The 72,089-nt window shown below is 41.7% G+C and overlaps 2 protein-coding genes and 1 pseudogene across 4 annotated transcripts; all 3 read left to right on the forward strand.

The window, feature by feature from the left end:
* The first annotated feature begins 700 nt into the window (after window positions 1–700).
* LOC148164934 (uncharacterized) lies at window positions 701–29,938 on the forward strand. The gene is made up of 4 exons (XM_088021353.1): window positions 701–2,253; window positions 28,460–28,605; window positions 29,153–29,223; window positions 29,783–29,938. The coding sequence occupies exons 1-4, from the start codon at window positions 701–703 to the stop codon at window positions 29,936–29,938; spliced, it is 1,926 nt and encodes a 641-aa protein (XP_087877479.1).
* A 15,667-nt stretch (window positions 29,939–45,605) lies between these two features.
* Window positions 45,606–45,992, forward strand: LOC114198544 (ribosomal biogenesis factor pseudogene; annotated as a pseudogene).
* A 9,634-nt stretch (window positions 45,993–55,626) lies between these two features.
* LOC114226329 (fibroblast growth factor-binding protein 1) lies at window positions 55,627–56,394 on the forward strand. 3 transcript variants are annotated; one of them, XM_088020879.1, is made up of 2 exons: window positions 55,627–56,181; window positions 56,248–56,394. In XM_088020879.1, the coding sequence occupies exons 1-2, from the start codon at window positions 55,627–55,629 to the stop codon at window positions 56,392–56,394; spliced, it is 702 nt and encodes a 233-aa protein (XP_087877005.1). The 3 variants fall into 3 exon arrangements, with proteins under 3 accessions (XP_087877005.1, XP_087877004.1, XP_027982194.2); XM_088020878.1 differs by having other exon boundaries at window positions 55,627–56,148; window positions 56,215–56,394; XM_028126393.2 differs by having other exon boundaries at window positions 55,627–56,394.
* Window positions 56,395–72,089: the final 15,695 nt, after the last annotated feature.

Consider the following 72,089-nt stretch of genomic DNA (forward strand, 5'->3'; position numbering starts at 1 on the left):
CCCAACCTTACAAACCCACCCATCTCAGAGCACCCAAACTCCACCCACTTTGAACCCTGGGTCAGTGTCACCTTTAATGTCACTTGCCATGTCCACTATCATGACATGGTCTAGTGACACCATGTAAGCCTATATTAAGCTATAAGGGAGTTTCAGTCATTGCAACCAACACTTCAATATCCAGTTGATATAACTGAGACCCAGAGAGGGAGAGTGACTTGCCCAATATCATGTCACAGACAGAACTGGGACAGACTTCCAGTTAATGTTGTTCAAATTTCCCAAAGAGTTATCTCTAAGAGTTTAAGATACAAAATTTCCTATTCAACTTGGTTAATTCAATATCTGACTTAGTGCATGGCATACAGTAGATGCTTCTTAAATGAATGAGTAAATGAAGAAGTGAGTGAGCAAATGCAGGAGTAAAGGAGTAGTGAATGAGGGATGAGAGTTTATTTGGCTCGGAGAGTGGTGAAGGAATGAAGGAAGGGTAGGAGGTTTTTGACATTCAGGACCCAAGTAAAGCAGAAATGTGAATAGATGGGCTGCTGGTCTAGTAATTCCAGGAGCCAGGATTCTTGATCTCACTCCTAATCAGGCAGGGTTGAGGGAGGGCCATCCTGCAGCCCTGCATTACTGAACTACAGCCAGGCACTGACTTAACTGCTTTTGTCAAACAGGTCCCCACCAAGCTGAAGCCATGAGGATCCATAGCCTCACCCTGCTTTCCTTCCTCTTCCTGGCTGCTCAGGTGCTCTTGGGGGAGGGCCAAAAGGAATTTGGGAAATGGCAAAGCAGCACTGCAACCAAGGATCAGTGGATCCCTCTGGGCAAGCCCCAAACTGTGCAGAGAAGGCAGCAAGAAAAGCATGTGGTCAGTGGCGTAATTGTTACCCGAGACCGGGCCACATGTTATTTGACTGTGACTGATCATAAGGAGGGCACCACCCTGATGGTGGAGTGCACCCGATTTGACCACAAGTTTTCCTGTATCTTTGCTGGCAATCCAAAGTCCTGTATATCATGTTTTCGAAGTGATATAATCTACTGGAGACAAATTGCCCAGAACTTGCACTGGCAAAACAACATCTGTGAGGACACCAAGATGGTCCTGAGGACCAGGGTGTGCGGTTGGAGGTTTCCAGAATCCAATTTGAAGCTGGTGTACTCCTCTCTGATCCACGATCCCAGCTATGCTAATATTGAATTCAACCCCTGGTGTCGTATCTTTGTCAGAGGGGCCTCGGATAAAAGTTCCAAGGATGTCAAACACTACTATCCCACGCAACAGAGCCAAACCATACCTCCTCTCCCTACCAAGGAGATCCAACTCCCAGAGACCACTCCCACAGTGCCCATTTTGAATGAAGAGACCACCACTGAGCATTTGGTTGTGGAAAAGAGCACCACTACACAGCAGGCCACGATTAGAGAGACCACCCTAGAACAGACCACCCCCACACAGCAGTTGGTTATGAAAGGGGCCATCACTACACAGCCAACCACAACCACAGAGACCACCCTGGAACAAACCACCCCCACACAGAGGTTGGTTGTGAAAGAGACCACCACGACAGAGAGGACCACGACCACAGAGACCACCCCGGAACAGACCACCCCCACAGAACGTTTGATTGTGGAAGAGACCACCACAACAGAGCAGACCACAACCACGGAGACCACCCCAGAACAGACCACCCCCACAGAGCGGTTGGTTGTGGAAGAGACCACCACTACACAGCAGACAACAACCACAGAGACCACCCCAGAACAGACGACCCCCACAGAATCCTTCTACACCAAAGAGGTTACCACCACCATTCCAGTAAAGATAGAAACCACGACCACCACCACAACTAATCATAAGGATGACTCTAGCATCAAAATTAAGCAGAAGACAATTCAGGATACCTACAAGAATATAGACCAGAAGACAGTCTTGCAGATGGACCTGGATACATTTGAGCAGCCAGACCTGGATACATTCCAGCAGGCGGGCCTGGATACATTCCCGCAGATGGACCTGGATACATTTGAGATGCCTGCCCTGGGTACATTCCAGCAGCCAGACCTGGATACATTTGAGCAGCCAGACCTGGGTGCATTCCAGCCGCCAGACCTGGATACATTTGAGCAGCCAGACCTGGGTGCATTCCAGCAGCCAGACCTGGATACATTCCAGCAGACAGACCTGGATACATTCCAGCAGACGGACCTGGATACATTCCAGCAGATGGACCCGGATACATTCCAGCAGACATACTAGGGTACAATTAGAAGACAGCACAGCAGGATAGCCCAGCAGATGTATCTGGTCACTGTCCAGCATACGGCCCCGAATTACTGTGAGGAGTAAGAGCACCTTTGGCAAAATCTTAGTCATTGCATTACAAATAATTGTCATGAGTCAAAAGCAGATGGAGTCAGTTAAGAAATGTCATGTCACTAGTCCCTCTGTATGTTGCAAAGCTCTCCAAGTTCTCCATAAAATAATGAAGTTTTGTGCTATGAGAGTACAGTGGAATATTTAGATTTTTGTGTGTATGTGTGTTTTAAAATTTCCTTTATATTCACTTGTGATGTGAGTTTCAGAGGCTGTTTACCACAGGGTATATATAATTCCATGGCCTACAAAGCTATGTGTATATGCCCAGTGAGGACCTGTCTTTGAAGTGAATGAGCCAAATGATGATTTCAGGGTGATGTTATTTCTGTCAAAGTAGCAAAGATAATAAAGTTTTGGGCATTTTTCAGAAACGTGTTCAATTGTTTGGTTTCTCTGTGTCTGGTTCCAAATGGATTCATAAATAGTCCTCAATATAGCAATGAAAAAATATCTAAGAAACTATATTCTGTTGCCTGTCCAACCTAAGTTATCCCCAAAGGTGTCCCATTTCAGAATTCCTATTGGTATACTTTCATCCATTGGTCTGAGATATTTGAGTATTTGTAAACTATAGTAATTGGCATCCCTGATTTCAGGCGGACACATGGGGCATGGGGTGATTAAGACAATTGTCAGGGTCTCACAAATGGTAGGAGAGGCAGGATCAGAACCCAGGGGGTCTGTAAGCCAAGTCCACAGGCTGGAGGAATGCCCTCCACTGACTCAAGTCAGAATCCATTATCCCCACCATATGTGGGGCTCCTGACCTTGAGGAGCTTATCTGGCCTGGGGGAGAGGAGCCTGGGGAAATACAGTGACCTGTACGAAAATTCCAACAGAAGGTGGGAAAGTGGCATTGAAAACAGAGAGAGGAGGTGGAAACAGCAGAAAAATGTCAGTTGAGCTTTCATAGAAGTGGTATGGAAGCTGGAATTTGGAAACAGTATCCATAGGTAGGAAATGCAGCAGCGTAGAGACACTTTAGGCAGATGACAGCATGTGGGAAAGCAAAGAGAAGAGAAAATCCTAGAAGATGGGAGGGGCCATGGCTAGAATATGGTGGGATGCAGGGATGACACTGCTTTTGGTCATTTACATGTTGGTGAGAAAGATCTGAAAGTGTTCTGATTCAAGAGTTGGAGAGAAAAGGCAATGTGACACCAAATGCCTTGTCACAGTTCTACAAGGAACAAAAAGTCAGGGGCAGACTCTATTTTTTAGAGTCTCTCCCAGCATCAAGGAAGAATGTGGGGTGGAAGAGTGGTCCAATATCCACTACCTACACTGAGGATTGTCAGGGGCCTATCCAAAGTGTGACAGCCTCAGGGTGATATCTGATGTCATCATCAACATCAACACTGACATTTATCTCTCTCTTGCCATGTGCCAGGCACTGTGCTAACCTATTCCATGGAGTTGGCATTCATTCATTCATTCACTCATTCATTCAACATATAATTTATTGAGCCCTGACTCTGCCAGACCATGCTCCAGGTCGTGGAGATAGAGTAGCTCAAAGGAGATGGATGCTTTGCCCATGGAACTACCTACCAGTGGGTAAAGTGATAATAAACTCACAAATATACAAGTAATAGGAAGAGTAAAGGAGAAGACCAGGGTAAAAGTGATGGACTGTAACTAGTCTTAAATGAGACAGCAGAAGAGGCCTCTCTGTGGAGGTGACTTTTGAACCTACCATAATTGAAATGAAAAATCAAGCCCGGTGACTCAGATCACTCTCTTTATAGCGCTTTTATTCCAATGACTGGTTCGTATTTGGCATGTTCAGAAACATTGAGGGTTGCAGTGTCATTGTCAGACAAGGCCTAGGACCTGACCTTTGAACCTCACTCCCATTCCCAAAAGAGCTGAACCAACATCCTCTGCTTCTCCTAGCCACAACACCGGAAGGACATATTCCTTAAAGTCCACACAGATTGTGGTCCATCCCTGTGGTCCCGCATTTGCATTCATGCATCTCAGTTCCATGTAGTACCGAGACAGAAAAACACTGTTGAACACTTCCAGGGGTCATTAAATAATAACCCTGGTCTAGCTGGGGTGACATAAACATTGAAGAACTGACCAAACTAGATTTGAAGACTTTTTAAGGTCCTTTCCAGCCCATGAGGTGGAGGTCTTTCTAGTTCACTCATGGTGTTTGGCCACTGGCAGAACTGGGAGGAGGTTTGTTTCCAACATGGCGGAGTTTCCTAGACTTGGGCTAGAGGTTTGCCTCTGCTGCTTCTCACACAACATCTCTGTGCCAATTATTTAACTCTTCTGAACTCCCGTGAGCTCATCTCAACAATGGGGACAGTGACACCGACCTTGAAGGGCTGCTGTAAGATTCACATTGGTCAATAAATCTAGAGCACCTAGTGCCTCACTGCTTGCACAGAAGGTGTTCAACACAAGTGACAAAAGTCCACAGCACATGACCATTGTGGAGGGAGTTGAAAATTTCCCTATGTAAACTTTAAAAGTGTGAGGGTTTTTTCCCCTAACACAATAAGCAAAGAAGAACAATAATTATTGATAACCTAGTACATGCCAGTGGCTTTGCCCCCTTCTCTTATCTAATCCCCTCAACAACCCTGTCTGGTAGGTGTTATCATCCTTGTGTTCTAGATGAGGAAACTGAGGCCCAGGGAAGCTGAGCAACTTTCCAGGGTCACCAAGCATGAAGTGGCAGAGCCTGTAAGTGAGAAACCCAGGGTCTGGAGGTCCCCCAGCCCTTTCTGTGTCTGAAGCTCATGATTTTTTTCACTTGATGAGAGAAGAGTAAAATTTGTGATTTCAAATGTGGTCCAAGCCATTAAGTGAACAGGGTGCCTCTGTCCTTTCCATGTGTACATCCCTTCTATGTTCTTAACAAAAAGAAAATTCCAGAAGCTAACACCTCCATTCCCGGTCAGCCATCTGTCATAGTCACATCCTGCACAGGCAACTGAACATAAAAAAATCTAAAAGATATTCATGTGGCCATTATGGCAGCATGGAAAGATGTAGGAAAATAAATAAATAATAAAAAGAAAAAGAAAAACACAGTATAAAATAAAATAAATTTAAAAAGACAATACAGGGTGCCTGAGTGGCTCAGTTGGTTAAGCGACTGCCTTCGGCTCAGGCCATGATCCTGGAGTCCCGGGATCGTGTCCCGGGATCGGGCTCCCTGCTTGGCGGGGAGTCTGCTTCTCCCTCTGACCCTCCCCCCTCTCATACTCTCTCTCTCTCAAATAAATAAATAAAATCTTAAAAAAAAAAGACAATACAGGTTTTATATTAGCTTGTATCCAACTTAGTACTCCATATTTTCTCTCTGAGAATTTTCTGAATATGAAGTGGATGAGCCAGTGTGTGTGTGTGTGTGTGTGTGTGTGTGTGTGTGTGTGTGTGTGTGTTTCCCTTAAGGAATGATTTCCCCTTGATAACAAGAGATGGGAGGCTTTCAGGTAGGTAAGATGTACTGAAGGATGGCATATCTGCATCTCCTAAAACTGCTCAGTGTTGGAAGTCTCTCTCCTACCTTAGAAAACCACATTTCAGCACTGGCTCTATACAGGAACCCATAACCACAGCAATGCCAACATATCTCACTGGCCATCATCTATCCACCTTCTTCCCCAACCTCCCTGTTAAATTGGTTTTGGCCAAACAACCAATGGAGGCTTGTCATCTAGCTCTTGGTGGCTGCAGTCAACCTTCGTACACCTTGGCTTATAGAGTGTCTCTCCAATCCTGGCCTCTGTCATCACACGGAGTCATCCCCTGCATGTTTATGTCCAAATTTCCCTCTTCTAAGGGGGGACACCAATCATTGGACTGGAATCCTCCTCATCTAATATGACCTCATCTTAACTTTATTACAGCTGCAAGTTTCTGTTTCCAATTAAGGTCACATTCCCAGGTTCCAGGTATACATGTAGTCTTGGGAGACACTATCCAAACCAGCACAGTCACCCAATAGCAATCACAAATAGCCAAAAAGAGAGAGAAGTGAATCTGAAGGAGAGCAACTTTAAACACTCAGAAAGTAAATTAAATGAACAAAGTTGGAAAGGGCAGACAATAAGATTTTATTAGGCACATGAAAAATAGTGACTCGCTCCCCTCTTAATTTTTCATTTGTCTCTATCTAAGAATAGGTTAGGAATCCACTCCCTTGGGTACATAAATTGTCTCTCCATCTGGCCAAGCAATGCCCAGACCCTACTACACAATAGTTTCATCTGAAGGTTCTTTTTAAAGATACTGATACTTCGGCCCCATGCCCAGAGATTTTGATATAGTTGGTAGAGGTGTGGCCTGAGTATTGGATTTTTTAATTTCCTGGGGGTAATTCTAATTTGCAACCAAGGTAGGGAGACACTGCCCTAGCTTAATTACATTAGAATTTCTGGAGGGTACCCCAGGCAGTGGTATTTTTATTTAATTCCCACGTAGTTCTCATGTGATACCCTGGTTGAGAACTACTAATACAGCTTCTCTAAGTATTTTATCCAGTTAATATATATTTATTTATCATCTGCTATGTCCCAAGCACTATACAAGACCCTGGATGGAGGAGAAGTAAGCTAACAAACTAAGCCCGACCTTCTAGAAGTTAGTGTCAGTATTGGAACCAAGACAACACATTCGATGAGTGCAAAAGACACAGAAGGCTGGGTGGTGGGGGGATCAGGGAAGGTTTGCTGCCATTGAGTTTCTAACATTATATAAATCAAGCGTCTATGACACAGTTATCAAATCTGTTTCTTTATAAGAGCCTTCACTTGTCCCCTCATATAACCCTCATCACATCCCTATTAAATCAGCAGTTTTATTCCCAATTATAAATGCAGTGACCTGAAGCTTAGAGAGGTGAGTTGTCCAACATCACACAGATTGTGTGTTTGGGGCAGAAGAGGAGCCAGGTCCCCTGGATTCCAAGCTCCTGGGTCTCAGTCCATGCATATCACAGACTAGGGTGGGTTTGGGCACAAACCATTACCCAAGCTTTCCTAATATTTCGAGCTAGAACCACATTGTAGGTGGTTGGTATTTTCTAATGATGAAATGTGATGTAAATTAATGGTACTTAAAGTGTGGCCTGAGGACCAGAAGCACCTGGGTAGCTCTAGAAATACTAATTCTCAGATACCACAAGACATCTGATTCTGAATCAGAATTTCTGAGGCTGAGGCTGAGGCTGAGGCTCAGGAAATGTCTTCTTTTATTGTGGATAAAAGCACATAACATAAAATCTACCACCCTAACCATTTTTAAGTGTGTAATTCAGTAATGTTAAGTATAATCACATTGTTGTGAAATAGATGCCCAGAATTTTTCATCTTGCATAAACTCTAGACCCACTAAACAACTCCCCTCTCCCTCTTTCCCCCAGTAAGTGGTAAGTGTCATTCCTCTTTTTGTGTCTATGAATACGACTACTCTAGATCCCTCATATATGTGGAACCCTACCCTATTTGTCATTTTGTGACTGGCTGGTTTCACCTAGCATAATGTCCTCCAAAGTTTATCCATGTGGTAGCATGTGATAAAATTTTCTTTCTTTTTCAGGCTGAGTAGTATTCCATTGTATGTATATACCACAATTTGTTTATTCATCCTCATTTGGGCTTTTGTGTCACTTTCACCTCTTGACTATTGTGAATAGTGCTGCTATGAGCAACGGTATGGATATTATGTTTGAGACCCTTCTTTCAACACATTTGTAAATATACCCAGAAGCAGGAATGTTGGATCATAGAATTATCCTATTTTTAATTTTTTGAGGAACAGCCATAGTTTTTTTCAAAAGAGATCATACCATTTTATAGTCCTATTGATAGTGCAAAAGGCTTCCAATTGCTCCCCATCCTTACTAACACTAGTTATATTCTGGTTTTTGATAGTAGGCATCCTAATGAGTGTGAGTTGATATCGCATTGTGGTTTTCATGTTCATTTCTCTAGTGTTTAGTGTTGAGCAAGTAATACCCATTGCCCTACTATCAGGAGTAGAAGTTCAAGCACCTCTGCCCATTGCATCTTGGTATTGGAGTCGCCAAGGAAAACAATGTAGTTACACACTGGTTGGAAGGATGTCTTACTCACGTAGGAAAGAGAAAGAGCAAGATCAGTTTCAGTAGTAGGCATCAATCCCCTATGGCTAACAGGTCCCTCCTAGGAGCTGATGCAGAGCCATTAGCATGCCCACACCCCTCTTATGCTACCGAAAAAGGACTCCATCCCCTCTCCACAGAGAACAGATATAGTAGTGGAATTGGCCAGTTGCCATATGATGTACACATTTAAGCAAAACGAAGGAGTATACATTGAAACAAAGAAAGATATTTCCACAGAAGGTGCTAAGTCCAGCCCAAGCTGGGTGCATTCTTTATCTCTTGGTAAAAAAGTGTTCCAGGTCCAAGGCTCATTCTTATAAGGACTAGTGGGGCTCAAAACTGTATGAGCAGACTGTCTTTTCAAAAAATAGTGGTGTTAAAGCAGCTTTTTATGTTTGTAGACCAATCATATATCCTCTTTGGAAAATTGTTTATTCAAGTCCTTCACCCAGTTTTTAATTGAGTTATTTGATTTTTTGTTGTTATTGAGAGGCAGGTGTTCTGGATATTAACACCTTGTCAGATACGTGATTTGCAAGCATTTTTTCCCATTCCACAGGTTGCCTTTCACTCTGTTGATTTTGTCCTTTGATGTCCAAAAGATTTTATGGTGTCTGTTTTTGCTTTTGTTGCTCATGCTTTTGCTTTTCTATCCAAGAACTCATTGCTGAATCCAATGTCATGAAGCTTTTCTCCTGTTTTATTTTTCTAGGAGCTTTTTAGTTTGGTGCCTTCTGTTAAGTATTTAATTTATTTTGAGTTAATATTTGTATATTATGTAAGATCAAGGTCCAACCTCATTCTTTTGCATGTAGCTTTTCAGTTTTCCCACATTTGTTGAAGAGATTGTCCTTTTCTCATTGAGTGGTCTTGGCACCCTTGTTGAAGATAATTGGACAATATATGTGAAGGTTTTTTTGTGTTTTTTGGGTTTTTTTTTTACTGAGTTCTCTATTCTATGTCATTGGTCTATAAGTCTGTCTTTATGCTGGTATCACTGTATTACTATAAACTTGTAATATGTTTTGAAGTCAAGAAGTGTGAATCCTCCAACTTTGTTATTCTTTTTCAAAATTGTTTTGGCTATTCTGGGTCCCTTGAGATTCCATATGAATTTTAGGATTTTTTTTTTCTCTTTCTACAAATATGCCACTGAGATTTTGATAGAGATTGTGTTGAATCTGTAGATTTTGGGGGTAGTTTGACATCATAATAATATCTCATCGCCCAACCAATAAATATGGTATGTCTTTCTGACTGTTTATGATTTTTAAATTTTTTTTTCAGCAATGTTTTGTAGTTTTCTGTGCCCAGCTCTTTTATGTCCTTGGTTATGTTTATTCCTAAGTATTTTATTCTTTTTGATGTTATTGTACATGAAATGGTGTTCTTAGTTTACTTTCTGGGTTGTTCATTGTTAGTGTAACAAAGATGATTTTTGCATATTAATTTTGTATCTTACAACTTTGCTAAATCCATTTGTTAGTTTTAACTGTGTGTGTGTGTAATCTTTAGGATTTTTTACATATATGATTATGTCATCTGTGAACAGAGATAATTTTACTTTTTTCTTTCCAATTTGGATGACTTTTTCTTTTTTTCTATTTCTTGTGTAATTGCTTTGGCTAGGATTTCCAGTACTATTGAAAAATGGTGAGAGTGGACATCTTTATCTTGTTCTTGACCATAGAAGAAAAGCTTTCAGCCCTTCCGTATTGAGTATGATGTACACTGTGGGCTTCTCATATATGGCCTTTATTATGCTGAGGTAGTTTCCTTCTATTCTGAGTTTGCTGAGTATTTTTAAGTTTGCTGGGTATTATGCTGAGATAGTTTCCTTCTATTCCAAGTTTGCTGGGTATTTTGAATTTTGTCAAATGTTTTTTTCTGCATCAGTCAAAATGATCATGTAGTTTTTGTCCTTCATTCTGTTAAGGTGGTGTATTACCTTGATTGATTACCTTATTTTGAATCATCCTTGCATCCCAGGAATAAACCTCACTTGGCCATGCTGTATAATCCTTTTAATGTGCTGTTGAATTCTATTTGCTTGTATTTTGTTGAGGAATTTTGTATTAATATTTATTGGGAATATTGGTCTGTAGTTTTCGTTTCTTGGAGTGTCTTTGTCTGGCTTTTGTGTCAGGGGAATGCTGGCTTCCTAGAGTGAATTTGGAAGTTTTCCTCCTCTTCAACTTTTTAGAAGAGTTTAAGGAGGGTTGATGTTAATTCTTTAAATGTTTACGGAATTCTGCAGTGAAACCATCTGGTCCTGAGCTCTTCTTCATTGGGAGGTTTTTGATGACTGCTTTAATCTCCTCACTAGTTATGGGTCTGTTCAGATTTTAAATTTCTTCATAATTCAGTCTTCGCAGGTTTTGCATTTCTAGGAATTTATTCATTTCTTCTAAGTTATCCAGTTTCTTGGTGTACAATTGTTCATAATAACCCCTTATAGTCCTTTTTTATTTCTCTGGTATCGGTTGTCACGTCTCCACTTCAACTCTGATTTTAGTTATTTGGGTATCCTCTTTTTTTTTCCCCCTACTTAATCTAGCTAAGGGTTTGTCAATTTTATTGATCTAATCAAAAAACGAATTCAGTTTCATTTACTTTTTTATTATTCTCGATTTCATTTATCTGTGCTCTAATCTTTATTATCTCCTTCCCCTGACAGCTTTGGGTTTAGTTGGTTCTTCTTTTTCTAGTTCTTTGAGGTGTGAAGTTAGATCATTGATTTGAGATCTTTATTTTCAATGGACATGTTTACCACTATAAATTTCCCTCTTATACTGCTTCCAGTGCATCCTGTGCACTGCAGGATGTTGTGTTTTTGTTTTCATTTGTCCCAAGGTACTTTCTAATCTCTCTTGTGACTTTTTCTTTGACCCATTAGTTGTTCAAGGGTGTGTGGTGTAATTTCTACATATGTGTGGGTTTCCCAATTTTACTTCTGCTATTCATCTCTAGTTTTATTCCATTGAGATCAGAAAGAATATTTTGTATAATTTTAATCTTTTAAAATTCATTAAATTTTGTGGTGTAATATGTGTTCTATCAGGAGAATGATTTGTGTGCCCTTGAGAAGAATGTATATTGTGCTGTTGTTGAGTGCAGTATTTTTTATATGTCTCTTGGTCTGTTTGTTCTACATTTTGCTCAAGTCCTTCAGTTCCTTATCTTCTGACTGATTGTTCAGTCTATTATTAAAAGTGGAGTACTGAAGTCTCCTGCTAGTCACGTATTGTTGTCTATTTCTCCCTTCAATTCTAGTCTTTTGATTAGACTTCAGTTTTGCCTGGTCTTGAATTCAAGCCAAAGTTTGCTTCATATATTTAGGAGTTCTGATGTTTGGCCTAAACATAATTGTTTTCTCTTCTTGGTGAATTGACCCTCTTATCATTACATAGTGATCTTCTTTGTCTTTTGTAATAGTTTTTTTATTTCAAGTATACGATAGTGTGAACACCCCTGTTCTCTTTCAGTTGCCATTGGCATGAAATATCCTTCTATCCTTTCAATTTCAATTCATGTGTGTCCTTAGATATAATGTGGAGTACACAGTTAGAGAGTACACAGTTAGATTCTGCTTTACTGATAAGGAAGGACTTACTACTGCCATTTAAAACAATTATTTTTCTGTATGTCTTGCAACTTTTTCCATTTCTCCTTTCCTCTCTTATGGCCTCCTTTGTGTTTTGTTGACATTTCCTAGTGGCATACTTTGATTCTTTTCTCACTTTCTCTTGTATATAGTCTATAGATACTTCCTTTGTGTCTACCATTGCAATTACATGAAATATCTTAAAGTTATAACATTCTATCATATCCCTTCCTTGTATCTGATCTTAGTGGAATAACTTCAAGCTTCCCATCATTAAGTATGATATTAATGTAGTTTTTGTAGATTATCTTTATCAAGTTGAGGAAATTTCTCTCTTTTTCTAGTTTACTGAGAGTTTTTATTGTGAATAGGTATTAGATTTTGTCAAGCACTTTTCTACATTTATTGATACAATTGTGTGATTTTTTTTTACTCTGTTGATGTGATGGATTACATTAATTGGTTTTCACATCAACAGAGTATGCAGATTTGCATACCTGGGATAAATATAATTCTTTTTATACATTGTTGGATTTGATTTACTAATAATTTTGTAGAGGAGTTTTACATCCATGCTCATGAGAGATATTGCTCTGTAGTTTTCTGCCTTGTAATGGCTTTGTCTGGGTTTAGTATGCAGGTGATGTGGGCCTCATAAAATATGCTCAGAAGTATTTCCTCTCCTATCCTCTGAAAAAAGTTGTAGAAAACTGGTATAATTTTTTCCTGAAATGGTTGGCAGAATTTACCAGTGAACCCATCTGGGTCTGGTGCTTTCTGTTGTGGAAGGTTATTAATTATTGATCTGATTTCTTTAATAGATATAAGCCTAATCAGATTGTCTATTTCTTATGTGAATTCTTTCAAGAACTGGTCCATTTCATACAGGTTATCAATTTTGTGGGCATAAAGTTGTTCATCGTATTCCTTTATTATACAGTTAATGTCCATAGGTTCTGTAGTGATGTCCCCTTTTTTATTTCTGATATTAGTCATTTGTGTTCTCTTTCTTTTTTCTTAATTGGCCTGGCTAGAGTCTTGTCAATTTTCTGGATCTTTTCAAAGAATCATCTTTTGACTTCATTCATTTTCTCTGTTGATTTCCTGTTTTTAATCTTATTAATTTCTTCTCTAATTATTATTATTTCTTTTTTCCTATTTAATTTGGATTTAATTTGCTCTTCTATTTTGGTTCCCTAAGGCAGAAACTTAAAAATTTTATATTATATATTTTTTCTTTTCTGATATTTGTATTCAGTGCCATAAATTTCCCCTTAAGCACTACTTTCTCTGTATCTCAAGATCTTGATAAGTTGTATTTTCATTTTCATATAGTTCAAAACATTTAAAATTTCTCTTGAGATTTCTTTGTTGACTCATATATTATTTAGAATGGTGCTGTTTAATCTTCAGGTATTTGGGGATTTTCCAGTTATCTTTCTGTTATTGAGTTCTAGTTCAATTTCATTGTGGTTTGAGAGCATACATTATATAACTACTATTTTTTAATTAAATAGGATGAAGAAAGTGTCTATATGAAGCGAGAAAAAGAGTCCAAGATGTATTTTTTTTTAAGATTTTATTTATTTGAGAGAGAGAGAATGAGAGAGAGAGAGCACAAGAGGGAAGAGCGTCAGGGGGAGAAGCAGACTCCCTGCTAAGCAGGGAGCCCGATGTGGGACTTGATCCCGGGACTCCAGGATCATGACTTGAGCCGAAGGCAGTTGCCTAACCAACTGAGCCACCCAGGCGCCCCCAAGATGTATTTTTATGTGAAAAAATGTGGGGAGCTAAGCCAGCATGTTTAATCTGCTCTCTTTAATGTAAACATTTAGTGTGTAGATGTATGTACTGGTATTCTTTTTTCTTTCATTTTCAATATGTGTGGTTTATTGTATGTAAATTACATTTCTTAATTTTTTTCATTTTTTGATTCCAATATAGCTAACATACAGTGTTATATTAGTTTCAAGTGTACAATTATAGTGATTCAACAATTCTATACACCACACTCAGTGCTCATCATGGTAAGTGTACTCTTAATCCTCCTCACCTGTTTCACCCATCCCCTCACCCACTTCCCCTCTGGTAACCATCAGTTTGTTCTCTATATTTAAGAGTCTGGTTTTTTTGTTTGTCTCTTTTTTTTTCTTGGTTCTTTTGTTTCGTTTCTTAAATTACACTTATGAGTGAAATCCTATGGTATTTGTCTTTCTCTGACTGACTTATTTCACCTAGCATTATACCCTCTAGATCCATCCATGTTTTTGCAAATGGCAAGAGTTCATTCATTTTTGTGGCTGATTAATATTCCATTGTATATATATATATATATATATATATATATATATATATATATATATATATATACACCACTTTTTCATCCATTCATCTATTGATGGATACCTTGGCTGCTTCCATAATTTGACTATTGTAAATAATGCTTCAATAAACATAGGGGTGCATATCTTTTCAAATTAACATTTTCATATTCTTTGAGTAAATACCTAGTAGTGTAATTACTAGACCATATGATAATTCTATTTTTACCTTTTTGGGGAACCTCCATACTGTTTTCCACAGTGACTGCACCAATTTGCATTCTTACCAACTGTATATGAGGGTTCCATTTTCTTCCCATCCTCACCAACATTTCTTATTTCTTGTCTTTTCAATACTAGTCATTCTGACAGGTGTGAGGTCATACCTCATTGTGGTTTTGATTTGTATTTCCCTGATGATTAGTTATGTTGAACATCTTTTCATGTGTCTGTTGGCCATCTGTATGTCTTCTTTGGAGAAATGTCTTTTCATGGTTTTCTGCCAATTTTTTAATTGGATTATTTGGGGGATTTTTTTGGGGGGGGTGTTGAGCTGTGTAAGTTTTTTATATATTTTGGATACTAACCCCTTATTGGATATATCATTTGCAAATATCTTCTTACTTTCAATACACTGTCTTATTGTTTTGTTGACTGTTTCCTTTGCTATGAAAAAGATTTTTATTTTGAGGCATTCCCAATAGTATATTTCTGCTTCTGTTTTCCTTGCTTCAGGAGACACATCTAGAAAAATGTTGCTATGGCTAATATCAGAGAAATTGCCTATGATCTCTCTAGGATTTTTATGGTTTCAGATCTCACATTTAGGTCTTAAATCTATTTTTTGTCTATTTTTGAATATGGTATAAGAAAGCAATCCAGTTTCATTCTTTTGAATGTAGTTGAATATAAAGGTAAAATTCCTCAACAAAATATTAGCAAACCAAATCAAACAATACATTAAAAATCATTCACCATGATCAGCTAGAAATTATTCCTGGGATGCAAGTGTGGCTCAATACTGGCAAATACATCAATGTGATACATCACAACAACAAAAAAAAAGGATAAAAACCATATGATTATTTCAATAGATAAAGAAAAAAGCATTTGACAAAGTGCAACATTCATTCATGATAAAAACCCTCAACAAAGTAGGTTTAGAGGGATCATACCTCAACATAATGAAGGCCATCTATGAAAACCCCACAGCTAATATCATCCTCAATGGAGGAAAAACTGAGAGATTTCCCGTAAGATTAGGAAGAAAATAAGGCTGTCCACTCTCACCACTTTTATTCAACATAGTACTGGAAGTCCTAGCCACAGCAATCAGGCAAGAAAAAGAAATAAAAGCAGCCAAACTGGTAAGGAAGAAGTAAAACTTTGACTATTTGCAGATGACATGATACTATATATGGAAAACCCTAAAGACCCCACCAAAAAATTACTAGAACTAATAAATGAATTCAGTAAAGTCACAGGATACAAAATCAATATACAGAAATCTGCTGCATTTCTATACACTAATAATGAAATAACAGAGAGAGAAATTAAGAAAACAATCCCATTTACATTTGCAACAAAAATAATAAAATGCCTAGGAGTAAACTAAATGAAGGAAGTGAAAGAACTGTATTCTGAAAATACTGATGAAAGAAATTGAAGACAACACAAACAAATGGACAGATATTCCATGCTCATGGATTGGGAGAACAGACATTAAAATGTCCATACAACCCAAAGCAATCTACAGATTTACTGCAATCCCTATTAAACACCAATACCATTTTTCACAAAACTAGGACAAATAATCCTAAAATTTGTATGGAACAACAAGAGACCCCAAATAGCCAAAGCAATCTTGAAAATGAAGAACAAAACTGTAGGTATCACAGGCTCAGATTTCAAGATATACTACAAAGCTGCGGTAATCAAAACGTGATGGTACTGGCACAAAAATAGGTACATAGATCAATGGAACAGAAAAAACAGCCCAGAAATAAACCCATAATCATATGGTCAATTAATCTATGACAAAGAAGACAAGAATATGCAACGGAAAAAAGACAGTCTCTTCAACAAGGGACGTTGGGAAAATTGATTACTACATTTTTAAACTTGTTAAGGGATGTTTCACAGCCCAGAATAGTTCTATCTTGGTGACTGTTCCAGGTGAGCTTGAGAAGAATGTGTATTGAGCTGTTGTTGGATAGGAGTCCATAAATGTCAATTAGATCCAGTTCATTGCTGGTGGTATTGAGTTCAACTATGTCCTTACTGATTTTCTTCCTCAATCTGCCCATTTCTTTCTTTTTTTTAAGACTTTATTTATTTATTTGAGAGACAGAGAACAAGCAGGGGGGAGCGGCAGGCAGAGGGAGAAGCAGGTCCCCCACTGAGCAGGGCCCCGATGCAGGACTCAATCCCAGGACCCTGGGATCATGATCTGAGCTGAAGGCAGATGCTTAACCAACTGAGCCACCCAGGAGTCCCTGCCCATTTCTGATAGAGGAGTGTTGAAGTCTCCAATTATGACGGTGGGTTCCTTCCTCTCTTTGCAAATCTACTACTCTTTGCTCACATAGCTTGTTGATGCTCCGTTGTTAGACATATAAACATTAGGATAGTTATGCTTTCTTAGAACATTGACCCTTTGGTCATTATGAAATGCCCTTTTTTATCCCTTATAACTTTCCTTGTTTAAAATCTCTCCTATCTGAAATTAATGTAACTATTCTAGTTTTTTTTTAATTAGTGTTAGCATGATATATTGCTCTCCATCAACCTAATTCTATTATTTATAAGTGTCTTTTTATTTAAGGTGGGTTTCTTATATTCAACACATACATGGGTCTTTTTTGATCTTGCTATGCTTTACAACAGTCTCAAATTCCCTAAGGAGTTTGTCTCTGCTTCTTCTCAGAAACCCATAGTCTCTTCCTCTCTCTGGTGGCTTCCCGTGGAACTGTATCTGTAACTTGCGAGGTGCTCCCTGTTTTCACTGACTTCCAAATTAAGTCTGGTTCCATCAGGGCTTTGAATCAGGCAAGACAAGGAACAGTACCACTGGCAGCCCCAGATACACAGGACACAGCACTTTGTTTCACTCCATAGGGAGGAGCCCCATTATGAGAGGTTTCCTTTAGTTGTACCACACTATGCCTAGCAGCTTAGAAGGGGCATGGGTGGGAATGCAGAGTGCCATGCAATTTCCTACTGCTTTCACAAGAATCGGGCTGGAAACTGTAACTTCTAAACTGGTCTCTTGAGTTCTCATGAAACTCTTCTGCTTGTACTTTGTTGTTAACTCTGTTGGAAAAGGAGGGCATAGAGCTTCCTAGTTTGCCAGCTTGCTGATGTCACTCAGGAATATGTACTCTAACAAGCTTTCCAGATGAGTCTGAAGCACAGTAATGTTGGCCAAGCAATATTTCAAGTCACCTTAAAGGAAAAGGTCTTGATCCATTTAGAAAATAGCCGTTGCCTAAGATATGTAGCCAAGCCCCACTGCAAGCTATGAGTGTTGGCAGAGCTTTGGTAGCTACATCTCTGCTGGGGAATGGGAGATGCGGAGCCAGTCCTGAGTGTGTGTTCACAGCAGGGGGCGGGGTGTTACAGGGCTAATCACAACCCTGAAGCCCACCATCAGTCTGAAATGCCCATCTCCATTCCTGTCCTACTTCTGTAGGTGTTCCCGCACCCCCATGTGCCTTTCCTACGGCTACCACTCTCGAGGTCAGACCAGACACTCTCACTGCTCCTCCATCCTCTTCTCAATGAGCGATTACTTCATTGCTATCTTCCCCAATAAGATCTCAAACACTTGTGCACAAAGCCCATGTCTTAAGTTCCTTTGATTCCCATGGTCCTTGTGGCACCTTTGTGGCACCTTTGGACAGCAGATTAGGGGAAGTACACTGGTTTTTTTTAGAGACTCCATGACCTGTTTAGAGCCCTGGCTTCACCAGTCACTAGCTGTCTGTGCTCTTTCATTTCCTCCTCGCTGCATGTAGATAAGACTAGCACCTATCTGGTGAGCAGGGACTGAGTGAGCTCATCACGCAAACTGTGTGCAGTAATGGCCCATGTCATAGCCGCTGTCGCCCCCACCATAGTGTTGCTCGAGCACTTTTAGTAAATGTGTGAGTACTGTGAGCCTGGGTCTGCCCAGGCTGTGGTGTCATAAACAGTCCTCTTGCCTGGGAAGATGGGGAGCCACTGGTCTGGATGCAGCCTCAGGTGAATCTAGAATGCCCTCCTGCCCACTTCCTCATCTACCTTACCCATAACTTTCTTCCAGTGCAGACATGAAGCCCAAGGGAGCCCCTCCACGCTGGGAACAGCTCTCCATTCTTTGAGAACAGTTGCTCCTTTTGTAAATCCAACCACATGTTTTAGGTGCTGGGCTGTTCACCCCAGAATCCCACTCTTTGCCAGGATGGAGGAGTCCAATGGCAGGAACATGACTCAAGCCCAAATTATCAAAGTCTCCCCCAGAGATTTCCACACTGCAGCTCGGCTCAGAGCTGCTGACATCTTTGTTTCCAACCACATGGATAAAAGCAGGGAGAGAAAGCAAAGCACACATGCAGAGAAAACTGAGATATGATGTGAAACAGATGGTATTCATGATTTTCAGTCCTCAAGTCTGTGTCTGGGAGGTCCTGCCCCACGCTTGGCCTCCATGATTTGTAAATAACTTTTAATAAATTCTCAGTTTTCTTGGTTTTACTATGTTAAATTTAATTATTTTATTATTGCAAGCAGAAGAATCTTGTGTAATACAAAATCCAATTCCATCAAAAATATTTGCTAAGTACATTCTTTTTTTTTAATTTTTATTTATTTGAGAGAGTGAGAGAGCGAGTGAGCACATGATGGGGGAAGGGCAGAGGGAGACGCAGACTCCCTGCTGAGCAGAGAGCCTGATGCAGGACTCCAATCCCGGGACTCTGGGGTCATGATCTGAGCCAAAGGCAGACGCTTAACCAACTGAGCCACCCAGGTGCCCTGCTAAGTACTTTCTGGCTTCATGCTTGAGATATAGATTAGCTATGTCACTTCCCAGGATGAAGAGAGTGGCAAGAATGTAAATGAACCACAGTAAGATAACAAATGAACTGTAATAACAATGAAGTCTGTAAGAAGTTAAGTGATCCCACATAAACATGGATTCTGTTGTGGGCACAAGAAGGCAGAATAACTATTTGCCAGGTAGATTACGGTGGGCTAGAAATTTGGACAAAAAAACAGTTTGGCAGAGGTAAAGTTTCAAAAGAGCCTGAAATTTGGCCCGAAGAATGAACACTCAGATGTAACGGCAGCCCAAGGACATGCCTGTAGGGGGTGATGGATACTGGACAGAATCTGGCTGGGATTCCAAAGAGTAAGTTTCTAGGGCGCCTGGGTGGCTCAGTTGGTTGAGCGACTGCCTTCGGCTCAGGTCATGATCCTGGAGTCCCGGGATCGAGTCCCACATCGGGCTCCCTGCTCGGCGGGGAGTCTGCTTCTCCCTCTGACCCTCTTCCCTCTTGTGCTCTCTATCTCTCATTCTCTCTCTCTAAGAAATAAATAAAATCTTTAAAATAAAAAAAAAGAGTAAGTTTCTATATGTTGCCTCCAGAAATTCGGACTTTATTCTGTAGAAAAATGAAAACCGTCTGTTGCTTAATGTTTGGAAGTGACAGGTGTCACCCTACAGCCGTCCTCAGATAGGGAGCCACAGCCTAAACCAGCCCACCTTGGGGGCAAAGGCCAAATCCTATTCACCTTGCTTCCGTAAACTGGTATTAGCAACTGGTATAGAGCAGTAACTGAGTCAGGACTGAATAAATGACATTCCTTTTCCTCCAGCTGTTGAGGGTCCTCTACCCAGCTGCAGGCTCCTAAGACATTGTCTCTGCCTCTGGCTAGGTTAGATGTCCCCACCCAGATCACCCCAGGTTCCCTCCTACACAGCAATTGCCCCTCAATTGTCATGATTGAGATCCTTGTCTTTCCCTTTATTGTCTGCATCTCCTTGAGGACAAGGACCATGTCACCTTGACTACATTCTGGGCAATGACAGAGAGAGCCTGGGACCTTAAGTGTTTCATGAGTGCTCTCTGGATAAATGGAAGAATGAGTGAATGACAGGATGAATGAATGACTGAGTGGCAGAATGAATGACATCTGGTTAGAGGGCAACCCTGTTCTCCCTAGAGCCAACCAGTGTCTTTTTCTCCTGCGCATCCCTGACTTCCCTTCGGTAGCCCATGGCACATGAGAGTGCTTTGCTCTCTGGGTGTGAGTGCCATCCACTTGTCCTGGGTGTGCTTTTCGTCGTAACGTCTTCACCTCTTACTGTGACAGAAGTGCAGTGCATATGCCCACGTGCCTGGTGGCTCAAGATAACACTGAGAGTGACTTGCCTTCTCCCCTTGCCAGATTTTCAGGGTGGTAACTGGCTCTCTGTAACAAAAAATAAATTAGAGCTTGAAAATTTGAAAGGGAGATTTTCTAGGACGTTCTTTTATTCCAAAATAGTGAAGCGGTATGCGTGGGGGCGGGGGGGAAGAATCACAGATATCAGTGTGTCTTAGAAAATCTTATCCAAAAGGAGCAGATTTCTTTAAAAGATTGTTCTAAGATTGACATCCCTAAGAACAAAGATATGAAAAATCAGAGATAATCAATGAACCTGCTTTGTAGGGAGAATTTGCTACAAAGAGTTAAAAATCATTATTTTTAATATATATAAGGTTTTGAAACAGTCCTATTGAGTACAACAACAACAACAAAACCCTGGCGTTACTAGTTTGATTCATTTTAAAATGTTGATATTCTATCATTTTGGACCTACTAAAAACAGCAATTTCATATAATTTAACTTAATACACAAACTATGCGTTACTTTTTAGGTGGATTCAGAATAAGAACCAAGCACTGCACATGGTTTCTAATAAAATAGGTTCAATATATGGGGCATGAAACAGGGCAATCTTATTAAAATTAATAAACTTCATAGCTTTCAATTTGGATTCACAATGAATACTGTACCATCAACTCTTCACCATTTTTCATTTTTTTAAAGCAGAAGTTTAGCACTATGCATCATCTGATTTGCTGAAAAGGAATTCTGGACTCTTAAGACTAATGAGCACTTTAAATTTGGAATGCCAATACTGTTCAGTAGGTCTGAGATAATTTTGCCAGACTAATAAGATTTTAGCTGAAGTTTATTTAGCCAATTTCCTGATTTGCTGACAATGAATGCACTTTTAATGCACATGATTTGACCCAAAAAATTAATATCACTTTGATACAGCAACTGAGCATTTCCTATGCCTGTTCATGAGGTCACTTTTGACGGAGGGGCTAGTTTTGAACAAATTTGGCCTGGTATTATTGCACAGTTAAGGCTTTCCTCAGAATAAACTCGCACTCACTATAGAATCTCTGATGACTATACCCAGAGGTGTCAGCCCTCTAGATCAAGGAACCATTTTGCAGTAAGAAACACATGAGAGTTAAATCAGCTTTTTGAATTTAAAGTCACCTACCAGTGACCGGACTGCATGAGACTTGCGTTCACCACCAGCCTTAATCTGTAGGCAGTCACCAATTACGTTCAGACTTCCTATGGAACCCTCAGTGGAAACCTGACATCCATCATTTAAATCTGACGGATGAAAAGAAGGATGACTAACACCAATCTAATCATGAAAAAAACACCAGGCAAACTCCAAAAGGGACACCTTTTGGTGTCCTGGAGTTAGAACACCTGCCCAGTCCTCCTGAAAATTCTCAAGGTTATGAAAAACAAAGAACAGTTGAGAAATTGTCACAATTAATCTTGGATTAGATTCTGGACAGAAAAGACCATTAGGAGTTGAAAACTTACATCCACACCAAAACCTACACACCGATGTTTATGGTAGCCTTATTCATAATTGCCAAAATATGGGAGCAACTGGGATGTCTTTCCAGAGGTGAATGGATAAATGAACTGTGATACGTCCAGACAATCTGATATTATTCTGTTGTAAAAAGAAATGAGCTATCAGGCCATAAAAAGACTTGGAGGAACCTCAAAATAAAGCTCTGTGAAAGAAGCTGATCTGAAAAACTGAATTCTGCATGATTCCAACTGTATGACCTTTGGGAAGGCATAACAAAAGAGGCAGTAAAAAGATTAGGGATACCCAGAAGTTGGGAAGAAGAAGGAGGAACAGGTAGAGCCCAGAGGAATTTTAGGACAGTGAAACAATTCTGTATGTTGTTTTAATGGTAGATTCATGTCATTATATATTTGTCAAAATTCATGATTGCACAACACCAAGAATAAACTATAATGGAAACTATTGATTTAGGATGATAATGAGGCATCAATGTAAATACACCAGTTGTACCAAACATACCACTCTGGTAAGGGTGTTGACATGTGGCTGATGTGCCTGTGTGCAGAACCAGTGTATGGAAACTCTGTACTTGCTGATCAGTTTTGATGTGAACCTAAAATTGCTCCGAAAAATAAAATCTATTAATAACTAAAAGAAAGAACAGTAGGTGAAATTTAAGGAAGTCTGAATAAAGTATGGACTATAATAATAATATATCAATACTGGTTCAGTAGTTTTTATAAAGGTAGCAGAGTTATGTAAGAGGTTAATGATAGAGGTGAGATGTGGGGCTTATATCTCTGTAATTTTTTGTAAATTTTGTAATTAATTAAAAGTCTCTGTAATTTTTCTGCAAATCTGAGATTATTCTAAGATTGAAAAACATTTTAATAGAATGAGAGGAATAAAAAAAGAAATAGAGAAAGAAGGACAGGGGAATTTTTTAGTGTATGGGCACATTACTTCATTTCTAATAAAAATGACAGAAGTGGCCCTTATGTAATCCCGCTCTAATTGTGTAAGCCACTGTGCCTTAGCACTTTTGTCATACCTCATTCAAGAATGACACAAACCTATGAGGTGGGTACAATTCTCCCTCATTTGGAAATGAGATAATCTGATATTCCAGGTTTAAGTAACTTGTCTAGAAGTTTCTTATCTTGATCATGCTTTTGTTTCTGTATTGGTAGAAACAGTAACAATAGAGTTGTCATGATTTGAAGCGAGGCCACTTGGGACTGATGCTTGGAATGCAGAAGCATTCTGTCATGATGCTATTATCAGTCATCTTTATCAGCTAGATATCTTGAAGGATATTAATATCTTTAGTATCACTTTCTTCAATTATAAAATGGGGTTAATGTCTCGCCAGTTCGATGAAAGGATAAAATGGTTTCAGTTATGTGAATATTTCTAAACTTCAAATCCCCAACAGGGATAGTCTTGATGACATCGAGGCAGTGTTCAGGTTTCTGGTTCTTAACACTCTTTTGCCTGGTTTCCTCTCTATAGCCTGGCTTCTATTTCCCATCTCCACTGGGGGGTTAGTTGGCCAAAGACACATCCTTTTTCAGATCAATGAAAGACACATGACCCTGGGCTACACATGCTACTTGCTTTTCTTTTTCTTTTTTTTTCAGTCAAATTTCTTAGTTTCCTTTTTATTTTTATGGAATAAAAGCTCCAATTTACTTTAAAAGTTTGTCATATATTTGCTTCTGACCTTTTAAAAATTATTATTACATTTTATTTAATGAATACTTGTTCATTTAACAATATAATCTGGTCATAAAGGTCATATTCTCATCTCTATGAGGCAGTCATATTTCTAGGTGTTTAATGCCATTCTTTTCTTTTATTAACATATAATGTATTATTTGTTTCGGGGGTACAGGTCTGTGATTCATCAGTCTTACACAATTAACAATGCTCCACCATAGTACATACCCTCCCCAATGTCCATCACCCAGCCACCTCCACTCCAGCAACCCTCAGTTTGTTTACTAAGATTAAGAGTCTCTTCTGGTTTGTCTCCCTGTCTGGTTTCATCTTGTTTCATTTTTCCCTCCCTTCCCCTGTGATCCTCTGTCTTGTTTCTCAAATTCCTCATATCAGTGAGATCATATATACTTGTCTTTCTCTGATTGACTTATTTCACTTAGCATAACCCCTCCACATCATTCAAATGGCAAGATTTTAGCTATTGTGGACATTGCTGCTACAAACATTGGGGTGCACATACCCTTTCAGATCACTACATTTGTATCTGTGGAGTAAATACTCAGTAGTGCAATTGCTGGGTCATAGGGTAGCTCTATATTCAACTTTTTGAGGGACCTCCATACTGTTTTCCAGAATGGCTGCACCAGCTTGCATTCCCACCAACAGTGTAGGAGGGTTCCCCTTTCTCCACATCCTCGCCAGCATCTGTCATTTCCTGACTTGTTAATTTTAGCCTTTCTGATTGGTGTGAGGTGGTATCTCATTGAGGTTTTGATTTGGATTTCCCTGATGCCGAGTGATGTTGAGCACTTTTTCATGTGTCTGTTGGCTATTTGGATGTCTTCTTTGCAGAAATGTCTGTTCATGTCTTCTGCCCATTTCTTGATTGGATTATTTGTTCTCTGGGTGTTGAGTTTGATAAGTTCTTTACAGATTTTGGATATGAGCCCTTTATCTGATATGTCATTTGCAAATATCTTCTCCCATCCTGTCGGTTGTCTTTTGGTTTTGTTGATTGCTTTTCTTTTTCTCAGGGGCTATTTGGTCTGCATCAAAATGTGAAGGAAAGGGAAATCTTCCCATTCCTGATACAGGCTCACTTTCTTATGTGAGTCTTGTGGATTCTCTAAGATGTGAGTTTGCTCACTCTTCTGTGTAAGAATACTGGAAACATTCAAATGCCCCTGGCAGGAATGGCAGGTAAAGGTTTTGTCCTTCATGCCAACAATGGTAGATGACAGGTGGCTTTCTGGAGGACTGGGTTGAAATGACCTCTGAGGCTGCCTCCAGGCTCAGCAGGAGTACTCTGCACAGACTACTGGTAATGTCTGCCGAGGACACAGGGAGGGAAAGTGATGGCTCCTGGGCTGCATACTCATGGTCATCCTCAGCCTGTGGAATAAAACTCTCAGCTTTGCATTCAAGACCTCTCTTTGACTTTGAGATCGTATCTCCCACCCTCTCCTGTCACAAACCTTCTCCTTAGGCAACTAGTTTACTTATTGATCTTCAAACAGATTAGGAACAGTTCTGTCGCATGAATCTGATATGGCTTCCCTAATGAGCTAAGTCCTACCTAGCCTGAAGGGAGTCTTTCTCAATAGGCTAGTCAACAGCTGTGAAATTCCAGTATAACTTATTATCTGCATTTGTTCCCATTAAATGAGAACCTGTTGAAATGTCGGGGGGTTGTTTTTGTCCCCTTTTCCTCCTTCCATGGGTGACAGAAGCCCTCTTTCTTCTTGAGAACCTCCCATCCTCCACTCCCTGTGCTTCTGGTGGGCTGTCCACCTCTCATCTCTGCTCCCTGCAGCAGACTCAGTGAACGTACCAGGGAGGGGCTGTCAGAGTTCTCCTGGGCACTCATACGGTGCTAGGGATGAAAGGTCATGTTCTCTTCTATGACAGATGGAAGGACCCTTCCTGAGAATGAAACTAAACAGCAGAGAGTTCACAGAAGACAGAGAGAGAAAGAGAGAATGTGAGAGAGACAGAGTCAGAGATTCCAAGGGCAATAGAGACAGAGAAGAGACTTCTAAACCTTTGAATCTATGTGTATGTGAACCAACTTTACTCCTTCTACTGCCCAGTCAAATGAGCCACTAAGAGCTTTTGTCTTTTAAGCTAGTTGAAGTTGAATTTTTCAACAACTCGGATAAAAATGCCTACACTATGCCAGGAACTGCTGTGGATAATGGGGACATGGAGGTACATAGAATAGCAGGGCTGGGTCTTCTCCTCACAATGTAGAATTGAGACAGATTCAGGTCTCAGAACCATAAGGCAACATCCAGAATACTCTGCTGGTAGGTTAACCAACAACAGACCCACCACCAGTTCAGGATCTGCCATCCAGAATTCAGAGTGGTTTGCCAAGGGACTTGGCCTACCTGAGCCTCGGTTCCATGTCTGTACCATGAGGATCCAGTATGCACTTTCCTCTTGGGTTTTGTGTGGGAAAAAGTCAATGAGCCTTTACATACTTCTCCAGGAGGCAGTGATCTGCTTCATCCTGGGGGCATGGGGAGGCAGTGGGAACCTGCTGTAGACAGCCTTGCTGGGGCTCTAAAACTCTCCAGTTTCCCCAGGGCATCATTTACTCAGTATATGGAGATAAGAAATAATAACACTGCCTCAGCACAATGTTGGCACACATATATACTAACTGGGAGTGATGATCTATTTTTCTACATGAATATCCATTTAAGGGTAGGGGGCACAGACAAGGATGAAGGGACCAATGAAACCAACAAGGAGGAGATGACATTTGATTTGGATTTTGAAGGACAAGCACCTGTGTGCCTTGCAAAGTAGGACTGGAAGGGCATTCCAAGTAAGGGGAAGAGCAGGATCAAAGGCAGGAAGGGAGCAAGCAAGTGCACCAAGTATTCAGGAAATGTTGGGGGGTTGGTTTATGGTGGCTATATTGGTGTGTGTGTGCATGTGTGTGTGTGTGTATGTGTGTGTCTGCAAATGAGTTTTGAGTGTAGACGGAGCAAACAGGGAAAGAGCTATACAGCTTAGTCTAATCCTGTGCCACCTGTGGGAGCACAAAGACCAAGATAGAACTTGGAACGGGATCACAAGAAGGCTGAAAGTCCATGGGAAGCCTGTGGGGGAGAAGTTCCGTGATCTCTGCCAAAGCATAGAGACACGTCTCAGAAAAGATCCTGGAGTCCGTGTGTTTCCTTCTAAATTTACTTTGTGCTCTGACCTATAGTTTTCCTCCAGAAAGAATCTCGCTGCCTCCTAGAATCAAGATGAATTTCTCATTTTTTTCAGGAGATCACCTTAATTTCTTTTCTCCCTGTGGGATAAAGCAGCTTCATCTTGCCTACATCCAAATAATCCTTAAAATACCACATTGTGAGTGTCTGTTTATGGAGGTGAGGGCTTCAAAGGGGGTGGTCAGAACAATAGAGATGTGGCCTAAGTGAACAATTGTGCAAGAGGCCTGGAGTTTAGAGAAATAGCCACCCCCTAAGGAATTCATGCAAAGACCCTTTGAAACACTGAGTGAAACAGTAAACATCCATATCTCTGACCTTGGAATTCTCAAACAGGCAAATCTTGAATGGAATCCAATCACAGTTATGACTTTTGGTCTGTATATTTTTGGCAAAGACATTGTTTTTAAAAATTTGAATTAGATGCCAACCCAATTTCATATATACACATCTTGAATTTCGGGCATTCCTTAAGTGTTCAGAAAATCTGACAATACTTAGAACCGTACCCACTTGTTCTCCATTGGAGCTGCTGTCAGTCTTCAGGGAGGCAGTCATTCTCTACTTTCTGCAGCCTCCGCCACTTTCTACTGTCCCATCCTAGCCCCAAATGTAACCTGTCATTTATTGTCACACTTGTGCTATTGTATTCCTTGTAGCCGAGTTAAAAAGAACATGAACAATTCCTTGAGTGTTTTAAACAAGGTGACAATCAAACAGTGGTTGAGGGCAAAGCACATAGTAGGTGTCAAATGGAAGTGTTACCTCTTCTCCTTTCAAGCATTTTTTTTATCATCCACCTGATAAAATCCATACAGTTTAGTGCAGCATTTAAGGTCATCCTATTTATGCAATGATTTATTTTTAAAAGCATTGGTTGAGGGCTTTCTACATGCCCAGCACTGGGACACAAAAGGGCTCCAGAAATCAATTAGGTATCATCCTATCCTTCCCTTCAACTTCCCAGTCTAAATGCTGTGGTAGGAATTCACCCCAACCATTCTGGTTCACTTTGCCCAGTCAAGTTGAATGACCACCCCTCCTTCATGCCTTTCGTTAGGCTCTTACTGTACCCCAAATGCCCCCTCACAAGCCCATCTATGTCAGAATGTTCAGACCCCATACATGTTGAGCCTTGGATCAAACATCACATTTCGTGTCATTTTCCATGTCCTTTTTCATTGTGTAATCACCTGACTCCGTGTAGAACTGGGTTAGAAATCCAGCACAAGGAACCAGAGGAGACTTTGGCAATTATTATACCTAACACCTCAATATCCAGACGAACTGAGACCAGAGGGGAGAGTGACTTGGCCAAAACCAAGTTGGTGACAGAACTGGGGCAAACTCATGGTCAGTGCTATTTAAATTCCCCCAAAGAGTTGCTTCTTAGTTTTTAATACGTGAGAATTTCTTATTCACCTCAGTTAATTCAACATCTAGTCTAGTGCATGGCATACAACAGGTAATGCTTGTTTAATGAGTGAATGAAGGAGTGAGTGAGGGAGGAATGAGAATAATTTGGCTAAGAGAATGGTGAAAGAGGTTTTGACATTCAAGACTAAAGTCAAGGAGAAATGTGAATAGATGGGCTGGTCTAGTAATTCCAGGAGCCAGAAGGATTCTTGACCTCACTCTTTATTTTTTTATTTTTATTTTTTAATTTAAATTCAATTAATTAACATATAATGTATTATTAGTTTCAGAGGTAGAGGTCAGTGATTCATCAGTCTTATGTAATACCCAGTGCTCATTACATCACATGCCCTTCTTAATATCCATCACCCTTGATCTCACTCCTAAGCAGGGAGGCATGTGTCAGGGTAGTGGAAAGGTCATTCTATGGCCCTGCATTGCTGAACTATTGCCCAGCACTGACTCCCCTGCTCTTGTCAAGCAGGTTCCCACCAAGCTGAAGCCACGGGAATCTACAGCCTCACCCTGCTCTCCTTCCTTCTTCTGGCTACTCAGGTATTCTTGCTGGAGGGAAAACAGGAATTTTGGAAAGGGCAAAGCAGCATAGCAAGCAAAGATCAATGGGTTCCTCTGGGCAAGCCAGGGAAGCTGGCAACAAAAGTACATGGTCCTTGGCATGATTGTCACCCCAGCCGAGGCCACAAGTCATTTGACTGTGTTATAGCATGAAGAGAACATTGCCATGAAGACTGTGTGCCCCCAACTGGACCACAAGTTTTCCTGTGTCCCGGCCGGTAACCCAGCTTCCTGCATGGAGTGTTTTAAATCTGAGATGATGTACTGGACAAATTGCTCATTCCTTGAGTCACCAGAGTAATGTCTGTGAGGACTCTAATCATGTCCTGAGGTCCAGCCTGTACAGCTGTAAAAGTTTACGAAATCCAATCTCAAATTAGTGTAATTCACTCTGATCAACAATCCCAGCTATGACAATGTGGAACTCAACCCCTGGTGGCCTATCATAGTCAAAGGGGCACCCCCAACAAGCTCTAAAAATGTGAAACATTACTTTCCCAACCAGCAAATGTAGACTACTCCACCCTTCCCTAAAAAGGCGATCCAAGTACTAGGGACCACCGCAACAGTGCCCATTGTAACTGAAGAAACCGCCTCCACAGAGCAGTTGGTTGTGGAAGAGACAACCACTACACAGAAGACCATGATCACAGGGACCACCACACAGAGGTACCACCACCAAATTCAAGTGTAAGGATAATTCAAATATCTTTACAAAGGATAATTATAAGGATAATTCATCAAAATGATGAATTCTCCTCCTCATCATCAATACTTACATTTATCTCTCACTTACCATGTGCGAGGCACTGTGCTAAGGTTTTTCCATGGAGTCTGCATGCATTCACTCATTCACTCATTCATTCAACATGTAATTTATTGAGCACTGACTCTGCCAGACTCTGTTCTAGGTGTTGGAGATACAGCAGTCCACAGCAGATGAGCATATGGATGCTCTGCCCCCATGGAATTACCAGTGGGGAAAGTGATGATAAACTCCCAGATACACAAATGATAGAGAGAAAAAGTAAACGATAGAGGGGTAAAAGTGATGAAGGGTAGCCAATATTAGATAAGATGACAGGGGAGGTACCTCTCTGGAGGCAACTTTTGAGCCTACCATGAATAAAGTGAGGAGTCAACCTGGATCTTTTTCTAGGGTAAAGATGTTCCAAATAGAGGGAACAGTCAGTACAGAGGCCCAGAAAAGATGAGCAACTTGCCAGGGTCCCAAAACATGAAGTGGCAGAGCCTGTAAATGAGAAACCCAGGTCTGGAGTCTCCCCAGCCCTTTCTGTGTCTGAAGCTCATAATTTTCCTCACTTGGTGGGAGAAGAGTAAAACTTGTGGTTTTAGATGCAGACCAAGCCATAAAGTAAAAAGGATGCCTCAGTCCCTTCTATTTGTACTTCCCCTTTCCCTTCCCTACAAAGAGAAAGTTTCATAAGCTAAAACTTCCCTTCATGCTTAACCTTCTGTCATAATCACATCCTGAAAGGTTCTTTTAAAAACACAGTGCAAAAAATAGATAAAAAGAAACCACAACACAAATGCTGCATTAGCTTGTATCCAACTTGGTACTCCATAATTTTTCTTTGAGGACTTTCTGAATATGAGGTGGAGGAGCCAGTGTGTGTTTGTGTGTGTGTGTGTGTGTGTGTGTGTGTGTGTGTGTGTGTGTGTCCCTATTCCCCTTGATAACAAGAGATGGGAGGCTTTCAGGTAGGTAAGATGTACTGAAGGATGGCATATCTGCATCTCCTAAAACTGCTCAGTGTTGGAAATCTCTCCTACCTTAGAAAACCACATTACAGCACTAGCTCTATACAGGAACCCACAACCACAGCAGTGCCAACATATCTCACTGGCCATCCATCTATCCACCTTCTTCCCCAGGCTCCCTGTTAAATTGGTTTTAATCAAACAACCAATGGAGGCTTGTCATCTAGCTCTTGGTGGCTGCAGTCAATCTTGGCACATCTTGGCTTATAGAGTGTCTCTCTAATCCTGGCCTCTGTCATCACACAGAGTCATCCCCTCTGTGTTTATGTCCAAATTTCCCTCTTCTTAGGGGGACACTAATCATTGGACTGGAGTCTATCATCTAGTATGACCTACATCTGCAAAGTCCCTATCTCCAGGTAAAGTTACATTGACAACTTCCAGGTATACACGAAGTTTGGGGGAACATTATTCAACTCACAACAGTCACCCAATAACAATAGCAAATAACCAAAAAAAGAAAGAAGTGAACTTGAAGGAGAGCAACCCTAAAGACTCAAAATGTAACCAGCAAAGTTGGAAAGGACAGAAAATAAGATTTTATCAGGCACATGCAAAATAGTGACTTGCTTCCCCCTTAATTTTGTGTTTATCTTTATGAATACATAAGGAATCCACCTCTTCTGTACTTAAATTGTCTCTCCATTTAACCAAGTGATGCCTGTATTATAAAATGAACTTACCTGTGAGAACTTTTTAGAACTACCTGATGCCTGGGTCCCTGCCCCAGAGATTCTGAGGAATTCGTAGAGATGCACACTTTTAAATTTCTCCAGGTGATTCTAATGTACAGCCAAGGTTGAGAAACATTGCTCTAGATTAATTAAATCAGAATCTCCGGAGTGTACCCCCAGGCAGTGGTATTTTGATTTAATTTCTAGGTAATTTTCACATGAAATCTGTTAAATATTAATACAGCCTGCATATGTATTTTATCCTCTTTATATATATTTATCTATGATCTACTATGATGTATCAGACTAGGTCTAACCTCCTAGGAGCTCAGTGTTAGTGAAGGAACCAAGACAACATGTTTGATGAGTGTCTAGAGACACAAAAGTCTGGGGGCAGGGGTGAGGAACAGGGGAGGTTTCCTGCCATTGAATTTCTAAAAAATATACACCAAGCATCTACTATGACACACTTATCAATTCTGTTTCTTAAAAAGGCTGTGTCCCTTTCACTTGTCCCCTAAAATAATCCTCACCACAAGAGGTCAGCAGTTTTATTCTTAATTATAAATTATGGTCCTGTAGCTTAGAGGGGTGTGAGTTGTCCAACATCTAACAGATTGTAAGGTTTTACACTGGAAGAGGAATTAGATCTGCTCAATTCTATAGCTTATAGCTTTTAATACATAAACCTCACCATCTAGCATGAGTTTGGGCACAGACTGCTTTATACCCAACTTCAAACTCACTAGAGCAATTCTCAAGAAAAAGTACAAAGAAAGACCACCATATAGCTATTTGGTATTTTTTTAATGATGAAATGCAACTTAAATCAGTGCTACTCAAAGTATGGCCTGAGGAGCAGAAGCATCAGCATCACTTGGGCAGCTTTAGAAATCTTAATTATCAGGTTCCAACCCAAACATACTGAATCAGAGTCTCTGAAGATGAGACACACAAATGTGTATTTTAACAGCTTTCCAGATGAGTCTGAAGTACAGTCAAGTTGACCAAGCAATATTTCAAATCACCCTAAAGGGAAAGGTCTTGATCTATTTAAAAAATAATATTTATCCAAGAGCTGTGGCTTAGCTGATCAAAAACTACAGATTGTTGGCAGAGAAATCTGTGCATATATAACTATTATACAAGAAAAGGGAGGGGCGCCTGGGTGGCTCAGTTGGTTAAGTGACTGCCTTTGGCTCAGGTCATGATCCTGGAGCATTGGGCTCCCTGCTCAGTGGGGAGTCTGCTTCTCCCTCTGACCTTCCCCCCTCTCATGTGCTCTCTCTCTCTCATTCTCGCTCTCTCAAGTAAATAAATAAAATCTTTTAAAAAAAAAAGAAAAGGGAGAAAGTGGGGGCAATCTGGACAGTGTTTTCATGGAAGAGTTTTACAGGGCTAACCACCAGGCTCAAAGCCCACCCTCAGTTTGAAATGTCTGTCTCCATTCCCATCTTCCCATATAGGTGTTCCTGCACCACCTCGTGCCTTTCCTGAACTACTGCTATGTTCCTCCAGGTCAAAGCAGTTGTTCTATTGCTTCTCTGTCCTCCCTAAACAAGCATTTATTTCATAACTTTGTCCCCCAACAAGATTTCAAATGCTTGTACACAAGGTTCGTATCTTAAATTTCTTTGATTCTCCACCATGAGGGGCAGTATGTATTGATGCTGGATTCAGAACCTCATTTTAAATAAAGGTCTCCTATAAGAAACCAACACAAAGTCCTGAGTCTTGTTTCCTCCTCAGAAAAATGGAGAGGGGATTGCACCCACCTCTTTGGGTAGATGTGATGGTCGACATGATGTTGAGCACAGGGTAAGGTTTAACAAATAGGAGCCAGTATCACTTGCCTATAGTAGGCTTTCAATAAATAACAGATCAAGGTTCTCTGTGATACAGTGAACTCCTTATTACTGGAAGATTCATAGGTTGGCTGACCTATTCATGAGATATCATGAAGAAATATCTTCATTCAGTTCAAAAAGGAAAGGGAAGGGAAAACAGCAGAGTGGGAAGCACCAAGCACCTGCCTCTCCACCCAGTCAACAACTGCACCAAGAGAATCTGTCCAGTGTATGTATTTTGGCATTCTGGAGGCTACTGAAACTTGCAAATAATAGGGGATGGCTTGGACGGTAAATTGTGATTGACTGAAGACAATTTCCTCTCTTAGCTGGGCAGGAGCTACCCATCTTCTACCCCAGCCCTGTGGCAGGCAGCTCTACACATGTTCATGAGTCAGTCTACATGCAGCTTGTGGGTGTCAGTTGGGAAATAAGGATTCTATCCTCCAAATACATGGATTCATGTTTTGATCACAAATTGCTGCTTCTAATCACAGAGGTGCAAACACAGAGGTGAGCAGCCTTCATTTCACTTCTTCCCCATGGTTGCAAGTCCCTGCCTCCCTGGCTTAACAAATTTCCAAGGTGTTTAGAAAACCAGTGCCTTTTTTCTCTCTCTTCATTCTTCTCTTTTTCTCCTTTCCAGAGCCAGACAGTAAAAACTAGAACATTCAAAAGCAACTGCACATGTAAGAGGAAATTACAAAGTCATTGACATACCCAGGTAAAGATGCAGATTCAGAAAAGAACTGAGATCTTAGATTTACACCCCAGGCTGATCCATGGCATGAAGACAATTTACAAAATTCAGATAGAACAACAATAATAAAACAGCAAGCCCTGAGAAATGAGGAGAATCTAAATTCCAGAGTTACCACATTATTAGATTAAAATGTCCAGTTTTCAACACAGCCACAACAACAAAAAAGCATATAAAGAAATAGAAATTGTGTCCCATTCAAAGGGGGAAAAAGTTAAGCAACAGAAATTGTGCCTGAGAAAGAGGAAATGACAGACATGCTAGACAAAAACTCAAAACAGCTATCCTAAAGATGTCCAAAGAACTGAGGTTATGGATAAAGTCAAACAATATATGAATAAAATGGAAACATAAAAAAAGTGATATAAAACCTAAAAAGAAACTTAAAAAACTCTACAACTTAAATATAACAGAAATCGATTCTGCTGGAGAGAATCAAGGCAGATTTGAGTAGGTAGAAGACAGAATCAGCAAACTTCAAGATAGGACAATTGAAATTGTTGAGTCTGGAAAACAGAAAGAAAAACAATTTAAGAAAAGTGAACAGTGACTAAGGGACCTGTGGGACCAACAAATGGACAAACATGCATTGTGGGAGTTCTAAAGAAAAGGAAGAAAAGAGAAAGGGGCAGAGAGATTATTTGAAAAAACAGTGGCTGAAATCTTCCCAAATTTGATGAATGACATGCATACAAACATCCAATAAGCTCAACAAACTCCAAGTAGGATGAATTCAGAGACCTACACTTAGACACATTATAATCAAATTATCAAAAGACAAAGACAAATCTTGAAAGCAGCAGGAGAGAACCAATTTTTCACATTTGAAAGTTCGCTTTTGAATGTTTACATACAAGGGATCCTCAAAAAGATTATTGACAGATTTCTTATCAGAAACTTTGGAAGCTAAAAGGCAGTAGGCAGATATCTTAAAAGTTGTAAAAGAAGAAAACCCTGTCAAGCAAGAATCCTGTATTCAGCAAAACTGTCCTTCAAAAGTGAAAGAGAATTTAAGACTTACCCAGATAAACAACAACTGAAGGAGTCCGTTACCACTAGATCAGCCCTGCAAGAAATATAAATGGGAGTCTGCAAGTGGAAAGGAAGGACACTAGAGAGTAACTCAGGCTATACGAAGAAACAAAGATCCCAGTTAAGGTAAATACTTTAGGAATTATAAGAACTCGTTTGAGGGGTGCCTGCGTGGCTCAGATGGTTAAGCATCTGCCTTCGGCCTGGGTCATGATCTCAGTGTCCTGGGATTGAGTCCCACGTCGGGCTCCCTGCTCAGTGGGGAGCCTGCTTCTCCTTCTCCCTCTGCCTGCCACTCCCCCTGTTTGTGCTCGCTCTCTCTCTGACAAATAAATAAATAAAATCTTAAAAAAAAAAGAACTCATTTGATTATAACAAAATTATAAGTTCACTTTCAGTTATCTACATGATTTAAAAAGACTAAGTTTAAACAAAAGCAATTACTCATCTAAAACCTAGATGAACATTTGCAAATTGTATATCTGATGAGGAAATAATATCTAGAATATATGGAGAACTCCTAAGCTCACAACAAAAAAGAACAATACAAAAATGTGCAAAGATCTTGAATAAACATTTCTCCAAAGAAGATATAAAAACGGCCAATAAACACATGAAAAATGTTCAATATCCATATCACTAATCAAAACCATGGTGATTTACAACCTCACAACCATTAGGATGGTTATGATTTAAAAAATAAATAAAATGACAACGCTGTGCACTCTTGGTAGGAATGTTAATGGTATAGCCTCTGTGGAAAACAGTATGAGGCATTTCCTCAAAAAACTTAAAATTAGAATTACCATATGATCGAACAATTCCTCTTCTAGGTATATACTCAAAATAATTAAAAGTAGGATTTCTAAGTTATTTGTACACCTATGTTCACAGTAGCATTATTTATAATAGCTAAAATGTGGGAGCAACTTAAATGTTCATCGACAAATAAATGGATAAACAAAATGTGGTATATACGTGCAATGGAATATTATCCAGCCTTAAAAAGGAAGAGAATCCTGACCTATGCTACAACATAAATAAACCAGGAGGACATTGTACTAGGAAAAATAAGCCAGTGATGAATAGGCAAATATTGTATGTTTCCACTTATATAATGTACCTAGAGTAGTCAAAATCCTATAGACAGAAAGTAGAATGGTGGTTTCCAGGGGCTAGAGAGAGGTGGAAGTTATTGTTTAATGGACATAGGGTTTCAGTTTTGCAAGGTGAAGAGTTCAGGAGATGGAGGTGGTGATGGTTGTACAACAATGTGAATGTACTTAATACTACTGAACTGTTACTTAAAAATGGTTAAGATGGTAAATTTTATATTATGTGTATTTTACCACAACTTTTAAAAAAAATAAATTTTGTCTACAAATGTAAAGGAAAAGAAGTTACACTGGAGCAACTAGATATATATATACGAGGGGAAAAAAAATTACCTCACTCTATGCATAAACATTAACTAAAAATGAATTCTATACCTAATATAAATGATGTTCCCTCCCCAGGTATTAGGTATGTGCTTTCCCTTCATAATTACATAATCTGTTTGTCTTAATCTAGCAACTACTACACCCCCTTTGCCAACCAATTATTTACTCACACCCAGACTTTTCATCCAGATGGGTCAGAACCATAGGGGCAAAGGCACCGTAATAGAAGTTGTGATATTCAATGTTATCACCTATTGCTTCTCAAGTGAACCAATGTAAGAGAACTCTAAGCTTTACAAATTCTATCTACTAATCATAATTCTCATGCTGTGTGATGCTTTATATCCAGTTATCAAAACTAGGTAGTATAGAAGCAACACCCTCTCCATGCTGTCCAACACCAATGATGCCACTTGATGATGGAAAGAGTCATGCTTCCCACATCATGGAGTTGGTGGGGAAAAGAAAAAAAGAGCAGTAGTTGGGTTATCAGGGTGGAATCATGGATATGAAGAGCCAGTCTTCCCACACCCCTACCTCTTCCACCCTAATCCTTTCCAAGCAACAGCTTCAAGGGGAATGTTCCTTCTGAGCATCACCTGCATTAACGCTCACACTGTCTGACTCTATGAGTAGTCTGAAATAAGGATAACATGGTTTATCCAGCAGTCCTTCCCAGTCAGTTCTTTTAAACTTTATTCCATCTCTTGATGATGCCACCAGCCTCAGAATGAGAAAGAACATGAAATGTCCACTGAAAGTCATATTCATAAGCTCATTGTCAGAGCCTCTTTGTTATGAATGACATGATGTCATGTGACCACAAGTGATCCACATACCTAAAATAGATGGCACAGCTTAATCTTGAGTGCTATTCTGGTGTGGCCACAATGGGCCAAATGCACTGGAATGGCAACTCCTTATAGGGTTGTTAAAAACCAAGAGATGCCAGAAGTAGCCACATGATGACAGTAGAGGACAAGTATGTTCAATCTGCTAGCCGTGAACGGACCCAACCAGAGCCCTTAGAGGTCCTTGTTCACCTTCAGACAGTACGCACAGTCCTGATAAGCCATTTCAGAATCTTGGCATACAGATGGAGGCCCATCTTTACAGTCAGCCCATTGAGTTACTGGTAGGATTAGTATCCTCAGTCCAATTATGGGTGGAGGTACTAATGCTACCACCTGGGCAATGAAGGCTGGATCAGCAATATTGCTGCAGTCAGTCCCATACGATCTTGTACTTTCCCACGGGCACCCACATGGGGTACAGAAAATGTTATGCAAGCTTGCAGCAGCAGCTTTCCAGAGCACTTAGTTCCAGAGGGGTGTCTAATATATCTGTCATTGTCAACTACTAACAAGGTTGCTAATCAGAGCCTAAGAACATGGGATGAAAGGTTTTCCTGGCAACACCAGCACCATTGTTCCTAGCAACGTGCCCTAGCAATGGGGGACTTTTACTTTGCACTGGCAGTTGAACTTCTCTCCCTAATACCAACTCATATAAAGGTACACCTCAACTAAATTTGGACTTTATTCCTTTCATCTCCCCTTGTCTGACACGCCAATGCGATTAATCTGTCATTGGCTTGGAGTATGTGATTTCTTTACTGGCTTATTAAAAGACATTATTCAGTATGCTTATTGGCATATGGAATTCCTGCACAACTGAATCTGAGTTAAACTATTGGCAAAGACAATCCCAGTCTCTTGGTGTTAGTTTGCCTCTCAAGACAAAACGAGGGCCAGAAACTTATTTCAATTTGAATTAATTATTCAATGAGTACTATGAAAATGGGGAATTTAGGTAAGGCTACAGGTAAAGCAAGGCATATCTATTTTTCCTTTATTTTATATTCAGTTACTTTTTAAGATTACGGGGAATACAACGCTTAAATTCTGTGGAATCTCCAGCTATAGCTGTAATTGAACCCCAGTGTTATTAAGTCTGTGGAGTTTTCTTAATTGGTGCATTTTAGCCAATGCTAAATTTAACCTAGAACCTATGTTGTAGAGGTACCAAAGCCAACCAGTTCCTTTAAAAAAATTTTTTTGTTATTAAGACCCTCCCCCTTTCCCCACCAAATATGTGGTGTTTTCTCTAACACCTCTTCTCCAACTCCGACATGAATTAGGTGTCCTATAGTTCAATTCAGTTCTGACACTCCGTGGAGATTATGCATATTCCATAAATTGAGGGCTCAGTCCCACAAGACCACCACCACTTCAGATGCCAGCTGCAAATGGGGTACCCAGGCTACCTACATGTCTGCTGGGCTGACTACAAATTCTGGGGTTCCCATGACCCCTCTCTTTGGATAATTTGCTAGAATGAGTCACAGAACTCAGGAAATTGTTTTACTTACTATTACCAGTTCATTAGAAAGATATAACTCAGGAAGAGCCAAATGGAAGAGATGCATAGAGGAAGGTGGGGAGACGGGGTGGTGGGGAGAGGGGGTGGTGTGGAGCTTCAGAAGTGGAGAACAAAGGCAAAATACATGAAAATAAAATTGAATTTCCTTATAACTTGCAGCCCATTGACAAATACTTGAGAGGGGCAGAGTATGATATTCCTCCAGGAACTCCCAACTGTCTTAATGTTAATGCTTTGCCAGTGGCAAAAAGCAACCTTAGCTTGACAATAGCCAGGCCTCCAGGATCCTGTAATTCTTCTTTAACATATGAAAATCCTTTTGGAAACTTCCTTTGTCTCTACAGCACCCCTCCAACTTAATAGTATATAACCAATCACTTTTCACCATCCCAGTGTAGGTCTTAATGCCCAGGGGGTTTGTCCTCATACTTTAAGTCCTCACACTTTTTTTGCACCAAAATGTCTCAATAATTCTTTCCTGACCATTCGCTCTTGAACCCCACATCAAATCACATCACTTCGATGCCCTCGAGGGTACACCATTTTCCCGGCACCTTCATGGTTCAACCTGGAAGCTCTCCAAACCCCATCGTTTAGAGGTTGTTACGGACATTTCATTAACATAGGCAGGATTGGTTACATCATTTGTACTTGCTGATTAACTCAGTTTCTAGCCCCTCTCTCCTCCCAGGAGAGCCTGACATGGGGCTGAGCAGAGAGCCCGACATGGGGCTCGATCCCAGGACCCTGGGATCATGACCTGAGCCGAAGGCAGACGCTTAATGACTGAGCCACCCAGGCGCCCCTGGAACTTTGTTTTAATTTCATTATATACATACATATATACATATACATATATATACACACATATACATATAGATGTATACATATACATATATATATATAAATGTTTTGTTTTGAGAGGCAAACTAACACGAAGAGACTGGGATTGTCTTTGCCAATAGTTTAACTCAGATTCAGTTGTGCAAGAATTCCTTATGCCAATAAGCATACTGGATAATATCTTTTAATAAGCCAGTAAAGAAATCACATACTCCAAGCCAATGACAGATTAATTGCATTGGCGTGTCAGGCAAGGGGAGATGAAAGGAATAAAGTCCAAATTTAGTTGAGGTGTACCTTTATATGAGTTGGTATTAGGGAGAGAAGTTCAACTGCCAGTGCAAAGTAAAAGTCCCCCATTGCTAGAGCGTGTTGCTAGGGGACAATGGTACCGGTGTTGGCAGGCAAGAGGGTCCTCTTCGAGCCAGGCTGCTGCAAGGTTTTTGCTACTGCAGGTAGCGTGGCCTTTACTGTGGCAGGACCTAATGGCCCCAAGGTCTTTGGAGAGCTCTTTCAGATCAGCAAAGTGTTCCCAGATGGAACACTCTGATTGTCCTTGCAAACTCTTAGTATTTAGACAAAATGCCGCCTAGCCACAATTGCTACTTCACGCTTTTCTTGCTAAGCCCTCAGTGGAGCCCTTCAGCAGCTCAGCTACTGAGTTCTCATCAAGGACAATGGGTGAGATTATGACATCCTGTCACAGCTTATTTTACTCTTAGAGCAAAATGACTTTACTCTTATCTTAAAAACAATTTAATTTTTGTCACAAACAAGTGGATTTGAAGTTATGTCAAACTGATAAAAAACAGCACCCATAGGGGCCTCTAGGTGGCTGAGTCAGTTGAACGTTTGACTCTTGGTTTCAGCTCAGGTCATGATCTTCAGGTTGTGGAATCCAGCCCCAAGTCAGGCTCCTTGCTCAGAGGGGAGGAGTCAGGCTCCTTGCTCAGAGGGGAGTCGGCTGGAGATTCTCTCTCTTCCCTATCTTTCTGCCTCTCCCCACTCTCCTGCACACCCTCTCTCTTTCTTTCTCTAGAATAAATAAATAAATCATAAAAACAAAAAACAAACAAAAAAAACAGCACCTATAAACTGGTTTGATAGAATGGGACCCAATGACCCCCTGTTAAAATAGTTAATATGATCCAATGTAAGTTAAAACAGGGCCTTCAAGGATTAAAACTTATTATATAAAACCTAATCAATGAGCAGATGATTATCCCCACTTCCCCATTTGACAGCCCAATTTTTCCTGCTCTTAAATCTGGAAAAAATATAGGGTGTCTCGGGAGCCTGGGTGGCTCAGTTGGTTAAGCGACTGCCTTCGGCTCAGGTCATGATCCTGGAGTCCCGGGATCGAGTCCCGCATCGGGCTCCTTGCTCAGCAGGGAGTCTGCTTCTCCCTCTGACTCCCCCTTCTTGTACTCTCTCTCTCTATCTCATTCTCTCTCTCAAATAAATAAATAAAATCTTTAAAAAAAAAAATAGGGTGTCTCATGGTGGATTACTACAATATTAATGCTGTATTCCCATCCACCAGAGTCTTCATACTCAACATTTAATATTATTTACATTACTGACTCTAATAACTTTGCTCTTATAGATTTGCCTAACATGTTCTGCTCAGTGCCCCCTTCAAAGCTTCTCAGTTTGCCTTTACTTCCAAAGGGACACTTGTACCTTTTTCAGACTGTCTATGGGGTGCCCCAACTGCTTTGTCACCACATGATCTTGCCAGACAGGATCTTTAAAAAAAGAGAGAGAGGGAGAGATTCATTTATTTATTCGAGAGAGAGATTGAGAGAGAGCGAGAGCACATGCACATGCACATGAGTGAGGAGAGGGGCAGACGGAAAAAATCAGCGGGCTCAATCCCAGGAACCTGAGATCACGACCCTGAGATCATGACCAAGAGTCAGATGCTCAACCTACTGAGCTACCCAGGTGCCTCATGGCAGACAGGATCTTAACTGCAACCACCTTTCACCAGGAACTCAGGTTTGACATTACATTGATGACATCCTTCTCCAAGAACAGTCATTTGACATACTTATTATAGATATACAACTCCAACATCCTTTAGTCCTTTTGGATTCTGGTAACAACATAGCCTTCATTTACAGATTTTACTTCCAAATTGATATCAATAGGCACTTCCATTAGTCCTCAGAGACTCTGCACTGTTGAGGTTTAGGCTACCTCTTAGGCTTCCCAGAGTCCCTGAACCACTTCTGAAAGAGTTGGCCAAGGGCTCTTATACAAGAAACTGCCCCTTTCAGTCTCATGTTATATATCATTAAAACAAGGAATGACTGGCTGCCTACTAAGGTCTTCTGGAAATAGAAGCTCTTACAGACCCTGAGCTTGTAACCCTCCAAATCCAGCTGCCCATTATGGTTTGAGTCATGGAAACAGTACCCCACAAGGTATACATAGCTGCTAAGTCCCCCTTAAGACAGGATAGAGTTAAACCTGAGTCCCCTGGTATATTCCAGATGAAGGAGGGGGTGACTTTCCCTGTTCTCACTTCCTCACCAGATGCCTTTGTGATGGAGGAGGTGGCCCCTCCCACAGACTCCTTGGCTACCAGAAAAGTCCCTGGAGATTAACTGAGTGAACAGAAATGAATATTCATAGGCTATGCACAAGGTCCCACTGACCATTAACTGTGAGCTCAGTGGAATGTTGTTGCTTTCTATCCCTTAGCCAGGATGTCCTTGATAAAAGACTGAACCAAACAAACAACACATTTGGTCAAACTTCATCTTAGCACTAGAGGCCTTGGCCAATAAGTGGCCCCATTTTCATATTTGTTATAAACAGTTGGTCCATTGCCTAAAAATTGTCCCTTTCAGAGTAAAGAAGTCTGAGAAACTCTTTTCTCACAGATACCCAAAATATCAATCAAAATCATGCTTCTATGTATACTAAGGCCACAACACAAAATCATGCCAGGACATTCTGCATTCTCTTCAGAGTTATAGGCATTAAAAATAATAACTAAGAAACATATTTCATTTCTCAGAATACACAATGCTGGGCTCCTGGAAGAGTTATTCAATAGAACTGTTATGTCCCTGATAGTTCCTAGATAACCAGTGTAATTGAGAGACACTTCTTTTTTTTGTTTGTTTGTTTTTTTGTTTGTTTTTAAGATTTTATTTATTTATTCATGAGAAGCAGAGAGGGAAAGAGAGAAGCAGAGGGAGAAGCAGGCTCCCAAGGAGCAGGGAGCCCGATGCGGGACTCGATCCCAGGACCCTGGAATCATGACCTGAGCCGAAGGCAGACACTTAACCATCTGAGCCACCCAGGCGCCCGAGAGACACTTCTTAAACAACTGGTTTTAATATTCCAGTCCAGCAAATAAACCTCTAAAAGAGCTTCTATTTTGGGGTGCCTGGGTGGCTTGGTTGTTAAATGTCTGCCTTCAGCTCAGCTCATGATCCCAGGGTCCTGGGATTGAGCCCCACATCAGGCTCCCTACTCAGTGGGAAGCCTGCTTCTCCCTCTCCCATGCCCCCCTGCTTGTGTTCCCTCTCTCCCTATGTCTCTCTCTGTCAAATAAATAAATAAAATCTTTAAAAAATAAAAGAGCTTCTATTTTGTCCCAGGCCTTAATCTATTTTAATAGATTTTCTATCTTGCCCCATCCCTTTAGGTTTGGAGACCACAGTGAAGGCACATATTCTTCTGAAACCCATAAATCATACCTTGTCCCAAAGGCAGGTGGCTGCTCATGTGACGTACAACTGGTTGGAACCTATACTTCTACCAAAAGCAAAACTGGTTAGTACAGCTGCACACCTTCTATAGACTGTTGTCTTATTACTCTGCGTTTCCCTTGGTTTATAATCTAGATGTCCCAACACCCCCCAAATAAGCCATTTTTTCAACCAAACATGGCAAATGCTTAGACCCACATCAGTTCAAGTGGATTCCCACTTGGAAAGGATCCCCCTGTCCCACATCCCAGACAACATCACCTGGCCCAGGAGCTCATCCCTGGAAATGACATTGCCCCAGTTGACATCATCTTACCCAAGACCTGACCTTGGATTCCAATCCAACCACTGTGCCAGAGACAACTTCATTTCAATCTGAAATCTCTGCCCCAGCAATCCCCATGAACAGTCTATCCTAAGGTACAAATTGGACACAGGACACTTTTTGCTTTTCTTCTTTTGATATTAGGAACTCTATTGTGTTTCTGAGCTTATGTGTTTAGCTCATGATTCTGGTATACTCCTTGTTCTCTGCCAAAAGAAACCACCCCCCATACACTCCCATGTCTAAAGGGAAATTTGATAGAGGTTACTAATATCTGGGCCATTCAAGAAATTAATGAAGAGTATTGCTTTCCCCAGGAGACACCTGCCTCATATCAGTCAACCCCCATGACCCACTAGGTAGAGGACCACCCACTCTTCAATGCCTTCTCCTACTATCCGCCACCAGCCTAGCACCACTGCCTCTGTCTTGGCCTCCAATCATGACCACCATACAAGTCTTTCCCCTTAGTTACACACAATCCCACTAATCTTTACATATACTCTTTACTAACTTATCAGTCCACATCCTCTGACAACATAACTACTGGACCTGCCACCTTGACCCAAAAATGCACCAAGATATTATTGTCAAACTCACACTTTTAATAGCTTCCAACTCCACCAAAGTATTGTTAGAGACCTCCCAAAACTTCAGATATATTTTTGGGGATTATGCCATATAATAGAAAACCTATTTATGGGCTGGCCTACAAGGACTCCATATACCTCTACTTGTGTTCCTCCATACTACTTCCATAATAAAATGTTTTCTTTCCTTTTTGGGGCAACTTATGCCCTACTCCTTAAAAGTCTCTATGATCATCACACCAAGATTTCCTTATTATGATGTCAAAATATCAGAGGACAGATTGAATTAATTATGTTCTTAGTAGTCCGTATTTTATGATGTTTTAATATCTTGGAGGGCCTTACAAACTTGAAGAGAGACTGCCCTTCCCAGGGCTAATTAATTTCTAATATAGTAACTGGGAAATACGTCTCATGTGCAAGTTAATCAGCTCCTTTATCCAAAGCAAGGTGGACTCTCACATAGCAAACTACTATTCCTACTATTATTCCTAGCCTAAATCCACCCAAGGCAAAGCACCAGACAGATAGGGACACCTGTAGGCCACTAATGCCCACTGAAATTATTCAAACTGGCCAATTCAAAACTGTTTATGTTGCCCTGCCTCACCTTTCCCATGGAAACTACAGTAAGGGCTCTGGCTCAAGCTTTCCCCTTCCTCTTGATTCTGCCTCCTGACCAAACCAGATGCTTCCCTATGTGGCCGTGCATGGCATGGCATGCCCTCTTGTCCTGAGAAATGTAAGTTATAAATTCTTCTTTCAATGGCATTAGCCTCTCTTACAGCCACTTAATCAACCCCATAAATTAAAATCCCAAAGATACATTTTGAGATACTCATCATACACAGCCCTTACCTTCCATGAGTTAGAAGAAACTTCTAATAAATTCCCAGTTTTCCCCTCCCGAACTTCCTGAAGATCTTCTGCGTGTGGATGGTGTCAGTTGGAGCGTGAGTTGCTGCACGAGGGTATTGAAGACAATGGCCAAGAACAAACTAAGAGGGCAGAAGTCCAGGAATGTATTTCATATAGCCAGCCAAAAAAACTTTAAGTCTAAAAACAAAGCAAAACCAGTTGCCACTAATCTTAAGAAGATAAACATTGTGAATGATGAAAAAGTTAACAGAGTGAATAAAGCTTTTGTAGATATACAAAAGGAACTTGCCCATTTCTCAAAAGGCCTTTCCCTTGAACCTTTGCAGAAACAGCTGATTCCTCAGCAGTGTCATGAAAACGAACCAGTTAATGTTGATGAAGCGACAAGATTAATGGCTCAGTTGTAATACACTGGAGATACAGCAGATACCCCAAAAAGACCAATAAATTAAATGTTTTATACAGTTTAAAAAAAAAATTCCCAGTTTTGTTTCTGTTGTTTTCAGTTTTCTTCCTATTATTACAATCAGAATAATCTGATAAATGCAAAATTCAATTGGATCTCACAAATATGTACTAAATGCTTTCTAACTTCATGTTCGAGCTCTGGGCTAGAGATGTCACTACCCAAGATGATGACAGTGGCAAATACATGAATGAACCACAGCAAGGTGACAAATCAACTGTAATAATGGTGAAGTCTGTAAAAAAATTAAGATAACCAAGATTAAAAAAATAATGAAATCTGTCAAGGGCAGAGGGACTGGGAGAATTTGCCAGGTAGATAAGGGTAGAATGGAATTTTAGGCAAAGATAACAGTGTGGCAGAGGTAATCATGCTGAAACAGCATGATATGTAGGGAGAAGAGTGGCTAGTAAGATATAGCTGGAGCCCAAGGACATGTGCGTATGGTGTAGTGGGTATTGACCTTGAAGCTGGCTGGGATCAAGAAGGGAAAGGCCACATATGTCAAATTTGGACCTCATTCTGTAAGCAGATTAAAAAAAATCAGAGGCTTGAGGTTAGGAAGCAACAATATGTCACCACTACGGCAATCATCAAGTAGTGAGCCATAGACTACTAAGCTGGCAGTCTTGAGAGTAGGAGCCAAATTGTATTCATCTTGCATTCCCCACCATGACTAATATTGCACTTTGCATAGAGTGGTTATTGAGTAATGATTTTTTTTTTGAGTAATGATTGAATAAATACTGTTCTTTTTCCTCCAGCTGTTGAGTGTCTCTTAACCAGTCTCAGACTCTTAAGAAATTCTCTCTGCCTCTGGCTAGGTTAGATTTCCCCACCCAGATCTCTCCAGCGTTCTCTCCCCTATAGCAATTACTCCTATATGGTCGTGATTAATATCCTTGTCTTTCTCTCCTATTGTCTGACATAATTTTGATGAAGAGGACCATGTGTGTCATTCTTAACTGCATTCTAGCCAATGACAGAGAAAGCCTAGGACATTAGGGGTTTCATGAGTGCTCTTTAGGTGAATAGAAGAATGAGTGAATGACAGAATGAGTGAATGATTGAGTGGCAGAATGAAAGACATCTGGTTAGAGGTCAGCCCTGTTCTTCCTAGAGCCAAGCAGTGTCAACATGTGAGTGTTTTGTTCTCTGGGCATGGGTGCCATTTGCCCCAGGTGCCTCACAGGCCTTTCCAGAGCTGTTTTCTGATGCCTTTCATCTAAATATCTTCACCTTTTCACGTGATAGAGCAGCAATTCATTTGCCCACATGCATGGTGACTCACAGCGGTAACACAGAGAAAGGGCAGCTTGTCTTCTCCTTTTGCCAGCTTTCCAGGATGGCAACCAGCATTCTTTGTAAAAAACATAGGTTAGAGACTAAAAATTCAAAAGAAAGAATCTCTAGGAACTTCTTCTGCCCCAAGATACTGAGGTGGCAAATGTGCATACACATTCTTACCCATATGTGATGTATGTATGTGTATGTGTCTATAGGTGCACAGCCATCTGTGTATTTTGAAAACTTTATCCAAAAGGATCAGACTTCTTTGTAAGATGTTTAAGATGTTTTAGAGTGATTTTCTTTTTTTAAAAAAAGGTATGAAGAACACAAAGACAATCAATGAACTTACCTTGTATGAAAAATTGTTATAAAACACTAAAAAAAATTTAAAGAACATATAAAACATTCAAACAGCTTTATTACCTAAGGGAAAAGTCCCTATTATTATTAGGTTGATCTATTAAAAATTGCTGATACTCTGCCATTTTTACTTACCACAAACAGAGATTTCTTTTGGTTTAATTTAATACAAAACCATGAGTTAGTTTTAAGATGGATTCAGAATAAGAACCAAGTTTTGCACATGGCTCCAACCAAAATGCGTCCAATATTATGGGGTGTGACATAGGGCATTCCGTTAAGATAACTAAACTTTAATAGACTTCCAATTTGCATTCATACTGAATGTATCCCATCAACTCTTTCCTGTCTCTTATTTTTCTAAAGTAAAATTTTAGCAATATGCATCATCTGATTTGCTGAATGGGAATTCTGAAATCGTATGACTAATGAGCATTTTAAATTTGGAATTCCGGTACTGTTCAGTAGGTTTAAGATGAATGGTTTTTGTCACCTAATTAGATTTCAGCTGATGTTTAGCCAATTTCCTCTTTTTCTGACAACAAATAAGTTTTCAAAGCACATGATTTAACCCAACAAATTAATATCTCTTTGATGTAGCAACTCAGCATTTTGTCTGAACATTGAGGTTACTGTTGAAGAAAGGACTGGTTTTCTACCAATTTTGGCCTGGTATTACTGCATGGTTAAGCCTCAGCTCAGAACAAAATCTCACCCAGTGATAGAACGGTGACTGTACCTGCAGGTGCCAGCCCCCAAGGTCAAGGAACAATATCGTAGTAACAAACACGTAAGAGTAAAAAATAAAATCAGCTTTTCAACTTGCAATCAACTGCCACCGACCAGATTGCATTAAGACATGCATTCAACTACCAGCCTTAACCCGTAGGTGCTCACCAATTCTGTTTAGACTTTACGGAACCCCCAGTGGAAACCTGACATCCATCATTTAAATCTTTGATGAAGAGAAGTGGCGGAGTCCAGCTCCAGCAGGGGAGGGGTCCTTGAAGGAAAGCACGGCGTCGGTGAGTGAGGAGACACGGACACAGGATCAGGTTGCAAGCATCTCCTCCTGATAGCCTCGGAGGGACTTTATTTATACATTAGAATATTTCCTTGTTTTTTCCATTCTTTCATAACATGTGATTTTATTTTTTACATCTTATTACAATCATCTTAAATCATTTTGGATTTAAAAACAAAGGTACTTGGGCGCCTGGGTGGCTCAGTCGGTTAAGCGGCTACCTTCGGCTCAGGTCATGATCCTGGAGTCCCGGGATCGAGTCCCGCATCGGGCTCCCTGCTCGGCAGGGAGTCTGCTTCTCCCTCTGACCCTCTTCCCTCTCGTGCTCTCTATCTCTCATTCTCTCTCTCTCAAATAAATAAATAAAATCTTTAAAAAATAATAAAATAAAATAAAAATAAAAACAAAGGTACTAGACAGAGCGTGACTGTGCGAGACGAAGCGTAACCTATCTGCTATTGTGTGCTAATGCAGAAAAAGTTATATTTTTCTGTTGCTGAAAGATTATCTAAAGTTTATTCTTGCTCCCAAGGCAACTTACAATATGTGCACCCTATCCTATCAAAGTAACATAGGGAGGTCCCTGTACTGTGGGAATGACATGAGATTTTTCTTTCCTAGAACTCTGATGTTTCAGAGGTGCCCGAGGAATCTCATCAATAGGGACTTTTACTGGGCCTGGATCCAACAGCTCCCTTAAGCGAAACTTATTAAAGAACTCCGCGTTGCTCATGTTAGATGAATTACGGATTGGAGGACATTGGGTATTTTTACTTCATGGCCCATCGTCAGCCTTTTGGAATCAGTTTCATTGTGATTGCTTGCATAGGCATAACTAAATTTATAAATCATTTTATCATGAAACCCCAGAAAAAATCCCATGATTATAAAGATTGCCACAAATAAAATGAAAGGAAGTAGCAGGAGCCAGCTGTGGAGTCTCCTGATTTTCAGGATTGTCCCCCATACTTGGACTTTGTCAAACAGCATGAGTTGCTTGGCTCGCGCCAGAGAAGAATGACATAACCTCAATCTGGTCATGAGAAAAACACCAGGCAAACTCCAAAAGGGAGACAGTCTCAAAACACCTGCCCAGTCCTCCTGAAAACTCTCAAGGTCATCAGAAACAAGGAACATCTGGGAAACATCACAGGCAAGAGGCACTTAGTGGAAGAGTCATGAGTACTAAATATCATGTGGAATCTTGGCTCAGATCATCCATTAGGAAATGAAAACGTATGTTCACATCCAAATCTTCACATGAAAGTTTATAACAGCTTTATTCATAATTGCCAAAACATATTGAAGAAACTGGTATATTCTTTAGTAGGTGAATGGATAAACTGTGCTACATCCAGAAAATGGAGTATTATTCTGTGCTAAAAAGAAATGAGCTATCAAGCCATGAAAAGACATGGTGGAAACTTAAAATCATATTACTGAGGGAAAGAAGCCAATCTGAGAAGAATAAATTCTGTATGATTCCAACTACATGAAATTCATGAAAGGCAAAACCATGAAGACAATGAAAAGATTGGGGATTACCAGAGATTGGGTGGAGGAGAGATAAATACATGGCACACAGAGGATATTTAGGGCAGTGAAACTACTCTGTATGATGCTGTAATTGTGGAACTATGTCATTATACGTTTGTCAAAATACATAGACTGTACACCAACAGTGAACTATTATGGAAACTGTGGACTTTGGGTAATTATAATGTGTCAAGAAAAGTTCATCAACTATAATGATTGTACCACTGCAATGGAGGACGTTGACTGTGAGTAGCTGTGTCAGAGAGTGACAGGGTATATATATATATGGTAATTCTTTGGGAATTTGGCTGGGAACCAAAAACTACTCTTCAAAATAAAGTCTATTAATGATTACATAAAGAACATTAGGTAAAAAGTATGGAGGGCTGAACAAAGTATGGAATTTAACTAGTAATAATATATCCATGTTGGTTCAAAAGTTTTATAACTGTAGCACTATAATGGAAAAGATGGGAGATACAGAGACCTGGGTGGGATGTGGGGCAAGAGAACCAACTTTACAGTTATCTTGTAAGGTGAATAATATTCTTACATTTGAAAATATATGAATTTAGAATGAGAAGAGAAAGAAAGAGTTTACAATTTATCAAAGTTTGGGCACATTAATTTCTTTTTGATAAGAATATTGGAAGTGGCCTCCACTTAATTCTTCTCCAGTGGTGTGTCAAGCATGTGCTCAGCCCATCTGAGCCTCAGCTCTACGTCTGTACCATGAGGATCCAGCATGCACTTTCCTCTTGTGTGGGAAAAAGTCAATGAGCTTTTACATACTCCTCCAGGAGGCAGTGACCTGCTTCATCCTGGGAGCATGGGGAGACAGTTGGAACCTGCTGTGGACGGCCTTGCTAGGGCTCCAAACCTCTCCAGTTTCCCCAGGGCACTGTAGTACAAGTGCATCATTTTCTCAGTGTACTGAGATGTGAAATAATAACACTGCCTCAGCACAATGCTGGCACACATATACACTAACTGGGAGTGATGGTCTATTTCTCTCCATGAACATCCATGAAAGTGGGAAAGCATAGGCAATGATGAGGGGACCAATGACACCAACAGGGAGGAGATGACATATGAGCTGAATCTTGAAGGATGAGCAGGTGTGTGCCTGGCAAACTCGGACTAGAAGGACATTCCAAGTAAGGATAACAGCAGGATCAAAGACAGGAAGGGAGCAAGCAAGTGCATGAAGTATTCAGGAAATGTTGAGCGTGGCCTGATTGGAGTGTGGGCATGCGCGCGCGCGCATGCGTGCATGCGTGTGTGTGTGTGTGTGTGTGTGTGTGTGTGTGGAGATGAGTTCAGAATGACAGGCTGAGCCACCAGGGAATGAACTACACAGCTTGGTCTAATATTGTATCTCCTGCTTAGAATAGAACAATCAAGGCAGAAGTTGGGATGGGATCACAGGAAGACTGAAGGTCCATGCAAAGCCAGTGGGGGAAGTTCCATGTTCTCTGGCAAAATTTAGAGACAATTCTCAGAAAAGATCCCGGAGTTCATGTTTCCTTATAAATACGTTTTGTGTTTTGACCTACATTCTTCTTCCAGAAAGAACCTGTCTGCCTCTTGAGGATCAAGATGAATTTCTCATTTTGCAGAAGACCACTGTGGTCTATAGCTCCCTGGGAAACAAAACAGTTTTATTTTGCCTATGTCCAAATAATTCCCCAAAACATCACATTGTGAGTGTGTGTTTATGGAGGTCATGGCTCAATAAAGTGTTCAGGACAAAGGGGATGGATCTTGGGGTGATCCTATTTTACAAGAAGCTTGGAGTTTGGGGGAAATAGCCACCTCCAATTGATTTCATGAAGAAATTCTTTGAACCACAGAGTGAACCGGTCAATATCCATATCTCTGTGCGCTTGAAATTCCCAAACAGGTGGATTTTGAATGGAAGCCCACCATAGTTATGACTTTTGGTATCTTTATTGTGGGTAAGGACAGTATTTTTAGAAAATTTCTGTTAGATGCCAACTAAATTTCATATCCACACATCTAGATGTTAATCTATTTCTTAAAAGTACACGAAGTCTCCACTTTTATTTCTACAAATGTATATGTGAAAAAAATTCATGAGGTCTGAAAATACTAACCCCCCATGCCAACATGTTCTCAGTCATTCAATGCTGGGTGTTGACACTTAGATATCAGGACTACCCAGTTTACCACAATCCCCACCGTTCCTATTGTCCCTGTCCCAAAGATAAGGGTCAGTTGGAATTTACTATCACTTTGGTGCTATTGTTTCCTTATACCTGAGTTAAAAGAAAGCAAACGATTTCGTGTGCCCAAATATCATGAAAAGTGAGGTGACAAAATGTAGCAAAGTCCACATCTTTGTGAAATGAGTCTCCTTCAATATGCTAGTTGTGAAAACCAAGCATGTCTGTTTTTAATGAATACAACTTGAAACCCCATTACGAGCCAAATCCGTTCTGCTTCATTTTATGTGAATAGCTTAGCTCCATAAAATATTTAGTATGAGCCCAAAATAAAGTACTGCTATTGTCAGCAATCTGTAGATGAACAAATGGAGGTTCAGAGAGGTTAATTGTTTGGGGAACTTCACATAGCTAAAAGAAAGCCATTTCCAGGATTCCTTGTAGGTCGTTCTAGTGTAAGAATCTGCCTATAGAAGGCTGACCGGAGGGAAATCCTTGTGTGTGACCTGAAGGTGTATATTTTCAGCAGAAATCCCCTAGACCAGGAATTCACTCTTTACCAGCTTTTCAGAGCCCATGGATTCCTCTGCCCACATAGTAACTTCAGGCGCCTCTGTGAAAACAGACTCGGAAACGGAGATGGCTTCCCCAGCTTCCGTCAATCATTCACAAACATTTCTTTAGAGAGACAGTAGGAACGATCAGACAGTGCATGTGGGTAGTCCCAGTGTTCAACTCTGGACTCCTCATCCTCCCAGCTCTGTGACTTTGGACAAGCCCTGAATATAATAAGCTCCAATTTCCATCTGTAAAATGATAGAAGCCCTAGCTACCATGTCGTGGGGTGGGTGTGTTGGGAATTCACGGGGAGCTTTAGGTAAAATAGGCAGCACAGGGCTTGGCAGCTATGATAGTTTTGTTATTGTTTATAACTCTCCCCACAGATATTCCTGCTGGGGTCCTCATCCCATCAAGGAGGGTCTTTGCAAGGCTGAGCCGTCCTCCTGTCCTGGCCACTGGGGGAGAGAGAAGGGCTTGAAGGAAGCGAGTGTAATGCCCTGCCAATACCTCCTCCCACAGGATTACACCAACTACTTTCCATCCAGGAACTGGCTCCCTCCCAAGGGGTATGATTGGGAGGAGTATGATAAAAATAGACAGGTGTGTGTGTTGTAAAATCTATCTGCCAGGGCTTCAATAAAAGGGGCCTCCCCTGCCTGGCACAGCAGATGAGACAGCTGTAAGCCTGCTAGCTCACTCTCACATCTGGGATTACACTGGATCTGCATACTCAGAACAAGGTAAGAGTCTGGCGCTTCTAAGAGTTCCATTCCCCACCTTTCTTCTCACTCCCCTGAGGACTTTAGGATCCTATCAGGGACACGTGGGGGCTGAGTCTCAGCGCCCTGATAACAAGTGGGTCTTCACATGGTGCATCTAGGCCCCCATCCACCCTTCATTCAGGAGCCCGCTGTGACTGTCTGTCTCCTTTTCTCAATTCTGAGGAGAGGCCACAAGCCCAGAGTGGAAATAAGATCTTGGACCATTTTCTGGGCCTGCCCCTTATACAAGCAAAATCTATATTTCTTTTAAAATGGAACACTGACAGTATGAATCATCTTATCATGAACTATACCAAATAAAACCCTGAGTAGTTCATAACTTTCTTATTTGTTGTCAGTATTTTCCAAAGGACAGAGCAAAGTTGAAATGCAAGAGGTGAGCACAGTTGGTGGTATAAAAGGCCAAAGAGACAAGTTCTGGCTCCTTTCCCAGCTTTGTCACTTGCCCAGTATGGGATATTGAGCAATTTATTTACCAGTATGAGCCTGAACTGTCACATCTGTTACCTGGGGGTGATTTATTTTTACTTACCAGGCACAGCTCTTGACTAGATTAAATGTGAGAATCAAATAGTGGTCAAGGGCATAGAATATAGTAGGTGTCAAATAGAAGTGCTAGTTCTTCTCCTTTCAACATTTTTTTAAAAATGCCAACCTGATATAATCCATGCAGTTTACTGTAACATTTAAGGTAATCCTATTTATGCAATGATTTCTTTTTTATTATTTTTAAGATTTTATTTATTTGAGAGAGAGAGAGAGAGATCTCACACAAGTGGGGAGGAGGGGAGGTGGAGGTGGAGGGGCAAAGGGGGAGGTAGAAGCAGACTCCCTGCCGAGCAGGGACCCTGACACAGCGCTGGATCCCAGGACCCCTGAGATCATGACCTGAGCCAAAGGCAGATGCTTAACCGACTGGGCCACCCAGGCGCCCAGCCAATGATTTATTTTTAAAAGGACTGGTTGAGAGCTTTCTACAAGCCCAGCACTGTGCCACAAAGCTCCAGAAATCAGTCAGGTATCATCCTTCCCTTCAACTTCCTAGTTTAAATGCTCTGGTAGAAATTCACCCCATCCACGCTTGTTCACTTTGCATAGTCAAATGGTATGACCTCCCCTCCTTCATGCCTTTCCTTAAGCTCTTACTGCACTCCAGATGGCCTCCTCACAAACCCATCTATCTAAAAAATGTCCAAATCCCACACGTGTTGAACGTTGGGTCAAACATCACCTTTCATGTCATTTGCCATGTCCTTTCTCATTATGTGGTCACCTGAGTCCATGTGGGTTAGAAATCCAGCACATGGAGCTGGAGGAGACTGGCAATTATCACACCTAACACCTCGCTATCCAGGGGCACTGAGGGGAAAGTGACTTGGCCAAGATCAAGTTCAAGTTGGGGACAGAATTGGGACAGACTCCTTGTCAGTGCTATTTAAATGCCCCCAAAAGTTTTTTCTAATCTTTTTAAGATGTGACCTACTCATTCACATTGATATATCCAACATCTAGTCTAGTGCATAGTATATAGTAGGTGCTCCATGAATGCTTGTTTAATGAGTAAATGAAGGAGTGAGTGAGTGAGCAAATGCAGGAGTAAAGGAGTAGTGAATGAGGGATGAGAGCTTATTTGGCTCAGAGAGTGGTGAAGGAATGGAGGAAAGGTAGGAGGTTTTTGACATTCAGCACTCAAGTCAAGGAGAAACGTGAATAGATGGGCTGCAGGTCTAGTAATTCCAGGAGCCAGAAGGATTCTTGATCTGGTCTCACTTCTAAGCAAGGAGGCATAAGTCAGTGTAGACGGAGGGGCATCCTGCAGCCTTGTATTGCTGAACTATTGCCCAGCATTGACTCACCTGCTCTTGTCAAACAGGTTTCCACCAAGCTGAAGCCATGAGGATCCGTAGCCTCACCCTGCTCTCCTTCCTTCTTCTGGCTATTGAGGTGTCATTGGTGAAGGGCAAAAAGGAAGTAAAGAATAGACATGTCAGCAAAGGCACCAGAGCTAAACTGCATACTCTGAGAGAGACCCAGATTGAGCCACCCAGACACCTGGCCAAAGGCAAGTTTGTCACCCAAGACCATGCCAACTGCAGATGGGTGGTGACTGACCAAGAAGAGGGCATCACCCTGAAGGTTGGGTGCACCCGACAAGACAACAAGTTTTCCTGTGTCTTTACTGGCAATCCAGCTTCCTGCCTAGAGTCAAACAAAAAGAATGTCTACTGGAAACAAATTGGTCGGAAACTGCGCTCTCAGAAGGTCATCTGTGGGGACCCCAAAACTGTCCTGAAAACCAAGGTGTGCAGAAAGAAGTTTCCAGAATCCAATTTCAAGCTGGTGAATTCCACTCTGATTCAGAACAAGAAACCCAGCCAGGAGTTCACGGAGCCCTCTCCCAGGGAGCAGAGCAAAGTCAGTAAGGCCTCCCTCATGGAACCTAAAAAGGTCAAAGAGTTATCCCCTAAGGAGCAGATAAAGGTCAAAGAGAATATCCCTTCTGGCTCAGTGGAGACTCAGACCGTAGCCACCAAGGATCCCAAGTGTGTGGAGGACCCAGACTTAATAAATCAGACAAAGATGGCCCTGGAATACTGTGGGGAATCCTGGGGCTCTATCTGCAAATTCTTCATCGCCATGGTCCAGAGCAACTCATGCTAATGAGTCAAAAGAGAACAGAGTCCCTTAGGAGGTGCTATGTCAAAGCCCTTCAGTATGCTGTAAAGCTCTCTGAGTAAAATGAACATTTGTGCTATGAGAGTGCAGTGGAATATTTAAACAGATTTTATAACTTTTGTTTTTGTGTTTTGGAATTTGCTTTATATTCATTTCCTTAAATTCTATTTTCCGAGGTTGTTTACCTCAGTATATGTTTCCGTGACCCATGAAGCTATGTGTATATGAGCAGTGAGGACCATTCTTTGAGCTGAATGAGCCAGAGCGATGATTCCAGTGCAATACACTTTCTGCTGAATTAACAAAGTTAATAAAGCTCTGGGTATTTTTCAGAAATATGTTCAACCATTTTTTGTTTCTTTATGTTTACTTTCAATTAACTCATAAACAGTCCCCATAGATCAGTGTGAAAAATATCTAAGTAATGACCCATCCTAAGTCATCCCCAAATGTAATCCATTCCAGAATCCCTATCTCTATCCTTTCTTCCATTGGTCTGTGGTGTTTGATGCTTACTACACTGTAATAATTAGGATCCCTGATTTCAAGTGGGATAAACAAGGCATGGTGTGATTAAAAACACAAATCAGGGTCTCACAGATGGTAAGAGGGGAGGAAGATTTGAACCCAGAAGGTCTGTAAAGCCAAGCCCACAAGCTTGAGGAACACCCTCCATTGACTCAGGTCAGAGCTGGGCATCACTTCTTGCTATATGGGAGACCCCTGATTTTGAGGGGTTCATTTATGGCGTTGGGGAGAGGGGCTTGGTTAAGTATAGTGTTCTGTGATGAAAACCCCAATGGAAACAGGAAAAGCCAGTCTGGAAAACCAGAGAGAAGAGGTAGAAGCTGCCGGAAGAATTCTGGTTGAACTTCATGGAGGAGGTATTACTGGAGCTGGATTTTGGAAAGAGTATCCTTAGGTAGGAAGTGGGACAGAATGAAGACACTGTGGGCAGATGACAGCATGTGTGAATGCAAAGAGATGTGAAAATCCTAGAAGCTGGGAGAAGCCAGGTGGCTGGAATTTGATGGGATATAGGGATGATGCTACTGTTAGGCATTTACGTATTAGTAAGAAGGATCTGAAAATGCTTTTATTCAAGAGTTGGGAGAGAGGAAGTCGTGCCCTTAATGCTTTGTCACAATTTCACTAAGAGCAAAAAGTGAAAAGCAAAAGATGATTAAAAAAAGACAAAACAACAACAAAAAAACACTGTAGAGTCTCTGTCAGGTGCAAGGAGGAATGGCAGGTGGGGTGGAAGAGTAACGATTTACACTCACCAAATTACCAGGACCTACACTGAGGATTGTCAGTGGCCAATCCAGAGTGTGTCATTATTCACATCATCAACATTATTTATCTCCCAATTGCCATGTGCCAGGCACTGTGCTAAGTTCTTTCCTCTGCATGCATTCATTCATTCACTCATTCATTCAACATATAATGTGTTAAGCACTGATTCTGCCAGAATCTGTTCTAGGTGCTGGAGATACAGAAGTCCACAGCAGATGAGACACGGATGCTCTGCCCCCATGGAACTACCAGTGGGGAAAGTGATGATAAAATCACAAACATACGAGAGATAGGGAAAGTAAAGGAGAAGAAAGGGATAACAGTGACGAAAGGTAACCAGTCTTAGATCAGATGGTCAGGAGAGGCTTCTCTCTGGAGATGACTTTTGAGTCTAGATGTGTATGAAGTAAGGAATCAAGCCTGGTAATCCTGTGGAGTAAGGAAGTTCCAAGCAGAGGGTGCAAATGCCCTGAAATGAGTTTGTTGCCTACTCTGAGCTCCCACTATATGTCAGACACTGTTCTAGGGCTAGAAAATGGCAGCAAACAAAAAGAAAAAAATCCCTCTTCTCATGGTGTTTATATTCCAATGACTGGCTCATGCTTGGCATGTTCAGGAACATCAAAGTTTGCAGAACCATTGTAGGACAGGGCCCAGGACCTGATTTGTGAAACTCACCCCCATTTGCAAGAGAACTAAACCAACATTTCAGTCCACCCCAAGCTTCTCCTAGCCACCCCATGTGAGGGACATTTTCCCTTAAAGTCTACACAGACTGTGAGCCCTCTGGATCTCCCCTACTCATACATCTCAGTTCCATGCAGTCTTGAGACAGGAAAAGACTGTTGAACACTTCCAGGGGTCATTAAATAATAACCCTGGTCTAGCTGGAGTAACATAAACATTGAAGAACTGACCAAACTAGATTTGAAGACTTTTTAAGGTCCTTTCCAGCCCATGAGGTGGAGGTCTTTCTAGTTCACTCATGGTGTTTGGCCACTGGCAGAACTGGGAGGAGGTTTGTTTCCAACATGGCGGAGTTTCCTAGACTTGGGCTAGAGGTTTGCCTCTGCTGCTTCTCACACAACATCTCTGTGCCAATTATTTAACTCTTCTGAACTCCCGTGAGCTCATCTCAACAATGGGGACAGTGACACCGACCTTGAAGGGCTGCTGTAAGATTCACATTGGTCAATAAATCTAGAGCACCTAGTGCCTCACTGCTTGCACAGAAGGTGTTCAACACAAGTGACAAAAGTCCACAGCACATGACCATTGTGGAGGGAGTTGAAAATTTCCCTATGTAAACTTTAAAAGTGTGAGGGTTTTTTCCCCTAACACAGTAAGCAAAGAAGAACAATAATTATTGATAACCTAGTACATGCCAGTGGCTTTGCCCCCTTCTCTTATCTAATCCCCTCAACAACCCTGTCTGGTAGGTGTTATCATCCTTGTGTTCTAGATGAGGAAACTGAGGCCCAGAAAAGCTGAGCAACTTTCCAGGGTCACCAAGCATGAAGTGGCAGAGCCTGTAAGTGAGAAACCCAGGGTCTGGAGGTCCCCCAGCCCTTTCTGTGTCTGAAGCTCATGATTTTCTTCATTTGATGGAAGAAGAGTAAAATTTGTGGTTTTAGACATGGACCAAGTCATAAAGTGGACAGGATGCCTCAGTCTCTTCCATATATACATCCCCTTTCAGGTCCTACCAAAAAAAAAAACCTCCAGAAGTTAAAGCTTTTGTTCATGCTTAGCCTTCCTTCATAGTCACATTCCAAGGCAATGTTTTTAAAAACACAGTAAAAACCAAATTTAAGAACACAACACAGAGTTTACATTAGCTTCCATCCCGCTTGGCATTCCATATTTTCTCTCCGGAAACTTTCTGAATATGAAGTGAAGGGGCCAGCTTGTGTGTGTGTTTGTGCGTGTATGTGTTTGTGTGTGTGTGTGTGTGTGTACTTATGCTTAAGATATGGTTCCCCTTGATAGCAAGAGGCAGGAAGATTTCAGGTAGGTAAGAGGTGTTCCAGGATGGCATGTCTGCATCCCCTAAAGCAACTCAGTAATGGGATTGTCTTATGTTCCTCATAAAACGACCTCTCAACATAAAGAGGGCCTCTTCCCTGCCTGCGGCACTGTCTCTGTGTAGTAACTCACAACCACACCAGTACAGACTTGAATCTCTGGAATCCAGCCCATCTCACCTGGCCTCCTACCCAACCATTTCTTCCCCCACCTCCCTCCTGAATTGTTTTTGGCAGAACAAGGAAAGGAGGCAAAAGTGTTTGGAACTGACAAACACAAGGGCAGCCATCCTCTATGGTGTTGGTTCTCATAACACCACACATAGAATGCTCACCTTCAAATGTCTCACTCAGAAACACTTCATGAACAATATGCAAGGAAACATTCATTAGGAGCCCTGCTAAATGAGGGATCCGGATGAAAGATGGGAGAAGATTCCAAAAAAAAAAAGGCTGTTTTAGAACCTGGTGAGTTCAAAGTGGGTTCTCCAAGGGGGGTTTTCATCAGGCAGTTGGATATGTGGGAAATAACACAGCAAAGATGGTCTCCATCTCGTCTATCACGATAGCCCCAGAACTTGGGTCACAGGCCAGCATATAATAGGTCTTGAATAAATATTGGTTGAGTGAATAAAAGAGGAGAGAAATCATGGCAAGGGCAAAGATTATGGGCTTCAGAGTAAAAGAAGCTGGGTTTGAGTTTCTAGTTGTTTGATCTGAGACAAGTTATTTGTTTCTTATTCTCAGGTTCCCCATCTATAAATTAGGTCTAAGTATCTGTCGAGTAAGAATGAGACATGATTTAAAGTCTAAAATGTGATCCTTACACAATGGATTTTCACTAAGATTTGGTTATAAGTGAATGAATGAAGGAAGGAAGGAAGGAAGGAGCCAATTAATTGAGAGAGAAGACAAGGAGGGAATGTTCTAGATAGGCTACATGGGACTCAAGACACATCATGTGCAAGGACTTTCCTGTCGAATGGAGTCTGGCTGTTCCTAATGACCTCCCAAAGACCACCTCCTACCTAACAGCCCTGGAGGCATCCCACACTCATGGACTGGACAGAAGCACTTTCCACAAAATAGGAGGAGGTGAAGGCAAAGCTGGTTCTTTAGGGAAACCTTTAAGACTTTCTTAACCTGCCTTCCAGTGACTCACCGTGGCACCTCCCCTTCATCTCCCTTACATCCACAGCTTGGAGCCCTGCAAGCCACCTGCTGTCTGGGTCATCTCCCTGGAGGGCACTGTTCCATATGCCATGGGCACGCCAACACCTCACACATTTACATCTTCAGCCAGACCTCTCCCCTGACCTCTGGCCTTACTCAGCATTGCCACTTTCATATCCAAAAGGTATCTTAAACATCATACACCTGAAATACTCCGCTAATCTTTCCCCCAATTCTTGCTCCTCCATGTCCTTCCCAACTTAGTTCATGGTAAAGCCATCCTTCCCATTGTTCAGGTCAGAACTGTTGTGTGGTCCTACTTGACTCCTCTCACTGAGCTCATCTAATTCATCTACAATTCCTGCCACCCCCACCTTCAAGAAAATATTCCAAAATATGACATTTTGCCACTTGATCACCGCCAGCCTGGTCCAAGCCCAAGTCTGTCCTCCTGGATTATTGCAGTAGTGTCCTAAGTTTCTCCCTGCTGCTGGCCTTGCCTCCTAGAGTCTGTTCTAGCACAGCATCAGAGACATCCCTTCCAAAGTATGAGTAGGGGCACCCCACTTCTCTGCTAAAAGCTGTCCAGTGGCTCGCCATCTCACTCAGAGTAAATGCCAAAAATTGCTGCAGAGACTTAGAGCACCCTACGTGAGCCAGTCCCTTACTACTTTCTGACATGATTTCCTATAATGTAACCCCTGGGTAGCTTTGCTCCAACCATCCTGGCCTTGCTGTTCTTGGAGCTCACTCTGTATTCTCCTGCCTCAGGCCCTTTGCACTTGCTCTTCCCTCTACCTAGAGAACTCCCTTACTTCTTTCAGATATCAACTCAAATGTCACCCTGGTCCTCAGCTTTGCTTTATTTTCCCCATACCACCTCTCCTCACTTGACATGCACAATATTTACTTGTTTCACTTGCTTATTGGCTTATTGCTGCCTCCCCTTAGAATATAAGCTCTCTGAGAGCAGACTTTGCTTCGGTCACTGCTGTTTCTCTAGCATGTTGTACAAAGCACGGATCTCAATACATGTTTAATTATTTTTAAAACCAATGTAACCACAAGAGAATCAAAAGACAAGATTTCTTTCTGTCAGACAGCCCTCAGCCTCAATTCCCATTCCAGAAATGTGATTGAGGTTAAATTGCTTGTCTTAATAAGTCTAAATATCCTTATCTGGAAAATAGTACTTGAGAAGCTCTTATAAAATAAATGAGTCAAAGAATATAAAATACCGAAGTCTTTGCTTAGAACATAGTCATTGATCAAAAATAATGTTTTTTGTTCTTGTTTTTCCGTGGTTATTATTATTAAACATCATGCTTTCCAAAGGGCATGATGCTACCTGTTCTCTAGTTTCCTGACAAAGATGGCAAGGTCTGCATCTCTCCCAGCTCATGTGCATTTAATTATAAAGATCCCTTCTTCATGATCTCCATTCTACTAACCTTATTAGAGAAAGGGCTTTGATTTTATGAAGATGTTGTAAAAGGATAAGAAAAAGATGAATGTAACATGGAACCCCAGATAGTATGATTGCCAAGAACATGAGAGAGGCCTAGGCAGCAGAAGGGGCCAGGAGAGAGTAAGGGGCAGCAAGGAGACACTGGCCTAGAATTAGAAAGGCCCAGGGTTGAGCAGGCTACTTTCTCTGGAAGACAGAAGCAAAAAGGCCCTGTTTTCTAGGAAATGTACTAGTTCTGCCTGGCAGGTTCAGAGCTCCTGCCAAACTTAGCATCTCCTCCAGATAAGTTGAGGGAGGTGGGGTAGGACATGCAGAGTAGCTGTGCTTTGGCAGGCAGGGTGGCATGGAGGTAAGAGCAGACTCCTGACTCTGCTACTTACTAGCCATGTGACCCTGGCATGTTCCCTAACACTTCAGAGACTCAGCTTCATTCATGCAGCAAATGCTACTGAGTGCCTTCTGTGTGCTGGCCACTAGAGGCAACAGGATAAGCACCCAGAATAGCCAGTGTTTACTGAGCATGTACTGTAGGCCAGGCACTGCTCTACGCATGTGTATTATCTCACTTAATCTTTACAATCTCCCTCAAGGAAGCACTACCTTTCTTCCTATGAAGAAGCTGAGAAAGTTAAGAAACTCGCTCAAGGTCGCAGTAAGTATCAGACATGGAAGTCAAGTCTGGCTCCAGGGTCCATTCATGTGACCACTAGAGTACTTTCAAGAAGCTGGAAGCTCCAATGTAAATGTGCCATTGGATGCAAACATGGTGTAGGGCCAGGTGGTGGGGTGGGAGGTGCAATCAGCATAGGGCAGCAGGTGTAGCTGGAGGAGAGGGAAGCAGTGGTCCCAAGGTCAGAGAAGACTTCCCTAAAGAGATCATAACAGAGCCTAGACGTTTAAGGAAAGGGGGTTACCTGGGCAAACCAAATATGCACAGAGAGTAGCCCAGGTGGAGCTTGGAGGGTACTTTCTCAACTATTTGGTCACAGTAAAAGGACCAGAACATTGGTTGGCAGTCCTGGCCACACTGGGGTCCTCTGATTCCAACCCCTCTCTCCTACAGCCTAGCCTGCACAAGACCTTTAGGTTTGGGGGTCCCAGATGCTCTGCAGACAAAATTACCCCCACTAGACAATGGGGAAGTTGTAGCACATTCTCAGTTTGCTCAGTTCATTCAACAGCAGGCATTCTGCATTCTGTGGGCCAGGGGTGGAGAGAGAGGTGTAAAGGAATGAATGCAGGGGACAATTCTGTCAGCGCTGGTCCACAGGGACCTACATGGGACATGGAAGATGCGAGTTTGCCATTGCTCAGTCATCTCCCAGTATTTGGAATTAGGCATTTAATTTCAACTTTAAATGCAAACTAATGACTTGTTCTGGCACTCAACCAAAGGAAGGCCATAAAGGCAATTCTGACTAAAATCGATTTTTAAAACAAAGCAGGCACTGACTCTAGAACATGACCACCATGCGCAATGTGACTCAGCAGTGGCATTTTTGTACTTCATGCTGTCAGAACTAGCTTCCAATGTCAAGTGACAGTCCCCAGTGAGACCAGCCAGGGTCTCTACCACAGGAGGTTCCCAGAGTCTCTAGGGTGCCTCGAGCCTGAAAACCTTCTGCACCCACTTCTACCAGCATAAGTGCTCTGGAATTGTCTTTCCTATAACTGCGCATGGGGTTTTCTCTAAGCCAAATACTAGTAACCCCAGGGCAGGCTGGGGTTTGGCAAAAGCAGGAGTCCAAGAACCCAGATGGGCCACCCCAGAATAGACACCACTGTTGTCCAGGAAGCTTGAGGCTGGAACCCTCGGACTCTGGGAACCAGGCAGGGCCAGACACAGAAGCAGGTATGAGGACAAGACAGGACAAAATGACCCTTTACTGGTGCTTGCTGCATGCTAGGGGCAGTGATTCCCACCTTAGCTGCAGGTTAGAATCACCTGGGGAGCTTTAGAAAACCTCACTGCCCAGGCTGCTCTCACACCATGACATCAGAATCCCAACGATGAACAGCTCAGAGATTTTTCAAGGCCCACAGTTGATTGGGATGTGCGGTTAAGGTTGTAATCTGCTCGGCTGGGCACGGTTCATCACACTTTCCCTGCATGATCTTATTTCATCTTCATGACCACCCTATTATCAAGACTGTCCTACAGATAGGGCATCAGGGGTGCAGGGAGGTTCATCATTTGCCAGGATCAGAGTTAGAAGGAGGCAGAGCCTGGAATCTCCCCAGGCCGCCTGCCTCCAGAGCCCACACTCCCAGGCATAGATGCAGACACGAAAGCAGCGACCACATAGCAGAAAGAGCGGGAGCCTGGGCTTGAAACACTTCTGCCCCCAGTGCCTACGGGGCACCGGGCAAGTCAATTCGTTCCTCTGATTCTTTCAGCTTCTTGTCTGCCGAACAGGGGGATGTTATCACCTTTGCAGTGTTGGTGATTTAAGGAAATGGTGTTTATGAAGCTCCTTGTAGTCTTTCTGGGACAGAGTTTAGTTCTTGGTTCTTTATCCTTATTATTAGACCACATGTCCCAAAATGGGTCAGCAGGTGGGATGGCAGATATCAAGAAGAGAGCATCACTTGAAATGAGGTATCATGTGCTGAAGGGCAGGCAAAGGTAAAACTGAGGCCAATCCCAGGAGGGAGGACCCGTTGTCCAATAGACAGGGGCATGTAGGAGGGGATAAGGCCAGCATAGCTGGGGGCTTGTGAAAGGGCCATGCTGGACAGTGCCTCTCTCTATCCTCCGCATCCTTTCACCCCACATTCCCCATCACGGGTGTCAGCCAAGTGTGGAAGGCAATATGGCCACCCCCATCTCCCTCAGCCTCTGCTTTGCTCTTCACCCCCTATCCCCAAACTGCCTATTTTCTCTTAAGCCCTCTGGGCAAAGGTTAACAGATAATTGCCATTGCTAGAAAGAAGCTAAGGTGTGACTCCCTTCAGCTCCTTAACCCGATGCATGCACACCTTCAACGGAGGATGGTGTTCATTCGAAAAGGACCATTAAAAGAAGGAAAAGAGGGGGTGAGGCAGAAGGAATGTGCTAGTCACTTTTGGCAGTTCAAAAGGAGTACATAATATGAACAGCAACAAACAAACCAGAAAGTGCAAACAAGTAAGAAAGAAAGAACACAGTCCCATCCATGAAGAGGCAACACTGATTGTACTTGGGTTTGGACCCCTCACATCCTCCCTGAGACACAGGTAAAAATATTTTTAATTGGATTATAGTATCTCATGCTTTTATAACCTTTTTTTTACTTAAATCATTACAAACAAAAAATATCTTGAACATCTTTGACAATACACTTGTTTCTGCAACATCTTTTTAAGTTTGAACAGCTTGCAGTATGTGCTATATTGAAATTATGGTAAGATCCTCCCACTGTTGCAAAATTAGATTGATGCCAATTGTTTATTATAAAGAATGCTGTTGAAAACTATCCTTAAAGATAAATCTTTTTGGGCGCCTGGGTGGCTCAGTTGGTTAAGCGACTGCCTTCGGCTCAGGTCGTGATCCTGGAGTCCCGGGATCGAGTCCCGCATCGGGCTCCCTGCTCAGCAGAGTCTGCTTCTCCCTCTGACCCTCCCCCCTCTCGTGCTCTCTGTCTCTCATTCTCTCTCTCTCTAATAAATAAATAAAATCTTTAAAAAAAAAGAAAAGATAAATCTTTTCTTTTTAATATTTAGGAATTTGTTCTCTTTAGGATAAATTCCTAGAGAGTAGATTGCAAGGTCTAATATTTGGCTTTTGAACGATAACTTTTTATTACTGAAAAATTCAAAGATTCTTAAGTAGAGAGACGAGTGTAATGAATGTCCAAGTATCCCCCACCCAGTTTAAACAACTATCAGCTTGTGGCCAGTCTCATTTGATCTGTACAGTGCCCCAATTATCCCCCCCCCAGATTGTTTAGAAGTAAATCACAGACATACATCATTTCATTCACAAATATTTCTTTATTTTATTTTATTTTTTATTGTTATGTTAACCACCATACATTACATCATTACTTCTTGATGTAGTGTTCCATGATTCATTGTCTGTGCATAACACCCAGTGCTCCATGCAGAACGTGCCCTCTTTAATACCCATCACCAGGCTAACCCATCCCCCCACCCTCCCCTCTAGAACCCTCAGTTTGTTTCTCAGAGTCCATCGTCTCTCATGGTTCGTCTCCCCCTCCGACTTACTCCCCTTCATTCTTCCTCTCCTGCTATCTTCTTTTTCTTCATTCACAAATATTTCAACACCTATCTCTAAAAAATAAGGCAAGAGCACTCTCATTTTTATTTTTTTTAAAAGATTTTATTTATTTATTTGAGACAGAGAGAATGAGAGAGAGAGAGCACATGAGAGGGGGGAGGGTCAGAGGGAGAAGCAGACTCCCCGCTGAGCAGGGAGCCCGATGTGGGACTCGATCCCGGGACTCCAGGATCATGACCTGAGCCGAAGGCAGTCGCTTAACCAACTGAGCCACCCAGGCGCCCGAGCACTCTCATTTTTAAAGCTCTTGGAACACATTGCCAAACTGCCTGCCAAAAAAATTTTTGCAATAATTTCCATTCCCACCAAGAGGATTAAAACATGTCCATTTCTCCTCACTCCATCAACCCTGGATATACCAGTTCAGAGACGGGTTAAGGGTGGGTGGGGGTAGGAATCAAACACACAAAACTAAAGCAGATAATTCAATAGAGGGGATTTAGGATGGGGAACCAGTTACAAAGATACTGGAAAAGCTAAAAGGGCAAACAAGGCTTAGTGAACCCAGGAGCCAGGCCACAGAACTGGAGCTGGGACCCTGAAGGGAGGAGCCCCTGAGGGGAACTAGAGTCAGCGGCTACTAAGAATGCCACCAGAAACAGAGAGAAGGAACAGGGTCCTAGCTTCTTCCCTCCCTCTACTCCACTACCCAATCCTAACAGAAGCCAGTGGGCAAGGGAGTCTGTGAAATGAGTTTGCTTCGGCCTTTCACTCCCATACCAAGCAGCATGGGAGAGGGTGGGGATGAGTCTGAGAGCCAGCAGGCCAATGACCAGCACTCTGAGCATTTGCTTTGTTAATTAAAACAAGCTATTTATGGGGGCACCTGGGTGGCTCAGTCAGTTAGGCGTCTCTCTTCTCCTCAGGTCATGATCCCAGGGTCCTGGGATCAACCCCACATCAGGCTCCCTGTTCAGTGGGGAGCCTGCTTCTCCCTCTCCCTCTGCACCCCCAACTTGTGCTCGCTCTCTCTCTCTCTCTCTCAAATAAATAAACAAATCTTTAAAAAAGTAAGCTATTTGTGGGCCAAAAAATATCGGCAATCATGAGGGAAGACATGAAATTGACAAGTATAAAGTATAGACTATAGAGCAAGAAAGATGTGGTATTAGAGAGAATGTAAATTGTATAACCCATTTTGAGGGGAATTTGTCAATATTTCTCAAAATTTTAAATCACAAGCCCGTTAGCCTAATAGTTTCCCTTTCAGAGATTTATACCACATGTACTTGCACAAACCAAAGATGTGTATGTGAGGATGTTTGTTAGAGCAGTTGTTTTATAATAGCAAAACACTGGAAACAACCTTCATATCCGTGGGCACTGGTTAAAAACATCAGTGAGTTAGTTGGAATGATTTCTAAGAGATGCAGCTCGAGAAATAAAGATTAAAAAAAAAAAAACAGCCTGCATATCGTGCTTCCGTGCGTTTATAAATTAATATGTATGTAAAATATTTCTCAAATTGTATACAATTGTTTCTCAAGTCACTGGTGATAGCTTTTGCCTTTGGTGAGAGGAAGCAGGTGATTAGAATAGGAGAGAGAGATTTTTTACCCTTTGTACTTTGTAAAGAGAGGGAGAAAAAAATTAAAATGTTCTCACTATGCTTTGTATTAATCTAAACCATACGAAATTGCCAACATTCTGTCATTTTTGACCCATAAAACAGCAATTTCATATCGCTTATAGTACTATTCTTTATCAATAAAAGAAGTAATTAACTTCTAAAAGATCAGGAAGAGCTGTGACATTGGAATGTGAATTTGGAGTTGACATTTTCAGTAGGATAAGAAGGTGACCAGTAATATGTCACCCCACCCACTGTCAGGATGATTCTTTGTCTCCTCAGGAGTTAAGTTAAAAAGCCAGGGTTCATCCCATGGGCTCAATTCTTTCAAAAGAGTACACAAGAATGGTTTCCTGATTCTCAAGACTACATGGATTTTCTAAATCTGTTTAAAATGAAGGACAGTTGACAGGTGCCTGGGTGGCTCAGTTGGTTAAGTGGCTGCCTTCGGCTTGGTCATGTTCCCGGGGTCCTGGGATTGAGCCCGGAGTCAGTCTCCGTGCTCAGTGGGGAACCTGCTTCTCCCTCTCCCTCTGTCCCTCCCCCTCTCCAGGCTCATGTGCGCGTGCGCGCTCTCTCTCTCTGAAAATATTAAAAAGAAATGGACAATTGAGAGGCAAGCTGGAGCTGTGTATGCTCTCCTGTCAGTTCTGCATGCTGCCAAAGGCACAAAACAAACCCAAACTAGGAAGCCCATCATCCCTCTGCTACTGTTCGAGGATACTGGTAGCTATCTGTTCCCAGAGCTTAAGTACAATTTTCTTCACTTAGACAGATAAAAAGAAACGTAAGCAATCTTGACCGCTTCTGAGGAAAAGCAGTCTGAAGCTCTTCACATTCCAGAGCCCGACAGGGACTTGGAGGGCCTCCCACAGATAATTGAAGTTGTTCTGACTCACCAGGAGCATCTCACAGGGGCGGATGCTGCAGCTGAGACAGCCGAGCCCCATGGCTGTAACATTAACATCAGGAAAAGCAGGGACGTCGGTGGAGCATGAAGAGCCTTACACACGTTACCTCCTAACATCTCCCTCAGGAAGACACAGTATCTTGTGTCCATTTTACAGGGGAGAAAAGTAAGGCTTCAGTAAGTTCATTAACCTAGAACCTAGATCTCTCTTATGCCAAAACTCTTTCTCCCAATGGTCACCCTGGATGTGACAAGTGTCGAAGATGTCAGCTGGTGAAGATGATGCCAGCTGGGAGAGATGAGGCTGGGCAAGTGTTGTTTGCTGGGCATGGGCTGTTCAGAGGTGGGAAAGGGTGGTGGGCAGCATGTCTGGTCAGGTAATTTCTTGCTTCAAACTCCTCAGTGGTTCCCCCATGGCCTTCAGAATACGATCCAAATTTAGTGCAACATGCAGGAGTGCTCCAGGCTCCACCTGCCTTGCCAGTCTCCCCTCTTCCCACAACACTCAGCTCTTGCTAGATGCCCTTGTTCAACGGAATCCAACCACTTTCCCTTTCTAGGGTGCCCTGTGCCCTCGCAAGCCAACTGTCTTTGCCTACTGCGCATGCTTGTTTCTGCCTGGAGCGCCCTTCCCCCACACTGCACCTGTGGCCAACCTAAGAGTCCTTTTCCCTCCCTCTAGCCCTCCACTCCTTTCCCACCCCACCCAAGGAAGGACTCCTTTTCTTGTCTTCTGCTGCCCTTGCTGCTTCCCTCTAGCCTGGCATTCCTCCCTTTCTCTCTCCTTACTTCTCTCCTTTCTTTCTTCTTTCCATCTTTTATTCCTTCTTTCTTTCAACAATTCTTCATTCAGCAGCCATTCTATACCCGTTATTAAATTACATTTGGGCAATGAAAGTTGAATAAGAAAAGATCCTTTTCTAAGAGCAAGAGGCAGACAATGACTAAAAGCGCACAGTTACTGAATGTTTCTATGTGTCCAGCACTGCATTATACATTTAGCACGCATTACTTCACTTAAACAACACTGCAATCCTATGAGGTAGTGACTTCTGTTTTTCAGAGGGGAAAATCAAGGTAAATCAGGGTTTGAACCCGAGCCATTTGTCATTTAATTCAATGCTCTTCAATGCCAAGATAAAAGAGGAGTTTAATAAGAAGGTGGTAAATACAATGAAAACACACAGAACCCTAAACCCAGCTTGGGACAGACAGAAGCTTTCTAGGATGAGGTGATGCCCTTGGACTTAGACACAGGATTAACATGGGCAAAGGCATGGTGGTGAGGGAAAGCATGGCTCCACAGAGAACCCCAGGTAGCAGGATGTTGCTGAGGTGCAACGCCTGAAGATGGAACTGGGAAGGTGAAGCACTGGCTGGACTTCAGAAAGCCTCATTTGTCACCAGTTGAATGAGTGCTGCAGGAAATAGGTGTAAGATGCAGGGCAACTAAAGAAAGTTTAATGAAGGGACTATTATTACAAGGATATGGGCAGGGTTGAGGGAAATCACCAAAGGGTGGTGGAACATCTGGGCCAGCAACTCTGAGCCAAGCAGCCCCACTTCCCCTAGGCTAGAAGGAGCAAAAGGAGAGGCTGTTACTAGAACCCAAGAGGAAATAGTGGCTTTGGCTGCAACCCTAGAGACCCCACTCCCCTACCACTGGACCTGGAGCCTTTGGTGGGAGAACTCCGGCTGGGTCCAGAGGGCAGCAGGAGAATATCCCAGCTTCTTTCTCCTCCTGCTTCCTGACATCCTTCTGGTGCCTCCCAATGGCCAAACCCAAGCAGGGGCCAGAGGGCAAATGAGCCCAGCTGAACCAGTCTATAAGGTCAGTCTCCTAGGTCAGAGAAGGGTAGAGAAAGGTGGCAAGTGGATCCGGAAGGGCAAATGGAGACCATCCAGCACTTCTAGGTTAAGGAGTTCATATTTTATCCCATTAGTGATGGGTGCCATTGAAGGGTTTTGAGTAGAGAGGCAACCTGGTCAGATATGGGTTTTCACAAAGACCTCTAGGGCATCAATTCAGTGGACAGAGACGCAGGCAGTTAGGCATGAGCTAAGGAGACCTGCTGGATCAGGGAAAAGAAAGGCCAAGGTGAGAGATAAGAGGGTGAGGAATAAGAGACAGAGATAGAAGGAGATGGAATATATCCAAGTGAGAGACGATAAAGAGCAGGAAAAGGGCATAGATAGAAAGAAGGAGGTTAAGCCTTTTTTTTTTTTAAAGATTTTATTTATGTATTTGACAGAGAGAGACACAGCGAGAGAGGGAACACAAGCAGGGAGAGTGGGAGAGGGAGAAGCAGGGTTCCCACTGAGCAGGGAGCCCGATGTGGGGCTCGATCCCAGGACCCTGGGATCATGACCTGAGCCGAAGGCAGACGCTTAACGACTGAGCCACCCAGGCGCCCCTCTAGCAGATATTCTGATTTGAATTCAAATATTGATTGGTCTCTGTCCAGAGACTTAGATATCAAAGCCATCAGTAGGTAAATTCTACTTTAAAACCATGAGAGTGGATAAAATGTCCCCGGGAGAAAGCATGTCCAGAGAAGAAGGCCAAGTTGTCTGGGAGTATCAGCACTGAGAGGCAGGAGGAGGAGAGCCACTACAAGGGAGATAGACAAAGAGAGAGACCAGAGAAGACAAGAAGAGCCAGGAGAATGAAGCTTCTGAGAGCAGAGGCTAGAGGATCAACACTACTAAATACATTAGAAAGAAAAAGATAAGAGCGACTGTGGGTTGGAAGTAAGTCATGGGTGTAATGACCGAAGTTGGTGGATGGATTGCCCTAGATTGAGGAATGAAGTGAAGATGAGGAGGTGGACACTAGAATGTAGATTCTTCTGCTTACAAGTCTGGATGAGGAGAGAGAAAAGTAGAATGATACTTAGGACGACCACCAGGTCAGTGGAGTTTTATGGTATGAAATCAGATTTGAAAAAGAGTTGGTAGAG

The sequence above is a fragment of the Eumetopias jubatus genome, unplaced genomic scaffold (genome assembly GCF_037043125.1).
Source record: "Eumetopias jubatus isolate StellerSeaLion01/CBP00866 unplaced genomic scaffold, mEumJub1_p1.0 scaffold_2, whole genome shotgun sequence".
NCBI classification, from domain to species: Eukaryota; Metazoa; Chordata; class Mammalia; order Carnivora; family Otariidae; genus Eumetopias; species Eumetopias jubatus.

What these genes read in the sequence shown, in the direction of transcription:
- LOC148164934 (XM_088021353.1), top strand. Translation starts at nt 701, where the DNA reads ATGAGGATCCATAGCCTCACCCTGCTTTCCTTCCTCTTCCTGGCTGCT. An exon ending in ATGGACCCGGATACATTCCA is followed by an intron (nt 2,254 to 28,459) that starts GCAGACATACTA and finishes GACTCCGTGTAG; the next exon opens with AACTGGGTTAGAAATCCAGC. An exon ending in TCCTTCTTCTGGCTACTCAG is followed by an intron (nt 29,224 to 29,782) that starts GTATTCTTGCTG and finishes TTCCCTAAAAAG; the next exon opens with GCGATCCAAGTACTAGGGAC.
- LOC114226329 (XM_028126393.2), top strand. Translation starts at nt 55,627, where the DNA reads ATGAGGATCCGTAGCCTCACCCTGCTCTCCTTCCTTCTTCTGGCTATT.